Source organism: Haliotis cracherodii, unplaced genomic scaffold, assembly GCF_022045235.1.
Source record: "Haliotis cracherodii isolate W230 unplaced genomic scaffold, xgHalCrac1.p SCAF_2, whole genome shotgun sequence".
Lineage (NCBI taxonomy): Eukaryota > Metazoa > Mollusca > Gastropoda > Lepetellida > Haliotidae > Haliotis > Haliotis cracherodii.
In genome coordinates, this window is record NW_027266275.1 from 66,823,136 (window position 1) to 66,895,224 (window position 72,089).

At 41.0% G+C, this 72,089-nt stretch overlaps 1 protein-coding gene across 1 annotated transcript; it reads right to left on the reverse strand.

The window, feature by feature from the left end:
• Window positions 1-16,960: 16,960 nt before the first annotated feature.
• LOC139468388 (heparan sulfate glucosamine 3-O-sulfotransferase 6-like) lies at window positions 16,961-48,739 on the reverse strand. The gene is made up of 2 exons (XM_071250331.1): window positions 47,786-48,739; window positions 16,961-19,463 (listed from the first exon to the last, which is right to left on the reverse strand). Exons 1-2 carry the CDS (start codon window positions 48,487-48,489, stop codon window positions 18,845-18,847), a joined length of 1,323 nt encoding a protein of 440 aa, XP_071106432.1. The 5' UTR covers window positions 48,490-48,739; the 3' UTR covers window positions 16,961-18,844.
• Between the last annotated feature and the right edge of the window lie 23,350 nt (window positions 48,740-72,089).

The following is a 72,089-nucleotide window of genomic DNA, read 5'->3' on the forward strand; positions in this document are numbered from 1 at the left end:
GTAGTAGTAGTAGTAGTAACAGTAACAGTAACAGTAGTAGTAGTAGTGGTGGTGGTGGTGGTGGTGGTGGTAGTAGTAGTGGTGGTGGTAGTAGTAGTAGTAGTAGTAACAGTAACAGTAGTAGTAGTAACAGTAAAGGTAGTAGTAGCAGCAGCAGCAGTAGAGGTAGTGGTAGTAGTAGTGGTAGTAGTAGTAGTAGTAGTAGTAGTAGTAGTAACAGTAACAGTAACAGTTGTAGTAGTAACAGTAAAGGTAGTAGTAGCAGTAACAGTAGCAGTAGCAGTAGTAGTAATAGTGGTGGTAGTAGTAGTAGTAGTAGTAGTAGTAGTAGTAGTAGTAGCAGCAATAGTTACAAAAGTCGGGCATTATATCATAGGGAAGTTACATCCCCCCACCCAACTCCCCTCCCTCACTTTGACCTCTGACAACACCGAAATGAAGCCGATTGTTTAAATGTATGTAAATGGTTCACCCTCCATTCTGAAACAGTCGTCTCCGTCCGTTACGTACACGACGTTCCACGGCCGCGTCAACGACATCACTTGGTGGTCATCACCTACTCCCAGGACGCTGTTCCCCATGTACGCTTGCTCCTGGCGGCTTTAAGGAAATCAGCCACACGTTTAACTTAATTCTCTACTTAAAGGACGGAAACATTAAAATGCATTACGACAAAAAAAAACCTGCATGTCGTACAATGCCACAGTGTTGCAAGACTTGCCTATGCTGCAGACTCCCGACTATAATGGGCATAAACCATTGCTCAAACGCTTCACTTTAAGAGCCTACTCAAACAATATCTCTCCAGTGTCTCTCTGTTTACGGATCCTATAAATCATGGTAGGGGAAAGGGCCCGGGATATGCCGCCGTACGTAACACAGAGCAAGTTAGTGACTCCACAGATCTCACCTGGCTGGCTGGCCTCTCAGTCCGAACAACAGGAGAGACTGGAGCTGGATGTTGTTAGCAATGTGGAATGTACTCCGAATTCAGATTAACAGTAAACAGTCTTGTCGTTAGTAACATGTTAGAGTGTACACCGACTAGACACTGATTGTGGGTGTGTCGTTAGTAACAATGTGGAATGTACTCCGAATTCAGATTAACAGTAAACAGTCTTGTCGTTAGTAACATGTTAGAGTGTACACCGACTAGACACTGATTGTGGGTGTGTCGTTAGTAACAATGTGGAATGTTCTCCGAATTCAGATTAACAGTAAACAGTCTTGTCGTTAGTAACATGTTAGAGTGTACACCGACTAGACACTGATTGTGGGTGTGTCGTTAGTAACAATGTGGAATGTACTCCGAATTCAGATTAACAGTAAACAGTCTTGTCGTTAGTAACACGTTAGAGTGTACACCGACTATACACTGATTGTGGGTGTGTCGTTAGTAGCAATGTGGAATGTACTCCGAATTCAGATTAACAGCTTATAGTCTTGTCGTTCGAAACATATTCGAGGACATCGACTATAGACTGACTGTGGTTGTTGTCGTTAGTAACGTGTTAGAATGTACACCGTTAATAGACTGACTGTGGTTGTTGTCGTTAGTAACGTGTTAGAATGTACACCGCTTAAAGACTGACTGTGGTTGTTGTCGTTAGTAACGTGTTAGAATGTACACCGTTAATAGACTGACTGTGGTTGTTGTCGTTAGTAACGTGTTAGAATGTACACCGTTAATAGACTTACTGTGGTTGTTGTCGTTAGTAACGTGTTAGAATGTACACCGTTAATAGACTGACTGTGGTTGTTGTCGTTAGTAACGTGTTAGAATGTACACCGTTAATAGACTGACTGTGGTTGTTGTCGTTAGTAACATGTTAGAATGTACACCGCTCAAAGACTGACTTTGGTTGTTGTCGTTAGTAACGTGTTAGAATGTACACCGTTAATAGACTGACTTTGGTTGTTGTCGTTAGTAACGTGTTAGAATGTACACCGTTAATAGACTGACTGTGGTTGTTGTCGTAAGTAACGTGTTAGAGTGTACGCCGCTTAAAGACTGACTGTGGTTGTTGTCGTTAGTAACGTGTTAGAGTGTACGCCGCTTAAATACTAACTGTGGTAGTCGTTAGGAACATGTTAGAGTGTACACCGAGAATAAACTGAATCTCGTCGTCAGTGACATGTTAGAACGTACACTGAGAATAGACAGAATATTGTCCTCGTCGGTTGTCACATGTTAGAACGTACAGCGAGAATAGACTGAATCTCGTCGTTTGCAACACCATAGAATATAAAAAATGTACATTTAACTTCGTCAGAACTGTCGGAACACAGGCCTTCGGACAATCATTTCTTACCTCTTATCAGTTAAATTGATCCGATTACGAAATAAATGCCATTAATCCTTTCAACAAAACAATTCCCTCTGACAGTTTAAAATAGGAGGGAGAAAAACATTATCCACTACGAGCCATTCAATATTCATTTACCTCAGTAAATACACCTGTTCGCTGCTACTCTGATTACGGGCGGGAGAATGGTGTCGTTGTTCTCCGTAAGGAAGGGAGTGTATATCACCTGTGTATTACCTGTGTGTTGGATCATACGATATCCTTGGCAAAACAACTTCGCACCGTAACCTGCAGTAAGGGACTTAAATTCTCGTTAAAGGGGATTTAGAACACTGTAAAAGCCGTTTGATTGCGTCCATAGGTCGTTCACAACTGCAATAAAAGAAAAAAACTACACAGGCTCAAATAATCGGGGAAAAGTGTGTGTGAGTCTGGTTTTCGACGTATTTAAAGGTGTTACCGCGACCTGCTATGTGTGTCCGAGTCTGGTAGAGACAAACTCTTCCCGGATATGACATAATATACGCGCGTGGCAATGCAATACACTGAAATTACAATGTGCATTGCTTCATCTATCAGTGTTAAACCATTGTGATGACGTCACGCTATTCTTCTTGAAGTTGTTTCTCAGCCAGGGGGTGACTGACCATTCTGAGCGTGCATTTAAACAAGTAAAACTACTATATTGCAAAATTACACATGAATCATATGTAAACAATGATGTGATTATGGTAGAAATTAACGTGAAAACACTCGAATCTGTTAATGTTTTCCCGGAAGAAGAATCAACTGGCCTATTCAACAATTAAATAAACTATTCCCCTAATAACTTGCATTCCCTTCTCTTCCCTCTGGTTAAATATTAAACGTCAATTCCAGAGAATAACCATTGTCGATTATTCGCAAAACAGATTCCATTTTAGTGCCCTTCTCCAGTTCAACATTGTTATTTTCCCTATTAACTGCCACGACCTTCTCAACTCTCTTTTGTAATCACATTCAATACCGTTGTGCGTTTATCTTTGTGTCTTAATACATTCAGTTCAGATCGTAGGTCGAGTAAGAAAAGTTAAATAAGCACTCAATCCGAACTTATGCATTGAAATAGCTTTATCAAAACAATGTGTTCCGAAACATAAAACTACTTAATTTTCACTGCAATTTTTTAAGAGTATGCTGGAAATCTTAAACATTCCAGGAGTTGCCCTGTTTTCTCTACAATACATTACTTTTCTAAGATAATAGCATATGCAATCAATCATAAAAGCGTAACATTTCAGAGATGTTTCTTTGTGTGTTTTGCATGAAGGAAACGTGCATGTGGTTTATTTTGACAAATGTTAAAGTGTGCCGCCATCTCTTAGCTTAATCATTCCGTCGTGGATGCCAGTAGACATAACAGTATTGTTTTAAAGATGGCACCCTTCGAGGCAGCTGAAGTCTCAGAGGACTACTTTTATGGATTCATACGCCGAGGGTGGACGTTTTTGCATCCCGGTCTGAGTCAACTAAACATGCGGGTCTTGGGAGTGTTGGTTTTGGAGTCAGGATGTATTTAGATGGGGACCAGAGTTGAGGTGGGTTGTTGCCGTAACACGTGGATATCGTTGATCTGTCTGAGTCGGGCATCATTGAGAATGTCAAGAAAACTACACGGCCGTCCCTTCATCATATTGGTGATGGGGGATAAATGCAACACAGACGACATGAATGGAGTTGTGGAGGTGTACGGCGCTTTCTGCATCTGTAACCCGGTCTTGGGGTTTTCTTTGATAACTAGATTAAACAGAATTTGCTACGATATGAAGGGTGTTGTCAGAGCCGGGGACTTACAATGGAATATGGGTTCTAAAAGGTCAGTGTGTGTTGTTTGGTAACGTTGGGGCATTATTGGTGTGTAGACACCGTTGATCTCGGTGATATTTGCATGGCTACGACTTGACCACATCACGAGGTAACGATTTAAGACAAGCATTGTTGTAGTGCGGGGAAGGTGGAGCCTAGTGGGTTAGCGTTCGTAAGCGTCCTTAAGCGTTCGCGACAAATAAAGAAAACAAAGCCAGGTAACGATTTAAGTCAAGCAGTGTTGTAGTGCAGGTGCGGTGGAGCCTAGTGGGTAAGCGTCCGTAAGCGTTCGTGGCCGCACGTATGCGTTCACGATCAATAATAGCAACATTATCAGGTAACGACTTAAGTCAAGCAGTGCTCTGGTGCAGTGGAGGTGGAGCCTGGGGGGTAAGCGTCAGTAAGCGTCCTTAAGCGTTCGTGACCAATAAAAACAACACAGCCAGGTAACGACTTAAGTCAGTGCTCTGGTGCAGGGGAGGTGGAGCCTCGTGGGTAAGCTTCCGTAAGCGCCCTTAAGCGTTCGCGACCAATAAAGACAGCACAGTCAGGTAACGATTTAAGTCAAGCAGTGTTGTAGTGCAGGGGCGGTGGAGCCTAGTCGGTTCGGGTCCGTAAGCGTTCGTGGCCGCACGTATGCGTTCACGATCAATAATGACAACATATCCAGGTTGAAATTTCAGTCAAACAGTGTTCTGGTGCAGCCTAGTAGGGAAGCGTCCGTAATCGTGCTTAAGCGTTCACGACCAATAATGACGACAACATACATAACCAGATAATGGTCAAGGTCAAAACGCGCAGTGTTGCAGGGTCGGTAGTCAGCCAAGTGGATGAAGCGTTCACTTGTCACACAGATGCTTTTATTCCCCATTGTGGTGCAAATTTGTTTAGCCATTCCACTGACATGGTGGTGCTAAAATAATGTTCAAATTTGCGTAAAGCCTCACTCATGACCTGACTCTGTGACACTTGATGTTATCAGATGGATTCTTTTTTATTGTTTAGTTTTTTTTATATCACAGCTTATGAACACGCAATGGAAGCGACTGGAAGTTTAAGAATGCACCACCAGGTACGCATGTGTGAAAACTAAGCGTACGAAATTACTCCCTCGGGGAATGGATTATTTGTATAAATAATTATCCACAGTCTTCATAATTGGACGTGATATCACAGCTGTTAAAAAACGAGATCCTACTGGACGGTACCCTATTGACCCCGTATATGACCCTATCCCGCTGTCCTCAAACAACCCTGACCAATTATGGCATTTAAAATAGCCCTTGAACACAGCGGCCATCTGACCAACAACAGTACCATATTGTCGTCTGCTGGTCCCAGTTGTCGTCTGCCTCTGAACATTGTCGTCTGCCGCTTGACAACCACTCCACGTGTCGTCATTCCGGTCATTGGCACAATGCCTCAGCTGGTCTCTGCCTATGAAATGGTTGTCGATAATAAGTCACAACCGAATGTCCACCCCTATGTTGTTCTGACCACTCAATAAAAAGGACCCCTGCTGAGCTCAACACTGACCACATGAAGCGGAACTGCCCAACGCTGACTGTGACAATCAGGGCAGGTGTCCGTTAAGTTGTCGCCGTCCTCTTAGATCTATAGGTTCCCGTTTCCGACATGGGTCACAATTGAGTTCCGCAGCTTGATTGAAATACTATTATTGTTCGAAAAATATGACACGTACGCAGGTATTATTATATCCTATCTAACTGACCTGCTCATTGTTATCGCCGTTTCAGTTTATGTCAAGGATTAATCTATTATTAATATAGAGGCATGATACAGTTCAGGTAACGTTGGATAAGTTTGACTTTGTTTATTGACGCTGGATGATTAGTTACTGTATGTGTTCATGAAAATATCATCGAGGGAGTTTCAGTTTTATTCGCACACAAAACATAAAATAGCTAATGCGAACTGATGTCAAATGATAAATCTCGGATGGGGGAAGTTCAAGGTAATCTCTGGAACGCCAAGTTAGGTCGAGATAGATTTGGCCAGAACATCCAGCGATTGACATAACGATAATCGATCTACGCAACTGAGATACGATGACATGCATCAACTAAATCAGCGAGCCTGACCACCTGACCACCTGACCACCTGATCCCATACAGATGGGTTGGTGAAGACGTATTCCAGCCCGACGGATCTTCACTGGGCGTCTGTATTCATTGTACTATATCTAGGATCCACATCTATAGTTTTTGAAAGGCGTGTGTGGGGATGGGATGGGGTTGGGGAGAGGTAGGACAAGGAAATGTGTTTTCGCTGACTATATAAGTTTATCTTACATCGCAACCAGGTAATGCTCTGTCGGGCTTATTCACATCTCAAAGATTGGACAAAAAAGACCTTGAGGAGAAGAGCGTTTCTTAAGAGTGCTGGCCTTGTTTTCATTATTTCTTGTCGAGAAGAACTTAACTATTCATGTATTAGTCAGCGTATTGTCATGTTATGTGCGTGATCCAACAACCGGCAAGCGCCTTGATTCAAGTACTATTAAAATGGTGACCTTATGACCTCTGGAACACAGGTGTAAGAGTTCGTGCAGCTCTCCCAGCAAAGATCATTATTTGTGGTGTTACTGAACGCCGTGAATTCCAATACTGTGGCCTGATGACTTGATAAGAAGTGTTTTTTTGTGCCGAGGGTCAATTTCCGTTCAGGGGAGAAATAAGATGTGGGCCTAAAACTTGGCATCCGTCAATTAGCTGTGACTTTCCGCTCTGCTTCGTCCATTTCCGTCTCCCAGGACTGCTCGACGGACTTATTCTTTCCAGAATCTGCGTTAGTGATTAGTAACAGTGTTCCAGACATGCCAAGAATCATTGTTGAGAGTGTTCCTCGTTTTTTGTACTACTGTAGTAGGAAATAACTATATGGACTTGTGAAGCGATTTCTGAAAGTCATTTTAATACAATATCTTATAAAATGTATGGTTCTCCTTACGCTAATGGCAATGATCATATGTAATCCGACTTTATTTGTACATTATCATCATCGTCGTCGTTGTCACCGTTTCGTTGTTATCACCATCAACAACAGCATCATCAAGATCATCGTCGTTGTCGTTGTCATCGTTTCGTTTTTATCACCATCAACAACAGCATCATCAAGATCATCATCGTTGTCGTTGTCATCGTTTCGTTGTTATCACCATCATCAACATCATCGTCGCCATCATCACCGCTGGAAGAAGGAAATGAAATAGCAATTTCATCTAACTGTTTGCAAGAGATTGTGGTGGCGGTGGACTCCAATTACTTGAAAATCTCGAAAACGATATACGGGTAGCATCGGTTCGTATATTTCTTGTACATTGTTGTTCGTGGTCTGGAAACCTTGTTTTATATCGGTTTGAATGAAAATAGTCTATAGAAAATATTATCGGTCTTGGTTGAGAAGCACTAGTAAGCATCAATTGAGGCCAAATATTCACTATACTCGCCTCTTTAACCTGATATGACGGCGGTCTTCAAATAATCGAATCTGGACCAGACAATCCAGTGACTAATATCATGAGCATCGATCCACGGGATTGGGATCGATGACATGCAGCAACCATATCAGCGAGTCTGACCACCCGATCTCGTTAGTCTCCTTTTACGGCAAGCATGGGTTGCGGAAGGCCTATTCTACCCCGGATCTTCACGAGTCTGATGTCGTGGTAATGTATGGGAAAAAACATTACAGTTTCAAATAGAAGCCATACCATCATCATCACCATTAGTGTCATCATTATCATCATTATTAGTGGTTTCTTCATTATGGTAATTTTCAAACACGTCATTACTACATTCATATAATCAACAATTATTCAACGTGATGACCTAGTTTCTGTAGTAGGACTTTTAAGGCAGAGTAAACCAACGGAGTGGTGCATACTTTGTTTGTTTGTTTTCTTTGTTGGTTAACGCCGCGCTCAGCCATATTCCATGACGATGGCCTGTAAATAATCGGCCAGACAATCCAGTGATTGACATTGTGAGAATCGATCCACGCAATTGGGATACGATGACATGCATCAACCAAGTCAGCGAGCCTGATCACCCGATCCCGTTAGTCGCCTCTTAAAAGCATTGTCGCTTTTTTACGGCAAGCATGGGTTGCGGAAGATCTATTGTACCCCGGATCTTCACGGGTCAGTGGCGCATAATCACAGACCTAGACGTTGTGATCAGTGCCTTCCGTAAAAATGAATCCATATATAGCAGCCCCGACTTTTTGATATTATGGGCGGTATGGCGGACAGGGTGGGATGTATTTGGCTGTGGTGTCAGTAGCGTCTCTGAGTAGTGCAATTAATGTAAATAGTCGATCTTGTCCAGGTGTCGGTTTTTTGGGCGGTGGCCGGCCACGCCCAGGGCTCATTACAACCCTACCCCTTTGACGGCACTTGTCCCACTGTCGTGAAATTACATTTTTTGATTTGCCAAACATTTGGTCAGCTTGGGATACTGAGTGACGTCTATCCTCTATTGTTCCCACAATTCGTCGTTTTGTCTGTTCATTGAGATACAGTCTCGGGGGCATTTATAAGCGTGTGCTTAGCTCGATTGCTTTGGTGATTGCGATTTCTCCAACAGGAGCACACACTTTGGCTTCTGTGTGCACGTGCAACACGTGCAATACATGAAGTGAAATTTTATTGTGATTGGATGTTGCGTTCAGATGCAACGCCACGGTATTGTAAATTTGCACGACAGCTACATTCAAATTCATTAGTTCCCAAATTTTGTGTCGGTGATATATATATATATATATATATATATATATATATATATATATATATATATATACACATATATGTATATATATTACTCACACTTGTTAACACCTCATTGGGTTCATGAAATATAATTTACATTCAAAAAGATAATGAAATAATTTTATTTTTTTTCCAGAGGATCACCACAGTAACAATTTGAATCTCTAAAAATGCCAAAAATGCTATAAGTATAGGATAAAACACGCGGTTTTGGTTGAAAATGTAAAACCGCGAGCGAGGGAAAAGCTCAAGGTTTTACATTTGTTACATTTACATTTGTTACATTTGCATTTTCACATTTACTTTTTCTCATTTACATTTTTACATTTTACATTTTCAACCAACACCGAGGCGTGTTTTATCAAACTTGCGAACCGTCTTAATCCAAGAAATACTCGAAAAAATAAGAAAACATGGACATACTTCATATAGTGACAAAATACACAGTATCGGGGTGTAAAAGGAATTCGCTCAAAGCGTGAGAGAGAAAAAACTATGTGCAGCATGGACCAGCTGCAGTCATGGAATGATAAATTGAACGATAGGTGAGGTTGCAGGTTCGATTCACGTTATGGAATGTTCATGTTAAAATAAACTGTGAATTTTAACCAAAACAAAATTGTGTTTACATCAAGAGGCAAGTTTATAAAACGTTAATTGTAAAATAAAGGCTTTACAATTGAAATCAAAGCAGGTTTTGAAGTGACCCATTTCAAAACCTAGGTTTGGAAGAGAATTGCTTCAAAACCTAGGTTTGGAAGACAAGATGGTTACTAAGTTTACCCGAGGTTATCAGAAACCTAATGCAACATAAGGTTTTACGGTAAAAGGTTATAAAAAAATGTTTACCTGAGGTTTACTGTATATAACTTTGCACACAAACCCACTACAGAGAGAACGGCAACGTCTGGATTAACGGGGGTTCCCTGTAGACAAAATAAGTTCAGGTATGAGACAAATCAACTTGAAACATGATTTGAATTATTTTGTTCCAACTTGCAGGACCGCAAATTGACCCCAGTCTAGACCAGATCTAATGTAGGACAGAGATGGTGGTAGGTTGAACGATCTAATTTGTTGCACCAGCGTCTCGCTGTGCCAGTGGACGACATGTCGAGCTGTGCAGTGGTGGAGATTTATTCAATGCTGTTCTCAGAGCAATCAGTCAGTCCCGACACATTGTTATGATGTAATTACGCTCAGTCAGACGGCGCCAGTCTAATACGCAATTGCAATCAATGCCAGGAATTAATTGTTCATAACCCGTTTTTGCCGAGACCAGCATGGTTAACATCATCGACAGTGCCGTGAAGGAGGGTGGGACGCCTCATGTGATGCTGGCAGGGAGGGGGGAGACACTGACAGGCTGCGTATACTGTGTGTGTGTGTGTGGGGGGGGGGGGGCTTTATACAATACCTGGTATTACACTTGCACCACTGGTCGGTTTGCCATCATGATACCTACACGTAAAGTCCTGACAGCACTTTGCATAGGAAGCATATTGACCTAAGCTGTTTGTTGTTCAACGCAACACTCAGCAATATTGCAGCTATATGACGACCGTCTGTAAATATCGAGACTGGACCAGACAATCAAGTGATTGATATCATGAGCATCGATCCACGCAATTTGGATACGATGACATCCCAGTCCTGTTAGTCGCCTCTTACGACAAACATAGTTGCCTTTTACGGCAAGCATGGGTTGCTGAAGACCTATTCTATCCCGGATCTTCAAGCTTACACACATTGATATGAACAAATACGTATATGAGTGAATGAGTATGGCCGCTTTCAGCAATCTTCCATCAATATCACGCTGGGGGACAACAGAAATGGGCTTCTAACATTGTACTCGTGGGACAGTGTATATGATATACATCGTCATGGGCTGTCCGCACACAATATGTGATACACATTCACATGAGATGTTCGTACAGCGTATATGGTATACACTAACATAAGCTGAACATACAGTCTACATGATATACATTGACATGATATGTTCGCGCAGAATATATGATATACATTCACATGAGATGTTGTACACTGTACATGCAAAACATTGACATGCGCAGTTCGAACAGTGTATATGATATACATAGCTATTATTTGTTCGTATAGTGTACATCATATACATTGAGTGAGTGAGTATGGTTTTACGCCGCTTTTAGCAATATTCCAGCAATATCACGGCGGGGGACACCAGAAATGGGCTTCACACATTGTACCCATGTCGGGAATCGAACCCGGGTTTTCGGCGTGACGAGCTAACGCTCATATACATTGACATGCTCTGTTTGTGAATAGTATATGATATACAGTGATATGATTTGTTTCCAAACAAATACTCCACTGAGTATATTCGGTATACATTTATAAAAAATCTACATATACCATGCGTTGTGACATACACTGAGAGAAGATAATTGCACGGTGTGTGTAAGTATGCAACGAAATAAGCAGACTTTACTGTGACTGTGACAATGTTTACTGTGCAATGCATGACATACAGTTTCCAGTTTATAAAGAGATGTTATTATACAAGGAGGTGTCATACTGCTTTTACGAAACGAATTAAAAATTCTTGTATTTCCCCAGGGATTCGAATGACGCCAACAATGCAGACGTGAACAATACAATGCTTCGTGGTATCTGCACAAATACACATGCGATTTTTATGAACTCGGATATTTCTAACCTCATGGGTAATACACATCAATATGAGCTTATTCATTCAATGGTGCATTCATATAGGTTATTTGTACAGCGTATGTAATACATATAGATACATATTGATCGCACAATGTCAAAAGGAAAGGCATCGATATTGGCATGCAATACATGGAATATACAATCCATTAACGTTAGCATTGCTTTCACGTGAGCTCAGTCCAAGGTGTATGTCCATATATTGACATACAATCATATAATTTTACCGGTTCAATTTCAGCAAGACTGTCACGATGAAACAGAATGGTTTCTATTGTCCATTGACGACTGCATAATCGACCTCTTTGCCAATGACGTAATCAACATACATTTCAAAACGAATATGACCCTTAAGATAGAGTAGAGCGCCAACAATAAACCATAACTGCAGTGAATTGGACGCGTGTAGATTTCAGTTAATCTGTCAGTGCTTGAATATTGGCTGCCTCGAGAGCCTCATAAAACCATTGACTCAGCAACCTTCTGAATGATTCATCCCGAGTGAAGAGGTGTGATACCTTATGGCCTGTTAATACCCTACCCTTCATTTTTACTTGGAGTTGGACGAGACATATCCGCATAACTGTTTTCATGTGGATTTGTTTTCAAATTGACAGTTACTGGTATAAATGTTTGAACTGCCGTAACTATTTTGTACAGGAATTGGTAAGAAAGGTCGTTCTTTTCTCTGTGTTCATGCCATCGGCTTTCACTCGACACCCGGTATAGCAGGGAACGCGAACACATGGTGTCATGTAAGAGTATATGAGTATAAGTGTTTGTGTGAGTGTGTTGGCCATATTTTGTTGGGGGTGTTCATTATTTACATGTGAAATAGGATGTGTGTGACCGTCTGCATGATTTTGCGTGAACATCTTCACGGTCATGTGTAAATGTCTATATGATTGTGTGTGACCATCTTCACGGTCATGTGTAAATGTCTACATGATTTTGTGTGATCGTCTACATGTTCATGTGTAAATGTCTACATGATTGTGTGTGATCGTCTACATGTTCATGTGTAAATGTCTACATGATTCTGTGTGACTGTCTACATGATTCTGTGTGACCGTTTTCATGGTCATGTTAAAATGTCTTTATGATTGTGTGTGACCGTCTACATGAGCATGTGTAAATGTCTATATAATTGTGTGTGACCGTCTAAATGGTCATGTGTAAATGTCTATATGATTGTGTGTGACCGGCTACATGTTCATGTGTAAATGTCTACATGATTGTGTGTCACCGTCTTTATGGCCATGTGAAAATGTTTGCATGATTGTGTGTAACCATCTATATGGTCATGTGTTAATAACTACATGATTGTGTGACCCTCCACATGGTCATGTGTAAATGTCTATATGATTGTGTGTGACCGTCTACATGATTGTGTCGGTCAGGTGGTAGCCTAGTGGTAAAAGCTCGTCACGCCGTAGACCCGGGTTCGATTCGCGACATGGGTACAATGTGTGAAGCCCATTTCTTGTATCCCCCGCCATGATATTGCGGGAATATTGCTAAAAGTGGCGTAAAACCATACTCACTCACTCACTCCATGATTGTGTGTGACCCTCCGCATGGTCGTGTTTAAATGTCTACGAGTTTGTATAGAAATGTCTACTTGGTCGAAAGTGTAAATGAACGCATAATCTGTATTTCCTCTATCAATGTCGGAGAGTACAAACAAGTAAATCAATTCATCAAGATCTACATGTATGTATAATCTTCTGTGATTACAAATATGATCTGATAGATAGAGAATAAACTCCAGCTGCCATGCCCCTATTTCTTTGCTTACTATGCTAATGACTTGAGCCCATATGTCTACTGTCATCTCATCTACACCACGTGTAATGCATCCCAACTCTGACTTCGTTGTCTGTACAATCTTCTATTTTCAGATATTGATTAAGACACAGTAAATCAAATAGGATATTTCTTCCTGGCACTGACTGTCACATTTCACTAACTGGTGAAGTACAACCTCGTCACATTTTCCTTCACACATCATACACATACCAGCTGTTATAGATACAACCCCTGGTATAACTAGTGCATATATGGGCCAGCAGTACATGCTGTAAAGGTCACACCAATGCCACAATCTGTATGGAGCTGGTCTTCCATGCATCACATGAAATCGTTTCAGATGTTGGCTGGTAGCCACCTTCAGGTCCATAAATGTATTTCATGTCGAGGTGTTGTGTAACAAACAGTCCGTCTTTATCGTACCTTTGGTGGAAAATGTCCGTCAGCGAAATACGTTAAATTGAATGAGGTTTTTACTTCTCAGCAATGCCTAGTAGATCATGGATTGCAGATGCAGACAGTGTTGTTTAGGTAGTCTAGTCTCATGGAACATAGGGTTGTAACAAAATAATCTGGTTAACATCTATAGAGTCTTCAGAGGTAAGCAAGTTTAGTCTTGTCAATCACTGCTTCCATTGTCCAGAGACCAGGAGTTCGAGTAGTTACGTAAGTAGGTGATCTGTGGTTGAAGTTCTGTATTGATCTGGCAAAGTAGCGTACGTTGCAGCAGTTCTAAATCATGGAGTTCTTTTGATGATGTGTTTGACCATGGTTCGCAAACATAGAAGACGCTTTGGACAACAACACGATGCCATAGATGAATACGTGTCAGTGGATTTAGCCCTCCAGCTCTTAATCCAATATCACCGAGAGAAGCTATGATACGTTTCGCTTTACGTAGGCTCTTGTGGTCCTCTCACTCTCTTTATGTGTAGTCATTAGGGAACATGCGCATCTTTTAGTGGAGGTGCAGTTCTGTGAAATTTTAGTGTAATGTTTTGTTTCAACCAATGACCGCCTTTATGTAAGAAAACATAGATTTTCTTTGCATTGTAAGACTGATGTTATTGACAAGCGTATTGGTGACCGTCTACATGGCCGGGTGAGGCCGTCTCCATGGTAGTGTGACCGTCTTCATGGTTGTGTGTGATCGTGTGCATGATTGTGTGTGACCGACGACATGGTCGTGTGTGATCGTTTACATGATTGTGTGTGACCTTCTCCATGGTAGTGTGACCGTCTTCATTATTGTGTGTGACCGTCTACATGATTGTGTGTGACCGACGACATGGTCGTGTGTGATCGTTTACATGATTGCGTGTGACCGTATACATGATTGTTTGTGACCGTCTACATGATTGTGTGTGACCGTCTCCTTACTAGTGTGACCGTCTTAATGATTGCGTGTGACCGTCTACATGATTGTGTGTGACCGACGACATGGTCGTGTGTGATCGTTTACATGAGTGTGTGTGACCGTCTACATGATTGTGCGTGACCGTGTGCATGTTTGTGTGACCGTCTTCATGATTGTGTGTGACCGTCTACATGATTTTGTGTGACCGTCTTCATGGTCGTGTGTGATCGTTTTCATGTTTGTGTGACCGTCTACATGGCCATGTTTGACAGACTGCATGCTCGTGTGTGACCGTCCATATGGTCGTGTGTGATCGTTTACAATATTGTGTTTGACCGTCTACATGATTGTGTGTGACTGTTTACATGATTGTGTGTGACCGTCTACATGATTGTGTGTGACCGTCTGCATGATTGTGTGTGACAGTCTGCATGATTGTATGTGACCGTCTACATGATTGTGTGTGACCGTCTGCATGATTGTGTGTGACCGTCTGCATGATTGTAGGTGACTGGCTTCATGATTGTAGGTGACCGGCTTCATGATTGTATGTGATCGTTTTCATGATTGTGTGACCGTCAACATGGCCGTGTGTAACAGCCAGCATGCTCGCGTGTAGACGACCGTCTCCCTGGTCGTGTGGACGATGTGTATGCTGATACATAGGTAGGTATATGTCCCTCAACGATCATACTGAAAATACCACAAAGTTGTTTGTTTAAAGTCATCAAAGGTTTCAATTTTGAATTGCTTGTTCCATACCATACACACAGACTGACACGTATTGCATCCTAGCCGATGACCATGATAGAGAGTGGAGTCTGAAGCTCCGAGACGGATGCACCGTCGTTGGCGAACTAATCACACTGAGAGCAAATTAAGAATAATGGATGTCCTCTCGTTTTCAGTCTGACTGCGTGGATCTGAATCTATTAAGACCCTATATCACAGCCTAATTCATGTCCATACTCTCAGTGATATTTCGCTGTCGCTGATTGGTTTGCAATTCCCAACAGCGTGTATCCTGCTTTAGAAGGATATTCATATTCAACGTTGCGGAGTGCCCACTAGTCTACGGCGCTGCAGTTTGATGTGTAGTGTCGCGTACCATTCCTGTACCAGGATCCGCTGAAAGTGTGTTTGAATCCAAAATTCGTCCTGATATTGAACCTTGGTGTCAGTGGGTAAACGAAGGGTACATTTAAACGACCTGTGTCACGTTGAGGGAATAGAACTAGGACTGGTCTCCTCGGAATCAGTATAATGTGTCTGAGTGGGGTATCCATGTTTAACAGTGGCGTGTTATCTCAGTTATCACACAGTCACACACACACACACACACACACACACACACACACACACACACACACACACACACACACACACACACACACACACACACACACACACACACACACACACACACACACACATACACACACACATACACACACACACACACACACACACACAAACGCATGTGCGTCAACATAATAACATATATATGATCTTCCGGGAAGAGCGGAAGGTCGTGGCTTCGATCCCCGGTCGCGTCATTCCAAAAGACGTTAAAAGATGGTACCCTGCCTGCCGATCGGCATTAAGGGGCTAAAACAAGGACTGGTCGCCTCGGAGTCAGTGTACTGTGTCTGAGTGGGGTAGTCATGTTAAACTGCGCCATGGTATCCCAGTGGGCTAGCACTATAAAATTGGCATTAGTCCGAACTAGTGCATGTATAAGTTCAATAATCTCACTCTTAACATGAGCCATGAAAAGCTGCAATATGACTTCTGCTAATTCAGCAAATATTCCTTCTCGAAGTCCTTGGATATACAGTACAACGAGACTATGTTGCCACTTTGAGATATCCGGACATTCGAGATAGCGAGGCAGCAAGACATATCAAGTATGTCGAGTTATCCGTAGTTCCATACAAACGGAGTCCCGATAGCAGACAACAATTCTGAGACAGTACAACCCTCTTAGAATATGAAAGATGACAAAGTTCGAGTCGTGGTTCTACGTTCGGATATGACGAAGCTCTCTTGTTCTTCGGACTTTGTCATATGTATTCGATGGTACATCAAACAGACACACAAGAAAACAAAAGTTCTGTCGAAAATAAGTGATTTATTTCCTCATAACAAGAACAATAGCAACATGCATCTCCCACTGGTCAGTCGGTATCACGTGGTATAAGCTACATAAGTTCTAGATTATAAACATGTACTAACCAGTGTACAGTTCCTTTCATCTATTTTCTGTTATTCATCTCCTTGGAACACCATGCCTATTAATGGATTTCATGTCTAAATGGAGTCGGCTGCTGAAGCCCCTAATTAACTATGAACAATGCAAAAGGTAGAAACACTTCCAACAGTCAAAATACCCATTGTTATTTCTGTACAAGCAGTGAATGTTTACTTTGATTTCATTGAAACCGCTTTACAATGTATATACACTTAATAATAAATAAATACAAATGATAGCACCAGAGTTGTCAAGCGACAAAGTGTGGTCGTAGCTACATAACGGTGTCATGTCGAAATGACGATGTCACGTGACCCACCACCTTATCACGTGATATCCCATTACCCAATGAAATTGGACAAAGTTCAGTAAGCGTGGAAGTTAGAATAATGACTATTTGTACTGGCAAGATACGGCGTCATCTGACAAGACCAATAGTAAAACAAAAATTTTGACCCGTGTAAAGTAAGCTTGTGTCTTTAAAGCCTTACTCGAGTTGAGATAGCAGAACCTTGCGTAGATGGTTCGCTGACATCGACGTGTCCATACCGTGTGTATTTTGTCGAAGCATTTTGTGGAAGAAGGGTCATAGTGAGTCAGCAAGGTCACTGCTTCCGGTATGTCACTATGGCAACAAGAACAAAACGTCACACGTCAAACGGCGACATGGTTGGTTTAATCGTCACGTCAACGATAATGCCTCCAATTGTCCACATGTGTTAGGAGACACATATATGCTTTCCAGTGGTTTTATGTTCCTCTGCATAAGGTAGAATACCATCTCGTCATGAAAACGTTATTGATAGAAAAGCAAAACACAAACGATGAAGACATGTTTTTGGTCCCTTTTCTTTTGTGAGTCCGGCGATAGGGTTGAATTCGCTTGTAGATGACGAGGTCACGGGTCCAGCGGGTGGCATAGCGATGACGACACCAACTTCAGATATTTGTCTACTAAATGTATGCACATACTGTTTGATCTGTTTTCTCTAAAGTAAGGTCCTTCGGGGTCTTAACTACATCCCACACGTTCGTATGAACAGCTTTATGGTTATTTCAAAGTTACCCGGGAGCAATGTACATCCATTGTTTGTTTATACAGTTTACACAATAAAATACATATTTTAATTACCATACCAGCTATGTACTTCCTTTGTCAAAATGTTGATAGTTCTCAAAACAAATTAAACTCATTTTAAACCCCATGCAAAATAATCAAAGATCGTATATCATTTATAAACAACTGCCTTTTCAGAAGGTCCCTACATTTTGTATTGGATAATTGGACATATTTCTGTATCTCTGAGTTCCAAGGTTCGGAATGGGGTTGAGGCCTGACAGGTATCGTTGTAGCCGATCACACTTGATGGTGTCACCGCCATGAGAAAAGTGTGATGGTGGCAAACATCAAACATATTTGCCCTTCGCTGTAAGTGTCTTCATAGAGACTCTTGTTTGCATTTGCCAGTAGACTTGGTGTGAAATCTATTTCCATGGCTTGCACAGTCGTGAGACAACTCGCAGTTTGTCTCATTGTTTCAATTTGCGGAGGGCCAAAGCACACATCCCTACCTGGCTACTGATGGAGACGGGCGCCATCCAGACCAGATCCCTGTTGCGTATGCCCTGTGTTGGACCTCCCCACGGTAAACACATGCTCCAACTTTGTCAACATACGACATCATCGTCAACACAACACAGCGTTCCTTATGACACATCATGACGACAGGACGTGACAGCGGTCAATAACTAGACGCATAACCATTCCACATGTGTCACGTCCAGCCGAAGTCCTGTTTCACCATCTGATAAAACTTCAGATTAAAAGGACGGTAAAAGTCTCGCAGTCTTTTCACGACATCTGGGTCGACGTGAGGGTGACGACGGCCCTTAGTTTTACCTAAGCAATGTGGCCTTCCACTTCCTTCGGGCTTTTTCAGACATGGAAATCCCCGGGTCTGGTTGAGGTAGAAATGCTTGTCAGTAATTATCCGTTTTAGACCAAGGAAATCCTGAACTTTAGCCATCTCTCCTGCGGGGTCAGATATCAGGTTTTCACCGCTGACGAAATGCATTTGTTCCAAAGGGAAATACCTCAACCAACGTTCCACATGTTTGGCATAGACGCCAATTCTCACAGCGCCCCACTTGGTGTCTACAAGGCGGGTTGTGTTGTCTATGAACGCCATTTGTTCAAAAGGTTTTAAATAAGGCCTTTTTGTGAAGGACTGGGTGTAGTCGGATATTGCACGAGTCACCGGGTCCCTAACCACTACAATCAGTTTCACGTTCTTGGACATGTTGAAGACCTTCTTCGGAACTTCCCGGGTGACGAAGTAGCTCGGGGTCTTCTCCATGGTCACCTGGCCCGGAAGCGTGGTCGGCATCTGTCTCCTGCAGAGAGAAGAGACATTGTTAGATGAACCAGGAATATTCATAAGATTCTACACAAATGGTTGCATTGTTATGTTGAGAACATTACATGAGTCACAGCAGGGCGAATCTGGGATTCGAACTCACGACAAGCGGATCCTGACAAAACGAATTACTGAGCCAAGACCACTAAGTCATACCAGTTTCACGATAATCCATAAGACATGAGGTATGTTTTTTAAACTTTGTTCTCTAACGCCGCTCTCAGTAATATTCCAGCAATCAAGTCTGGGCCAGACAATCCAGTGACTGACATCATGAGCATCGATCTACGCATGATCCGGAGCAGATTAACAGATCTCACGGGAAAAGATTATTATTCCCAAAAGTGTTGACAATTAAAAACAAAATATATGTGCAATGGTTTTCTGATGTCACGTTTCTTTGGTGAAACTGGTATCTTTCGATCGGCCCATTTCTACACTATAGTTTACGAGACGACCTTGTGTGAGCTTCTATAATAGCTACATATGTTTTGCCAGAAGAAAAATTTGATTGTGTAATTTCACAAATTCATAACGAAAGATGGATTGCAAATGTCACTGTCTGGCAGAATTGGGCCAGTACGATAATTTATTTATGATTTCATTGACACTCACGTCTCATCCGTCAGCAACTTGCACACATAAACCTCAACGGATATAAATATACTTATCATAATGCACATAAACATCGTGAACTTTCCGCATACGCATTCATCAAAAGTCTGACAGGAGCTATGCAAAGGGATTAGTGCATAGGCTGCTGTGGGCGAAATGAAACACCGCCAGGCTTCAGTTTCGTTGCTTCGAATAACAGCTTGATGTGAACTGGTGGTATGTTATATCCACGACCATATTATTACTCAGCATACAACGAACGCAGGAAGGGGAAAAGGGGAAAAGTCATCTCAAGTAAAGGCATTCTTAAACCCTTCTTAGTAACTAACGTCCACTTATCAAACTTCGGACAAAACAAACCGATTATAACCCTCCCCTCCCCTCCCCTCCCCTCCCCTCCCCCTGTAGTTTGTTATGTCAACAGTCTACACTGCGGTTATATCTCATTAACCCAATCTCTATTACCTCTATATATACTACTCAAAAGAAGTTAAGGAACACCCCATTCTTTCACGTTGCTATAGTTAATTTGTCATGACATGAAATATAAACTATAGTAATATAAAATGATCTAATGGTCTTTAAAGTCTTCTGTGTAGTATGGATCATTTAAGACGAAGTACGTTTATTCGCTAGGTAGAATCTTTATTGGCATTACGGTGTACTATCGAAATACGGATAACTCGAATATCCGATAGTCCGAAGGGCTAGCTTCATCTAGTTGTAACTGGTCATCTCACCTGTATAACATATGCAGTCGTGCTTCCTAGTATCGATATATTACCCTTCATTTGGCGTGCTGTCGTGAAAATATCTACTTTGTCTAGTTTATCAACTCCCCTGATGACATAGATTATCCTCTATACCAAATTAACTTAATATCGTTGGCTTCCATTTGCAATGCACAAAGTTAGCAAGAGAATGAATATCAAACAAAGCTTCACACAGAATAGGCATGTACCAGTGCGACACTGGATTTCCGAATTGAAAGAGCCATTATGTAATTGACTACATCGTTCCTGGCTCGCTATACATTCATTAATCATTTACAGTCAGACAACATCTAACACACAGAGAATGAAATTCACAAAAGTACCGCCTAGCCAATCAAAGAGTAAACATTTCGATTCGTAAAGGGCAATATTGATACGCCGATGAAATCGCCAATAAAGTGATTCTCATTAATCCTCTCCGGCGTCGAGAAGACTCGCTCCTGTCGCCGGTGGGAAGGCCAACTTCTCCCAGTTCACGTAATGAGTTCGTGGTGACCTTCCTCTGCCTCAGTCATTGTTTACGCGATGTCGGGGCTAATGGTCGCGGAAACATTGTATCATAGCCACATCTACATCATATTAAATTGTACTTTAATTTTCCCGTTAGTTTCTTCCGTGCTTTCCTTTCCTAACAACTGTTGTATGTTTGGGGACATCCGCGTGTGTAGATGTACGGAGATCTGTTTCATGTACTGTTGACGTGCGTTTCATGTTTCATGTACTGTTGACGTGCGTTTCATGTTTCATGGACTGTTGACGTGCGTCTACAACTACAATTAAAGAGGTCTTGGCAGGTCTCTTACCCAGTAAAATTGACGATTTGTTAAGTACAGTAAACTACGGTTATAACGAACACGCTTATAACGAACTGACGGTTATAACGAACTTACTTTTTTATCCCGACTATTTGCTGTAGTTATCCTGTATATATGCTTATAGCGAACTACGGTTATAACGAACTAAAATTAGTAGTCCCTTTGAGTTCGTTATAACCGTAGTTTACTGTATTGGAAAACTTTAAGACTTTGTTTAGGAGTAGAATGATATGTTCGTTTCTCGATACTTTCGTTTTAAATTACATTTAAGACGTACATCTTGAAGGACATCATAACAACCAAAATGCCCCACATCATACCGTGCCCTTTGAGGAAGAGTTGTTTTATCCGCAGGTTTAGTGCTATTCCAGCTCTATTCAAGAAATATTCGAATATTATCCAAGTTTGTTTGTTTGTTTGTTGTTTAACGCCGCACGGAGCAATATTCCAGCTATATGACGGCGGTAATATGTCAGAAGTATGCCAGTAAAGTTCCACAATATCCAAGGAATATGCCAACAATATTCAGCAATATACCAGAAATATTTAAGTATTTTTTCTAACAATAATCCGGTAATATTACAGAAATAATCCAACAAAATCCCAGCAATATTCCTGCAATATCCCAAAGGGTTGTAAGAGTTGTCATTACCCTGGAGTTCATTATGGATCTGAGATAAGCAATTCCCCGGTGTCCCTTTGGAGGACGTAAGAGTGTAATACGACACAATACTACATATTGGTAACTGGCCTGACTGCACCAGCACCATCATCTCATTAACGACTCCGCCTTTGATGTTGATGATGTGACTTCAGGATTACATTGTCAGTATTCAACACAGCAATGGGGCCGGTTGAACAATACCAAATGGAGCGTGGTATGGTGTAGTATTTTCGCCTGTTGTTAGGGGTGTTGCCAGGCGTGTCACATGACCGACATAAGTGATTGAGCAAGGGTGGATCGAGAAAGGTTCTACTAAATGTCCTCTACTTGGTGAAACGTTCGCACTATACTAACACTTGGAGAAGGAAAACATTTTTTTTTAAATAATTGTGGTTTTTTTCTTCAAAAGATCCATTCCTCTGCTGCTGTTTCCATGTGTTCATGTGGAATCAAGGAAACTAGACTTGGTTTAGTTTGATCTAGACTTGCCTTGGCTTTAAATGAATATATAAATAATTTAAATGAAAATATATTTACTAAAACGCCTAATTCCGCATGTCATGGAGCAGGCGAGTCTTCCCTCCAACAGGAGTTAGTATGAAGTGAACTGCCAAAAGAAAGTATCCACTTAAAAGCTTGGATCTGACCAAAATATTACAAACGTTATCGGAACGTTACCAGGATGACCTCTTGTAAGACACACATTGATATGATGCACAAAATATCGCCTCTGATACCTGTATCAAACACATGATCATCGAAAGTTTCATTTTTAGCCACTATCAAACATGGGAGTATACTTTTTTGCCATGTAGTTTAGTACATATGTCATACGCATTTACGATATTTACAAGAAAGTGTCATTTTAATTCATTTTTGGTGATGAAAACACCACATTTGAGCCTAAGCAGACAAAGCATAATGTTTGGATTTACTTTCAAATAAATATTTTCGACACGACCACAGGATTTTCTAGGTAAGACTGTTGCATCGACCAGCTGAGCTCGTTCCATCTAAGCGCCTTTGAGTAAAACTTTCTTTCGTAGAATCAATAATCTAAACCCCAACCAGGTGAGATAAACTGTCTCCGATTCAACGGCATTGTAACTTAAGACAAATTAATTCTATAACATCATTTGTACGTTATTAGTGAGTGAGTCGGGTTTAGCGCCGCTGTATGTACATTATTAATCTGAGTATTACAATAATATCACCGTTCGGATCATATACTCAGGGGACTATCAAACACCAAGCCATTAGACAGGAGCAGAATCAACTACCTGTATAGCACGGCTGTGTACAAACATCCCCAAGCTAAGGGAGACGCCGAACTACAATGCTGAAGCGCTGCGATCGATGCAACGAGGCGGTGTTACAAGACCTATACCCATTCTCGCCAGTGCTTACATCTAACAAGGCACACAACTGGAGTACCGGTAATATCTGGAGAACAGTCTTTTGCACTCTGTATTCAGGGCTATTTCTATACATGATTATCCAGATCCGGATCCCGGATCAATTGGAGACTGTGGTTAACATTGATCTGGAAGCTGAATTAACCCAATTACGACTGGCATTGTCCGCGTGGAGTCGTGTTGCGCACCCCGGGAAATATGCTTCAGCGAGATGCGCTATTAAGACAATACGCTTTATGTTGTGTGGTGCTAGTCTCATGCTATCAGTGGATCATTTGAGGCAATATGGCAGGTTATATTTGGAATAGCAATTTATCTTCTGAGTAAGATTAGATTGTATTTAGATTAAATATACGTGTAACGCAATTACATAGGGTTGTATCGGGTACAGAAAAAGCTGTGTGACTAATGAAGTCTCTTTGGTAGCATTCCCGTGGAGGAAAAAATATCTTCAGAAACCGTGTCGAAATTAAGTGATCCTTATAACGTTAGTAAATTATAGTCATATCTGGTGTTCCGTTGAATTGAATTCAATCATTTGGTGAACAAATTGTTATTAGCCAAACGATACTTTCAGTTTGTTGATTGGTTTTATAGAGAATTGATTTGATATAGCTAACCTTCCGTAAAACAGCTTTGAAAAAAATATTCATATGATCCTACGTTTATTGCATCTTTCCATTAAAGGATAGGTTTCAGAGTCAGCTAGGCAGATAATACGGATGAAGCGGATATCTATCCTCGAACCTGAGCTCTACAATAAGATCGAGAGACGATCTTGTGGTATCGTGTTGATAGAAGGCCTCATCTTCTCTAAATGCCGGGTCGCGATGCTAGGCGTGGCAGTATCTTTGAGTTTACCTTTGATCATAGTATCTCATTAAGTCGTTGTAGATGAAGTCGTGATCGGTATAGCTGCTGCTGCTATTCCCTGTGGAAGTGTTTAGGAAAGTCACGAAAGTAGATCCTGGCAAGATTAAAAGTCTGCATTGTTTGTGATGTTTAAGCCTATCCATGCATCTGTAGGCGGTTTGATATACGTGCGGGAGTCAATAGTTAACTCCCCGGACCGATAAGCCATCAGTGTTACGACTGCTATTTAATTCTGCCTAACAACTGTGTATCATCCAAAAAAGACTTCATCTTTGATCAGAGTGTAAGGGGATGAGCGGAACAGTCACAGGGGATGTGTAGCCCAGTGGTGACATCTCGCGCTCACAGATTGACTGCCAATGCTGATCACAATCAATGCAGCAGCCAAGCGAAAGGGGCTTAGCACTCAAGTCACTTTGTCGCGGAAACTCAGGTCTGAATCAATACTTTGTCTACTTAATTACACCAAGTAGATCATTGGCACGGAGACCACGGATGCCTCGGGCAGGTTGAGGACCGCAATTCATGAAGAGGACCCCATATGCTCTTGTGGAGGTCCTTCAGAGCACTGAGGTCACATCTCTCGGGTGGAGAAGGGTGGTTAAAATTTTTAAAAAGTCGATCCTGAGCTTCTTTTTGTGATCAGATTCAGAATGTTGATGGAACAGGGTGTGATGGGTTGATGCAATAAGGGCGTTAGAAATAAGGAACTATGTGTAAGGGAAATAATAAATGCATTGAATGACAAGGGCTCGGTAGATAACTATGTTGTGGGAGTTACACGGAGATCACCCTCGGTGTTATCGGTACATAGTGGGAAGTCCTTAATCATGTTTTAGGTGAGAAGGGATGTGAATAACGATAAACCTGAGAGTGTAATACCACGAAATTACAAATACAGTGGAATTGAGTCGATATTGAAACAGCAATTTGTCAGTGTTTGTTCATCATATGGGGATGTTGAGACGTTAACGTTCATGTAACAACGCTGTAACCGTCGACGTCCGCGATCCTAGCAGCATCAGCTACATGATCACCCCCATGAGGTCTTGGAAAAGGCGTTTCTTGCATTATTAATATTATCATCGTCGTCGTTGCGCTGCCTAGTCAAACCCACCCAGAACTTTTCGGAGAATGTGAAGACTCCCCAACACTGCAGCCTTCTGCATTACCCAGATTGTCAGAAGGGCTGTATTCCTGGTGGCAAACCCGGGTACTCTCCCAATGTCAGTCAACAGATTGGGAGACACCAAACCTAAGGCAATAAGACAATAGGGAGTCGGACAACTTGGTACTTGGGATGCAAGCGTGACATCATTATTATTATTGTTGTTTTAGTTGTTGTTGTTGTTGTTGTTGTTGTTGTTTTTGTTGTCACTATCATTAGTACATTTTAAGTCGTAGAAATTGTATCTAGATAACCAAACTAATACCTTGATGATGCCAGAGAAGTAAATACGGATGATCTAAAGGATAGGGCCAATGGCAGATTTGCTGATATCTAATACAAGCAGGCGATGCAAGACTTTAGACAATCAAGAAGAAGATTTACACCTTGGAACCACCGGGGCCCGATTGTGTAGAGCCGGATAACTGGTTCTACCTGTCACTGACGTTCAGTAACACTGAGGAATCTCTCGTCATTTCACATTGGATATTACATTTGTTTTATTCTACCCTCCCCCTTGCCATCAAAGTGCCCAACGTCATTTCAAACTTTCTACATGGGTTTACACTCAATAAACCCCCAAACAACTCTACGACGACGGAAATATACTTCTCAAACAAAGTTAAGGACCGCCCATTTTTTCAGATTACTAAAGTTAATCTGTCATGACATGACAGATTAACTATAGAAATATAATAGAATCCGGTGGCCCTTAACTTAGTTAGAGTAGTATATCTACTTAACCAGGCATATAACTACCCTTTGACTCTATTTCCAGACTGATCCGTCTCCCAGCACCGACACAGCACACTGCCATTAAGCCATATATGAACTCCATCTTTCGAGAATCGTTCGTCGACTGTGAAATTAAATCACGATATTACAAAGGCAGATTCAGAGCGCAAATAGCTTTTACAACAATCGTTTGTTTATCAAAGCGACAAATAAAACCCATTAAGGTAGACTTTACGCCCTGGGACCCAATTTCAAATAAACAACAAAAGCACGTATGCAGACCGTATACCCTAAGTGGCACACCTTCATTTACTGACTCGAATGTTAATACAGATTGCTCAAGGCATGGGGTAGTACCATTTATATATCATTACAATAAGGTAATCCTGTTTCTTAAAGTATATTCCTCTGAAAAACATCCCCGACCTTATATAAATTGACTCCATCTTCTCCAGGATGAACTGTGATCTACGCCTGTGCGTGAGGTTAAAGCTCGATGACCCAGGAGAGGGGACGAACAATGACGTTGGATGACCCTCCCCCTTCTCCACCCCCGGGTAGATTACAACCTGCGATATATTACCTGAGTGTGTGACTTGTGGGGTAATTAATGTACCGACTGACCCCCTGATACCATCAACTTACATCCGTGTTAACCCTGGTTGTTACGAGAGATGCTATCTGACCTACATGAAGTCACACATTACGTTCCAGGTCCCCAGAACGCTTACGTGCGACCTTGTGGTTTCTCGGCCAGGTGTGAGGGTGCCAGCCAGGCCCATAGCAACACATTGTCACGGTATTTATCCTATGTTTGAGTCATTTACCGCAGAACATTACACCGCTGAGCAATGACTTAAAGCGGGGTAATTTGCGTGTTTATTTGTACAGGTTGTGTCCTTGACGAGCTCTGCTTGTAACTTCGAAATTTAGAAAATGTCCAACTTGGTTCAGTTGAAGCTGAGCCAGTAACCTCAGAAGTTTGTTTATTAACTTGTCACCGTGAAGTGGTTTAATGTGTTTCGGGATTTAATCGCACAACAAAAGTGATGTTTAAACAGAGTTTATCCAGGACGAGGTTCACCAGATGGCAGATCAGTATTACTTACCTCTTCGGATTAAGTCTTCGGTCTGAGGACAATCTTTCTCCCACATTGCCAGTTAATTAGTAAAATGGTGCTACCTCATGATCCAGTATGGCGACTGAGTGTTAATTTTGCATTCACCCGTGGCCTGGCTGGTTTAGTATGCCATCGTACCCCAACTGGCACCCTTGATTTAGACATCAGTAACTACGTCCTCCGCTTCCGGTCCGAGTACACTTCCGGTTGAGGAGCCTGGGTTATAACTCCTAACTTACAAATCCTAGAGTAGGATCATTCACTAACCCATCCAATTATTCAAACCCTCTCACCCAAACTCTCTCACAAACTCAGATGGAGAGTGTGGTAGCCTAGTGGTTAAAGCGTTAGCTCGTCACGCCGAAAGCCAAGGATCGATTCTCCACATGGTAAATTGTATTTCTAGTATTCCCACCTTGATATTACTTAAATATTGCTAAAAGCGGCGTAAAACCTTACCCACTCACTAAAAATCTCAGGCGTGCACCACACACCATCCTGCAAACCCACGAGCTAAAATCCTGCTTTGACATTGACAACGCTCGTCCATATCTCCCTAAATGCACATGACCAAATGCACCAAACAAGAACCCCGAATTACAAAACAATGTGACAACGGTCATAAATCGTCACAACGTTTGCTCTATATTAGGAACTGATCAGTGCGTGCAATGAAGCACCCGACTGGCGTGATGGCGACAGCCAGGCATGTTGTGAGGTCAACAGCTGGTTCTTTAATTAGCGAATAATAATCGAAAATATTGTGAGACGCAACGATTTCTACCTATCTGCCAACAGTCTGACTCGCAGCGTGTTATGCGACATTGTCGAGCGCCGTCACCGCGTGGGCCATCCCCCGGCACCATGTGCTGGCACACAGCTGAGGCCTCATTGTCTGCTTATGTTCAATTATACTGACTACAGGAAGCCGGGTGTTGTTCTTAGTCTATGGTTTAGGACAGTTATATATATTTCACGGACTTTCAACACGCACATGAAGCTTTATCGCGGAGCAAACTGTATATTTATTCAGTCTTGCCATGACCTCGCCTTGGGTATACCTGCCATGTATGCCTTGGCATGCTACTACCACGCCTTACATGACATATGTCAGCTATACCACGACATAGCTTGTTAATACCACCACGCCTTGAAGAATATGTCAGCTATACCATGGCATTTGCTACCGGTAAAGCAGGACACGCTTACCCTGTTTGCGAACACCTAGTGTCAAGATCGATTTCAGTGATTCATTCATAATTTCTTTATCACTATTTTGCCTTTTAAGCCGAATGGAATATGTTTCGGCAGATCGAGTGAGTGAGTGAGTATGGTTTTATGCCACTTTTAGCAATTCGCAGCAATATCACGGCGGGAGACACCAGAAATGGGCTTCACACATTGTACCCATGTCGGGAATCGAACCCGGGTCTTCAGCGTGACGAGAGAACGCTTTAACGCGACCGACCGCGGATAATCGAGACTGGTTATTTTTTTACGGTGACGTTCAATATTTGCTAATACCACCACGTCTGAAAGTATATATGTCAGTTATTCCAAGACATTTGCCACAAATACGACATCCATACAACATATACCACTCAAACTTTGATAGGGGTATTCAGATACATTGGAAACTTGCCTTTACAATAACTTCCCATGTCTAAGTAATCAGTGTGGCGAATCCTGGAATGATACGATTATTCCTGTGAAGGATTCAGTAGATTCAGATTGAGAGGCAGTTGGTACTGATGCTACTATTGCAACTACAGGGATGTCTACAACGCTGGAGGACGTCCATGAACGGTCTAGCGTACACAACAGGGGTGACTAACAATTATAGATATAGATATCGAACAAATACCTTAAGAGTGAGTTGGGTGTAACAGTTATAAACAGTAGTCCAGTTATATCTCGGCGTGTCAGCTTAATGCTGGAGGAAAGCCAGAACTGATGCAGGTCTCAGACGTTTACCACTTTGGAGAAACCCACAAACATGGGTATGGTGCTGACAAACCTAGAAACATAATTGGGGGCAAAGAAGTAGCTTTTTATACTCCACTTGCAACTGGTTCAAACACAATCCTCCCATCCTCCTATTGGTTAACATTACTACAGTGAACATCCGCTTTCTTTGACAACTGCAAGCACTTTCAAGCACACCGTACCATCGCAAGCCGCAGTCTTTACCTATGACCTACAGCGCCAAGCCATGTGTAAATACAGAGATGCAATAAGCAGGAGGTAGGACTATATAATATGCTTGTTATGAACTCGGTAATCTCGCCACGAAATATTCTGGCGGTTGGATTCACCAACTAACCGAACACATGTGTTTCCCTGTAAACAGGCTTAAGCTATAAATCTCCATATCGCTGATGAACCGATGCCCGGAAGTTCAAACTCGTCATCGAATTTCATTAAGTTAATTGTATACGATTTAATTGATCGTAATTCCTTGTAATAATCTTTCCATTTCGACGTAATCCGAAAGCCATAAATATAGACTCTGAAAGCTATTATTTTTAATAATTATCAAGCCCTAGAGTTGAAAGGCGTCTATGTTGTGGGGTGTTTCATTAGCGTCAGCAGACGGTGTATTTAACATAAAATATTACAGCTGCCTTAGCACGGTTCGTCAACATGTATCAGGTCAAAGACGTTTTCTCTATTCGATATTGTTTTTATCTTCAATTCCTCAGTCTGGTATTCCTTCAATTGCAGAAATGTTCATTTCTTATTCATCGCTGTTGAATGTACTCACAAACACAAAATTGCCTCCAATGTTACTTCTCCGAAGCAGTTTGGAACTGGTTAAATAATTGACTTTAGTATGTCGTGCTCACAAACGTAATAGCCACACGACACGCCATGGTATCAGGTTTTACTTGAAACTGACATTCGTGTTATTATTCAATTAAATTGTAAATATTTCAGCTATGACGGTAACGGTTATCATGTGACCAGTCCGCGTAGGTCTATATTTAGATTCAAGTATGGTGGAGCGAGGGAACATTCGACTCAGGTAGTGGCGGTATAAATTAGAAGTATCATTCTCAAGTGAATGCTAATTTATGCTTCACAAGAATGCAAACACTAATAAAATGATAATAATAATAGAACATAAATACTAACGATCATTTATGACTATATCTGGGCTGAAGTAGCCATTATGCCGCCATAAAGGCAGATCTCTCGACTAACGACTTTCCGAATCCACTCAAGGCTTCTTATACCGGAATAACATGGACATAAACCCATGGAACCTTCTCGTGGCCTTGAGACACAGATTTAAGCATATTCTTAACTATCGGGAATATGATTATCTGCGAAGCTGCGGGGCTTTGGTCAATCTCCACCAATTAACTCCTGCTAACCCTCCCACTCCAAGACGGCTAGAGGCTCTTCCAGGAATCGTTCCAGGAAGATCTCAGCGAGGACAACAGCATGTCCCTGAGGACAATGACACTGAGACTCGGTCAGGCTAAGACAGGACCTAATATCTAGGATACCGTTTCAGAAAGTGACCTCAGCGCTACAAATGTCGCAACTCCTATACTCTAACTTAGACTTGCGATGTATGAGTTTTAAGTTTACTTTGTGGAAAGGGCCGAGGAACAGAATAAATACGCCTCCGAAGAAACCGAGCATCAAATAACGCCTAGTCTGTCTTACAGACCCTGATACAAATATATATCAAATACAGCCCATGCAAGTGTATAATGCTTTACAAGCCTAGATCACTGCAGTATCGAAGAGTCACTGGGCTCCCTTTTATTAAATTTTTATTAGGATAACTGAACAACTGTTTTTTCTGTACGATATGTTCATTTCAGAGACTAGATGTTAGTCTAAATAACGCCAACACTTCAAATATAGCCGTCGCGGTTGAATAAAAACGGTCGCTTTGTCTCAATAATTCCATTTGAACATTAAAAAGACGATTACCTCAAAGGAGAAGGTATTTTGTTCACGGGTCATGGAAACATCCTCGTTTACAGGAATAAGGACCTTATGTCCTCAGTTTGTTGGTCTCGCTAACTAGATTTTTCTGAGGATATCAACTGTTTGTAATTACGTTTTCCGACAAAGATTCTCTTTGATGTACTGAGGGCGGAGTTGTCGTAAAGCACTGCGGCCTATTTCGATATTGGAGGATAAATCATTGTTAACAGACTGGTTAAGATTAGACAAGCAAATGAAAAGCGCTTCTGACTCAAGTATATACGGTTGTCCGTCTACACCGCTCGCCGAGCTATCAGCCGCCCCATGCGTCTCACCACGGCGGCTCTATTATAAATACATACACGGGAATTAAACCAGCTCCATAACTCAGGTGATATTTAAACAAGATAGGCGACGTCAGGAAGCTATATTTGCCCCGCTTTTGTTATCTCCGCAGCAAACACAGGTAACGCGGAGCTGGAGAGACACAATGTCCACGCTCGTGGCTGGCAAATAGAGGGGGCATTAAAATACCCATACAAACAGAGGGGGCATTAATATACCTACATAAACAGAGGGGGCATTAATATCCCTATACTTCTTTATGGGTGACATGACCACAGGGGTCTGTGTGTCAACCTTTGTGGCTAAGGTATGTCGACTTTAGTGACTCGCATGTCGACCTAAGTAATTGTATGTCGGCTTTTATGGTTTGTATGGTGATCTTACTGACCTGTAAGTCGTCTTTGACGACTTTTGTATCGCTTGTACTGGTCTGTATTTTGGTCTTATCAGTTGTTGTTGAGAAATAAGTGATTTGTATATCGACATAGTTGACTTTGGTTTGACCGAATCGGCGTTTATTATGTCGATCTCAATGTTGTATGTCGACTTAAATATTTTTTGTGTGTCGACCCTAGTGCTTTGTGATTTGTGTATCGAGATGTATTAGAACAGTTGTACTAGAACTGCAGTATTCCAGCTAAATCTTTAAATAATCGAGTCTGGACCAGACAATCCAGTGATTGACATCATGGACATCGATCCACGCAATTGGGATACGATGACATGCTTCAACCAGGTCAGCGAGCCTGACCACCCGATCCCGTTAGTCGCCTCTCACAAGCATGGATTGCCGAAAAGCCATGCTACCCCGAATCTTCACGGGTCTGCATCATCTTGTTAAATCACTGTATTGTCTGGTCAAGACACGAGTGTTTGCAGGCTGAATCATATGACAGGAGTATTGCTGTGCGGAGTGAGGTAACAACAATTACTTTTCCATACAAATTGTGCGAGTGGTGGGCACTACCAGCACCGCAGGACATGCCAACCCTTTTTGCAAACGCCTTTTACGCCCAATGGAATCTGTTTCGGCAGACTACTGAGACTGATTAAAAATATTATTCTCTGGCATTGGCATTATATATACTACTCAAAAGAAATTAAGGATCACCTGATTCTTTCATATTGGTAATGTTTATCTGTCATGGCATGAGAGATTAACTATTGTAATATGAAAAAATCAGGTGATCCTTTACTTCTTTTGAGTAGTATATATTTAGAAAGCCTATTGGTACTAGAGTTCGCGTGTCATGTCTAAGATCTGGGTTCGATGCCCAACACATGTACAATATGTGACGAGCATTCTTGGTGTGCCATGATATGACAGGAATGGAGCTTCACTCACTACCTCAATGAAAGTTAACATACTGCCCCAACAGCCGCAGTCTATAGACTAAAGTAGTGAGAGGCATGTTTCCCGGTTGAAGCACGTTGACAGTGAGAAACTGAAATGTCACACACAAGATGAAATAGACCCAAAGTTCAAATAAGCCACTTGAAGTCAGGTACAGCCTGTCCTTCATGTTTTGGTCTTCCTTATTTCGGGGAAATTGGGCCACGTAGGTGTTAAACCACGAGTCTTTATTCATGAGGAGACGAGCGAAAGTCTTGATCAAATTACGATCATTTTTTGAAGATATTATTGGTCCAATATTCACAAGCAGTAGCTGCATGTTGCCTTCACGGAGCCCTAGGACAACCCAATTTTCATAACGCAATAAGGCTGATGTGAATACGCTCCAAAGGCAACAAAACCTATAAGCCGCTGTGGTTAGGGTTTCCACCATATCTGTACTGTCAAAGCCAGAGGAATTAACTGATCTTTACAGAATGGTCGCTACCGAACTGTGACAACGTGCTTCATTACGCTTAAGTCGAGCTAATGGTCTTTGCGAAAGGTATATCAAGTATGAAATCCCAATGCTCACGTTGAGTATTTGAGTCATTAACTCATAACGCTCACATATCAGTTCGCGACCTCGTGTTGGTCATGGGGTTGTGTCAGCCAAGACACTTCCAGTTAATCGCCATCTTGTGAAACGATCCGTGACATGATAGATCGTCTATCTAACTTGTCACCCTGGTGAAAAGATTATGAATAGCCATGTACATATAAGATACATATGATAAAAGACAAAACCTTTCAGCATAAATGAATCGACGAGGTATGTGAGTTGTCACGCTTCAGAAACAATTGTTAAAGCAACGTCTTTGAAGTGCTTGCATATTCATTGACTATAAAGAGCATTGGAGACAAACAAGCTACCCAAGTCCGCAGCCAGATGTAATGTACCGCTATGTCGATTTCTTTCAAGATTACAAAGGCTCCAGCAATTCTAAATCATTCAAATCTCCCCGTCTTAAAATAGGACAGGAATCCAGGACTGCTTAAACAGAAACCAAAGCATCGGTGCCAACCAAATCCCCCGAGACATGTGGCACCTTTAGGATCTACATAGTAACAAGACATTATCAGGGTGTGTTTGGTCCGTGTTGGCACTAATGGTAAGAATACCGGAGTGGCTCAGTGACAGATTACCATTGTCAGAGGTCTCATTGATGTCCGAGACGTGATGGACTGGGTGTACCGATTCTTAGTTGGAGTCGGGTTACGCCAGGGATTGTAGAGGACTATTTGTAGAAGTGGACACTCGTTAGGGGAAGGGATTGGGTGTGTCCCGGGCGTGCTGGGACGGGGATGGAGAACATTCAGGAAATCGTTCTGCGTTAGTATCTTCCTGTGAACCGTCTTGTCACAACAGAACGTACTGAATTCAAATATGCCACCTGATACCATTAATATGAAACTCAGAATCTGGCTGATGTCCACAAATAACATGCATGTGCCTTGTCAATATATACTAAACAAACAAAGTTAGGGATCATAAATATGTTTGGGAATATTGGATATGAAACTGTGAGTTCAATCTTCTCTACAAAAGAATATTCCCAAAATATTCATGACCCCTTACTTTTTATGTTCAGTATATTTACTGGAGGTCATGTAGTCCCAAATACTGAGCCACAGAATTTGAATCTGAATCCGTGTTGAATTCTAGATGCGTCAAGAAAGTGTGAAAGTATGAGAAGAAAATATGTTCGAATCAAATAAAGGCTTCGAGTAGCGATTCGTATGTCCCGAAAGGTTCGCGTCTCTCAAAATGTTTGAATATTGAACTTAAGTAACTAAGCAGTTTGACTACATTGTTGAAATGTCATAAGCATTCGAGGGTTTCGCCAGATTCCTTGAAGCGTTTTTTCTTGCCTGTACACTATACCCGTAACCGTATCAGTGTCGATGTACGATCAATATATCATGGAGATGAGCCGGACGTGATATTCATCAGCAATTTGGTATCAGTCGGGTTTTCGAGAAACCTAACCTTTCCCGTAATTAGCACCTCAGCTGTTGACAAGATAGCATCGGCGCCGCTCTTGACCACTACCCATCTGCCGACATCTTTTCACATGACCAGTCGACATTTCAAAATGGCCGGATTTAGTCTTATGGCCTCGTCGAAGCTCCGAGAACACAAAGGGCACATCAAAGCTGGTGAAGCATGCATTATTCCCCGTTTATTCAACTGACCTGGGCAGAAGATCTCCGGGAGATTCCGGCAATGGTCGTTTCATGGACAGAGTCTGTCACTCGGTGATCAGGGATACCGTGCACGCTATGCTTGATTTCATGCTTCATAACAGGACTTCAACGTTCCATAGAGTGAGTCTCGTTCGCTGGACAGCTGGATATCGCGATACTGCCATTACTGGCAGATGTACTCCATGACGATGCGCTTGCGCTTATCTATTCAAGACATCAAACATTAACGTTGTTTACCCCGTATTCACCATGTCTAACATCGACATTTAAAAAAGACCACACATTACCAATATATAATTCAAACTACCAAACAACACAACACAATATTATAAGTAATATTTTAAGTGTAATTTCAAATCGTGATTTTTAAGATAAGGAAAAAGTGGGTAATAGAGTAGGTTTTTGGTCGTGATGCGATGTTGCATTTGGTGTCACTGCCGATACACTTTTGGAATATTGTCACTGCAGCGTAAAACCATACTCACTCATATAAACAAGATTATACGTCACTTAATCTTAACTTAGAAAATTTTTTTTAATTTAATTATCTGGTAGTTTCTAGTGTAAGCGACCTTCATATGATAATATGTTTGTGTAAAGCTCATAAACTGTGACATATGTTTCTTAAAATTTCACTTAGAACATTGACCACATACAGACGATGTGACAAGCTTGGGCGGGTTGTTCCTCGTAACAATCTAGACACACTTTCGCTGCTGTGACACATTCCTCCAATATCACACCATTGTCCTATGTCCCTCAAAGGGTTAACTGTACTGTCGCCACTTATTTCAAGTACGTGAATACCTCACGAATACCAATACTTAATCTGGACAAATTTACCATGGCCGGATCTACCTTGACACCGATTTGTAATTGTGTTGTGTCAGCGCGTCTATTGTTTTAGCCCAAGTCAAGGAGTTGATAGGAGATTGACTCCCAATATATCCTAACTGCCTTCACGGGGTCAGATCTACGTGTTTCATCCCCGCTGTCGCGCGTCTCGGTAAGCTCTTGTAATATGTTGACTGGGCGGAGAAGAGGGAGCGTTAACATGAGGCGATTAAACTCGCCTCGGGTCCCTTTCCCCGCGAACATGAGCCAATGTCAAATATAACACTACATGGTTGTCCGTGATGTTTTATAGCGTGTGAGTCTTCCACAAGCTCAGCTGTGACGAACAAGAGACGAGTTAGTTTACAATGTAGAAAATCCTTAATTCTGTCTTAATTCTGATACTTTTACAGAAGAGGTGGTTCTCATGTGATGAAGGCCGACTTCTTACGAAAAAGGGGTTGGGAGGCAAATGGGGACAGTGTTGTGGATACAGGGGTTTGTTGTGGGTATAGGAACGGCTATCGGGGAAGATATGGGGATGGGGGAAGAGTCAGGGTGCTAGTTGGAAAGGGTGCGGGTCGGTTGGGGAATTGAATAGGGAAGTGAAGGGATGGTTTGGGGTGCGGGGTTGGTGGATGGGGGATGGAGAAGAGTCGGGGTGGTGGATGGGAAGGATATGGGTGCGGGCATGGGGTGGGGGGTGGGGGGGCAGGAGTAGAATCGGGGTGGTGGTTGGGAAGGGTTGGGGTGGTGTAAGTGAGAAAGGGCATGAGATTGATATCGGGCAGTGTTATTCCATGTAATACTCGACGAGGAGTAACATACTATTCATTTGGCATCCACAATTAACTACGATTAATGTTTTCATGTCTCAATATATTTATCTATTAACAAATGAACAAATATGTTCGTGTCAGATATATCCTGAAGAGAAAAGAGCCCCTCAAAAATCAACTTATAGTTTGTGCTTAAACAAGTTGATGTTATTAATGTAAACGCTTACTACCTCTATATACGATGAATCAAAGCTTTCACTCCTGAAGCCTTCATGAAATATAGATGGACATTGTCAGCTTATCTTTAACGGTGAATATTTTCTTTAACAACAACCTTTGCTAATAAATATGGCTACAAGTATCGAGTTGGTTTATATTATTCATAACTCGAATAATACCGTGTTCAATCCACGACCTACAGATAGATCCATTAACAAAGTAAGCTCACGCGTGTCTAGACAATATAGCCTGTCTTTCCAATACTTTATTTGCCAGACGGGACAAGGATAGCGTTTGCTATCTAAGTAAATATTCTCACTAAATTAATGAACAGATCCCTGGTGATAAACGCCCGTGACTCTCGCCAGTCATATTGACTCCGAGGCCAGTGATTTCAACATAAAGACATCGTGTTTGATTTTCTCTGTTCAGAGTTACGTCCCTTGGGCGCCCTTGACACCCATGCTCTTACGTTCGAATCCTAGCTTCGCCCCGCTTATGTTTGTAGGTTTGTGCTCGAGTGTTTTGCAACCGTGACAACGTCTAGGGGCTGCATCACTTCGGGCTGTTTGGTGATCAGTTTGCTTCTACTATTCATAGGAGGCACGGATGGCCCAGTTGGCGAAGGTGTCTCTTACAATGATCTTGGGTTCGAATCCCGATTCGCGCTGATTTTGTTTCTAGGTTTTTCAGCACCATACCCATGCTCGTGGGTTCCACCAACGTGGTACACGTCTGTATCACTTCAGACTTTCCTCTCTCATTAAGCTTACACGGCGTGGCATAAATGAAATATTGTTCAAAGCCGCGTTTTACCGAACTCAAAATATGTGAATGATTGTTTTTGTCTACGATAATAAATACTTCCGAGCGCCCAATGACAAAGACGTACATGTTATATGTAACATTTGCAGTTTAACCTTAACGAAATGTAAAGACTTTACGAAAATAGTACATAAAGCGACAGACACCATGTGTATCGGTGATAGCAGGTGTGGCCAATACCCGGCGACGAGGGACGCCTCCCGCAGGGTCTACTCCTGCAACAAGGCAATAATCCCGTGTAACGCGGTCCCCCTCCCCCTATAGCTCTAATCCTCACCTACATCACAACACCTGCCCAGACCCCAGGGCCCGTCACAGACTCGGAAGGGGGTGCAGCGACGTGTTCAAGCCCCTCGATTTTCCCGTCACTCAATCCGAACAAGACGGGATGACCTGATACCCTGTGCTTATACAGGCGTAATAATAGCTGCTCGCAGATAGGAAAAAAGTTATTGTGAAAGATTTGGGTAATGCTAGAGGCATGGGAGCTATTATCATCATAGGAATATTCAAGGGGAGAATTGGGCTTAGGGCTAGAGTTGGTTCCCTACTCAGAGAATGACCTCCTTCTCGTATTTCTCAATTAGAAACGCGAGGTCACGTTGCCTTGATGACGTCACGACACGTCTTCCCCCAAAGAGGCTCTCAAACAATGGTTTTGAGACTAGGCATTTTTCAGTAAAGGCTGTACATAGGAGGGGATCCATTGCTAGGGCGACCCCTCATATGATTTAAGTGTGTAAATAAAAAAACAAACTTTGAAACTATAGGTAAATATTTTTTACAAAGCATATTCACTTTGCGCTATAATGGCGCTACACAATTATTACCCTGTCAAAGGATTAGCATTCATGAAGAAAGGGTTACGCTGGCTCCCTTGGGACCAATAAACCAAAGCTGCTTGGATGGCGCTTGGCTAACCTAAAGTCTCCGAAATATAGTCATGTATAAGGTTAAATGACAATAATTAATTAAAGGAAGCCGCGAGCAATAAAGAACTGTCAAGTCTCTTATTCCTAGAGCTAGAGCTAGAAAGGGGATGCGGGCAGGCTGCGGGGATGTGAATTGGGTAGGAGTGATATTTTTTTACTAAAAATAATGTTCTTGGTTCTGTATAAGAGATATGTATATGAACTTCAATTTCATCCTCCCGGGTACCCATTAAATGATTGGTGTACAGCGGCAAATTGGGGACAAAGTAACTTGGGTAAAATGACACTAGATGTCTTGCGACTTGTTTGTCATTTATATACATGTGGTTTGTATCGAAATAATCCGATTATCTTATCAACTGAGTATTTTGAAACTGTGGACAGAAATTTGGACTTTCTGACAATGTGAATATATAAAAAATTCACAAAACATTATTCATTTTTTGAAACTCCCATCAACGGATGCTACCATTTGAATTCTGTCACAGAACCACGTGTAGTTGCAACCATGAGTGAGTGAGTGAGTTAAGATTTAACGTCACATCGGCAGTATTTCAGCCATATCGTGACGAGAAGTACATTAATAATACATATATTTAGACAATATAAAAAGCTGTCAACGATCGACAGTACAATAACTAGAATATCACAGAGTCGATTCAAAACTAGTTGAGAATATATAATAAATTCACAAAACATTATTCATTTTTTGAAACTCACATCAACGGATGCTACTTTTTTGAATTCTGTCACAGAACCACGTGTAGTTGCAACCATGACATCAGAATGCTACTCTCGCATAATCACGCGTGAGCACAACGTACATTTAGTCTCCAAATAAACTATCCTGTTTGCAAAAACATATTTAAGTAATTGTACCAAGTTGGCCTTCGTAGCGTCCCGGAATGACCCTCGAATATTTCCGCGCCGAGAAAAGCGATAATGTATTCCACCTTGGTCCCGATTGTTTCCGATGTCAAATCCAGTGTTACCCACCGCCATCGTTTCCTGGGGAGGCACGTGGCCCGCTAGGTGTCCCCCTAATGTTCTGCTTGTGAATTACACCCTACATTCTATCGTGGACATGGGTAAGCTTTACCATGATATAAACCATATTTATAGTGTAAATTACAGAAGCTGCAACAATAATGTGCTTCGTAAGAGTCGTGAGAGGGGTGGCTAGATTAGGTTTCTCTTAAAAGGGTTATATGGAACTTATCAAGTATAAAAGATAGTCTTTCAACCTTTAATGTTTTGTCATTGAATATTCAGTTCACCGTGGGCTAGATGTGTTTACACAGTGCATGTTGGTTAAAAAATCCTTGTATCGCACATAAACGCAGTGTTGAGGTATAAAATGTATATATAGGTTTCATTAGAGTTTGTAGCTCTTATCAGATTCAGGCTGTACTTGACACGCGAGGAAGAATACCAACCTCTCAGAGACGCACAACGCTGGTTTAACTACACAGCAAAACATCCTCTTTTCCTCAAAGAAGACAACCAGTTCCTAATTCATTATCATTACATTCGTGACCAACTCATGTCATTCCGAGACATGCCGAATAGTCCTTTTGTCACACTCGTGTCGTTCCGTGACAAGCCGAATGGTCACGGAAATGGGCGAGTGTTGCCGTATGTTTTTTGTATGTCACGGAAATATGTGAGTGGTGACGAATCTTCTCAGTGACGTTACGCTAATGAGACACCTGATTTCTCCGCAGAATGAATGTTTGGTCTATTTTTACTGGCGTCTATCGATAACAATCTGATGTTCTTTATCCGCCTCGTCATTCCGCGCTCACCGCTGCACTGTCCCTCCGCCTGGTCCCCGACCCCAGCATGCTTTGACTCGAGTTTGTTTGCTCTCTAAACATTGTCAATTAGGTTAAAATCAACCTCGAGTGATCCCTAAGAAGCCAAAATGATCCTCCAACAAACCATCATAATCAACATACCACGGAGCCAGCGTTCTAAGAGGCCATCTTTTGTCCGTTGGTTGCCCATCAAATACACTACTTCCACTAACTTTGTTCCACTAAGCGTAATCAGTGAGATTGCTAACAAAGACTTTAAGTCGTATCACTGACAGTTTATTGACGTTGGGACAGAAGGAGTTAACGAAGCAGCAAATATATAGCCTCCTTGCCACAGACCACGTTGGCCGATGGTGGTCAGACTATCAGTGTTATGTAACGCCTCAGATGGCGCGTGTCTGAATTCACCTAGGCTGGTTAGAAGGTACCGGTTCCTCCTAGACGGCCTCCCCTGGTATTACTTTACATAAGTTGGCGGAATCGCAGACCTGCTTGTTCGGGCGGTGTAATCACTCTTCGTCAGGATAATACAAGTGTAAAGCGGAGGGATTGCAGAAAGCCATGTCTGAAAGCTCGGGAACATGTGTGGAGCCATGTACATGTGCTTACCGCGACGGGGGAGAGGGGTGACGTGGGAGGGGGAGAGAGCCAAGCAATTAGACAAATAACGCATCGAAGCATATACACTTGGTAGATTGTCTTTCTGACGCTTCTATATTCTAAATCATGTTTTGGAGATTTAAATCGTTCCTGAGCGTGTTTGAAGCTTGCGTCTGATAGATCATGAAATCTCCGCGGGAATCAACATGAACACAAATTGGTTTGTTGTGCGGCCCTGTTGAGCTCTTGTGCAATATTACCCTTTTATGACAGCTAGGATGCGGCCCCCTTGTTACGACATTGGTGGAATCGAGCTTATGTGTTATACTGACAGTTTTACGACATATATTGGGAAAGGTTTTCGGCAGGAACGCCGGAAGTGCATTGTCTCTATAGCACTCGAGATAATTAAATTACCATCCCGGAACAACGCCAGATGAAATGCACTCGGCAAGATTCACAAAAATGAACATGCCCCTCACAAACTACGCCTATAACACGTCCTCTGCTCCCGTAAATTCCCAGCTACACAACGCCCATGTTTTACAACGTGTGCGATTCCTGGCATTGTCTTGGGGCGGGGGCATATTACCCTTGAGACACCTACTACATCAAGGTGTAAGGGGTTCTACATCATACATGATGGACACCACATGAGGTAGATTAAAATCTACTGATAGCCAGGAGCTAAGGAACATGCGCCGGATATAGGGATACCGCTGTAGAGAACCTTTGTGGGGATACCTGTGCCGGGTGCATTTAGGGATATATCTTTAGGGATCCCTTGGTCGGGACATATTTGTATTGATACCGGTGTAGGGATATATCTGTAGGGATACCACAATAGGGATATATCTGTAGGGATACCACAATAGGGATGTATCAGTAGGGATACAACTGAGAATATATCTGATGGGATACCGTTGAAGGAATATATCTGTAGGGATACCACATTAGGGATATATCTCTTGGGATACCGCTGAAAGAATATATCTGTAGGGATACCGCTGAAGAGATACCATTGTCGGGACCTATATTTATGGATACCGATGTAGGGATACCACAATAGGGATATATCTCTTGGGATACCACTGTACAAACAGTCAGATATTGCAGATGCTTGTGGGGATATATCTTTGGGGATACCGCTGTACGTACAATCTGTATGGGAACCACTGTAGGGATATATCTGTGAATAACCCGCTGTGATGATATCCTGTTAGGAATTCTCGCTAGGGTTTATGATTTTCGGACACTTATAGCAAAGGACATTACTAGCACAAGTATTAATATTCCTGATTGGCCTTCGCGACTTGAGGTTTCTGCAATACGTCTTTAAGATGTAAAGAAGGAATACACTCACATGTTTTGCCCGATCCTCGGCTACAAAATGTGAAAATGCTTGGAACTCTTTTCTTTGTGGGGTTAAGCTCGTCGTGTAAGTATTGCTGGCATTATGGCATCGAACATCAACAGACGTGAACACATTCAGTTTTGTTGGCCTAGGGTTTGTTATGGAAGACGCCGTGTATCTTGTCCGCTGACTCTTTATACAATCAGAGAGTATTAGCCTTGTCATTTCATTCCGACATTCACGTCAATGCTCCCGCCGCTGAACAACAATCCATTGAGACAGTTATTTCTGGACGTTCTTCACAATGAATAATATCTTACATTACGGCAAAACTTTGCAAAAGTGTCACCATGTAATAAAATACCTCGAACATGCGATAAATATTAATTATCTGAACCACGTCGACCAGAATGCATAAACATCCACACAATGACGTGATTAAAAAGCGGTTGAACTAATCGCTGCTGTTGGGAAATGTAAGATGCTGCTGGTGGGAAATGTAAGATATGTAACCGGGACTAGACGCTGCCTTGGAATAGTTTCTCCACTCAACGAGGCAGTGTGGAAACAAAGTATTTGTCTGCAATTTCAAACTCCCCAGCAATGCAGCTACTTCGATAGCATTAACCTGTTACAGGCAACTCGATATAGAAAGTATTCAGCCCTTCTTTTTGAGGCAGCTGCGACCGAGAATATTTCCCATATTTACAAGTAGGTCTCACCGGGCAGGTATGATTATATTTACAGGTTCGTCCCACAGGGTAAGTATGACCACATTTACAGGTGTCCCACCAGGCAGGTATGCCAATATTTACAGGTTCGTCCCAGAGTGCAGGTATGATCATATTTACGGGTTATTCCCAGATGACAGGTATGACCAAATTTACTGGTTGTTCCCACAAGACAGGTATGACCAATTTATAGGTATGTTCCACAGGAAACGTATGACCATGTTTACAAGTTAGTCCCATAGGGCAAGAATGCTATATGCAGAGATTTCTATTGGATATGAAAGGGGTTTTTGTCGCTTTATTTACGTTATTCCAACAGGGCAAGAATGACCATGTTTCACGTCATTCCAACAGGGCAGGAATGACCATGTTACACGTCATTCCAACAGGGCAAGAATGACCATGTTTCACGTTATTCCAACAGGGCAAGAATGACCATGTTTCACTTCATTCCAACAGGGCAAGAATGACCATGTTTCACGTCATTCCAACAGGGCAAGAATGACCATGTTTCACGTCATTCCAACGGGGCAAGAATGACCATGTTTCACGTTATTCCAACAGGGAAAGATTGACCATGTTTCACGTCATTCCAACAGGGCAAGAATGACCATGTTTCACGTCATTCCAACGGGGCAAGAATGACCATGTTTCACGTTATTCCAACAGGGAAAGATTGACCATGTTTCACGTCATTCCAACAGGGCAAGAATGACCATGTTTCCCGTTATTCCAATAGGGCAAGAATGACCATGTTTCACGTCATTCCAACATGGCAGGAATGACCATGTTTCACTTCATTCCAACGGGGCAAGAATGACCATGTTTCACGTCATTCCAATAGGGCAAGAATGACCATGTTTCACTTCATTCCAACAGGGCAAGAATGACCATGTTTCACGTCATTCCAACATGGCAGGAATGACCATATTTCACTTCATTCCAACGGGGCAAGAATGACCATGTTTCACTTCATTCCAACAGGGCAAGAATGACAATGTTTCACGTCATTCCAACGGGGCAAGAATGACCATGTTTCACGTTATTCCAACAGGGCAAGAATGACCAGGTTTCAAGTCATTACAAAGGGCAAGAATGACCAGGTTTCACGTTATTCCAACATGGGCAGGTATGGCTATATTTACAGGTTAGTCCCACAACCCAGGTATACCATGTTTGTTTCACCTTATTCCTACAGTACGGGTATGGGTCACATATCACTACATGGGGATTAACAACATACCGTAGCACATTTGACACGTTACCACTCATTATATATACATGTATGTATGTCGTGACTCGTTGGTAGAAAGACATCATTGCTTACCATACTTGAGATAACACTTTTCACTGCTCTGACATTCCATTAATACGTGACAAGGGAAGATACAAGAAACATTAGAAAGTAGAACATGAAATAAATATCAATATTACATGGTAACTAAATCTTCAGAAGGAAATGTTCGTCGATATGTCCCATTTAAACAAATTTGATATTCAATAATTTCAGCAGAGGATATCGTGCGTTTCGCTGTTTGGTCTAGTGCATGTTGTTGGCGTTTATCTATATCGACAGAAAGCTTGTTTGTTTGATGACAAAAACGTATTTACAGAAACCATGAATATATTAATACTTAGTTGTGAAGTACAACAAATTAGCTCCCGCTGTTACAGTGACGACGGTGTCATTTCTGTGAGAGTCTCCATCAGGATATCAATACTCCGACAACGACCATGCACGCTTTAATCCAGTTTGAAAAATCGTATAAAATGCTAGGTAGGTTAGGTAAAGACGTCCCAAAGTAACGTCCACAGGCAAGAGATCTACACCTATACGTCTCTGTCCAGCCAGGCAGGAAGATACTAAATCACCCCTCTACTATATATCCATGCATAACGTTATACAAATAGTATATGAGAAGTACCAGTACGTAGAATATCATACACCTTGAGAGGAGTAGATACCTGATACTGCCATTGAAAAACATGGCCTCAGTTTGTCTGTAAAACAACACTTGTTACAGTTCGCATAATAAAAGCTCTTTTAGCAAAACCATGATAAACACAACGACTAGCGTTGTTGGTGTATTCGGCAATCACTGATATTATAACTCTCTCTCTCTCTCTCTCTCTCTCTCTCTCTCTCTCTCTCTCTCTCTCTCTCTCTCTCTCTCTTTCTCTCTCTCTCTCTCTCTCATTCTCTCTCTCTCTCTCTCTTGATTTTAACTTTCTCTGGGTATTGATCCGACTTGTCCCACTCGAGCCGCTATCTCCACACAGCGTTACAACGCCGACGGAACAATGAGATGGAAGTAATTACATTTTAACAATGAAAGAAACATTTCTGATTTTCGAACCCTAAAGAAATATATTATCATTTACTTACTTTCAAACACATGTGAATATATTACAATAGTATTGTCCAGTTAACTATATTTAAACTTCCCCCTCGTCCAGTTATCTACATTTATACTTTCCCCTCTTCTAGGCATCTACATTTAACCTTTCCCCTAGTCGAGTTATTAACATTTAAACTTTCCCGAGTCCAGACATCTACATTTACAATTTCCAGTCGTCCAGTCCAGCACAAAAACTTTTCCTCGTCCAGTTATCTACATTAATACTTTCCCCTCGTCTAGGCATCTACATTAATACTTTCCCCTTGTCCAGTTATCTACCATTTATACTTTCCCCTCGTACAGTTATCTACATTTATACTTTTCCCTTGTCCAGTTATCTACCATTTATACTTTCCCCTCGTCCAGTTATCTACCGTTTATACTTTCCCCTCGTCCAGTTATCTACAATTTATACTTTCCCCTCGTCCAGTTATCTACATTTATACTTTCCCCTCGTCCAGTTATCTACCATTCATACTTTCCCCTCGTCCAGTTATCTACATTTATACCTTTCCCTAGTCCAGTTATCTACATTTAAACTTTACCCTCGTCCAGTGATATACATTAAACTTTAATTTCCCCTCATCCAGTGATATACATTTAAACTTTCCCCTCGTCCAATTCCCTTGGAATGCCGGGCACACACAGTCAGCCAACATGGGACGCAGTGTCAATAACCTCGCCTCAACACAACACGGATAAACATAAGCTACACCCGGCGTTTGTCCTCGCCGTTATTAGCCTTTTAGGTTAAGCGACCGAAGCTTTGTGTGTATCTGACAAGGAACAAGGTATAACATGTGTTGTCGCCTTCGATCTGGCCCGGACTCTGGGTTTGAACTGGCTGAGTCGACTGGTGCAGTATTTAAAACCTCGTCTCAACCCTCAGAATAAATACGCAACCATCACTTCATCACTGGTGCATCTTTCGACACAACAAATGCTGAGACTCAGACGAGAGAGCAAAATTTCGTTTTGGCGAATTTTTCTGAGAAAAAAAGTAGCCAGTTCAGCATCGTGTTTCAAACACTGTTTATCAAATTGGAGAGCTTCTTGACACCCCGGGAAGTCGGTTTGAATATGTCAATTTCTTCGACTCGCAAAATATCAAGAGTCCTGCCTTGCCCAATTAGCGACAGCTTGAGCAACGCTACTTGAGTATCCCCGAGGCGGACGTGAAACACGCGAAATAGACAACACAAGACTCTGTCGTCTAAAAAACGTCTAACGGACGCTAACAGACCGAATGAAATATCAGCTTTGTTGTAAACTTGTAAACCCCAGCGAGGCAGTATCGGCAAATGTCTATAAATCTACTCGTGCTGTGTTTGATATTTGACAGGGTGAAATGAAATCAAACAGCGACAATGTGACATGTTATCTATTCAAAAGTCCGCTGTGGCAAAGTACAAGTGTTATCTGTGTTTCTCAGTGATGTGGCGACTTGGCAAACAACCTCACTGTCGTTAGTCCTCGTCAATCAATTGTAAAGATGAAATGTCGTCTGCTCCTATATAATGTCGTCTGCTAACGTTCTCACGTGGGAAGAAGCAGACGAGATTTTATCCACAGCGTACTAAAGCCGATAATATCAACCTGACAGCAGTGACGCCAAATAAGTAGTAATTTGTATGACTGGAAATGTGCCTCAAGGTAACAGGCTCTATATATGAGTATTGTAAGGAAAGTAGGGCGAGACTGCAAGAGGGGGTATAATTTAGAATAATTATCACTCTTACCTGTACCACTGAAGTCCCTTATTGTAGTGTCTATCAAAGAAGTGGGGTTCGGGTCCAGGAGCACGAACATCAGGGTGGATCCTAAGGAACTCCAATAAGGCTCTTGTTCCTCCTTTCTTCACGCCAATAATTAGTGCCTCGGGTAATTTCTTTGTGGCATTTTCTTGTACCCTTGCGAGTCCTGTTGATTCTGTGCTGTCCTTTTTCTTGACCTGATTCCCCTCCTGGAACACCTCATATTCCTCCTCCTCCTCCTCCCCTCTCCCAGAATCACTCCACTCCTCGTCCAGATAAATCGTACTCGCGGTATTTGTCAACCGATTATCCATCTTGGATCGTTTGCTCACAAAGTTGTTTTCTGTATTCACTCGTAAGCCTGGCTTGTTCCTCCCGCTAATAACCTTCCCGCCTCGCTCCAATATTTCTTGAGCATGTGAATTTTGAAGTACTCTGTTATGTCTTGAGACAAGCATTGAAGGTAAATCCTGAGTTTTGTCACTAAATTCCTCGTCTTGAAGTTTGTCCCCCAGGGCGGAGAGGTCGGAGGAAGAGGATCTCTCGCTGACGACGAGCGAGTCGGACAGAGGCACCACATAAAGGACAGACAGGGCGAGGAGGTAAGCACAGACTATCAGGAACCCTCCAAGACTCATAATGACCAGCAACGCACTTCGTCTCACTCTCAGACAAGGAAACACAAACATATCCAGGAATAACACGGGGTTAAATTGCACCCCTCCGATGGTCCATCCATCGTTCCTTCATTCATCCGCCTTCGTCTTCTAGCCTTCCCACGACTACACCAACGTCGAAGGAGGCTCCATTTAGCCGACGTCCTGTTTAGTAAACATCCTTGGTCTGTGTCACGGCTGGTCAGTTAGTCACGACGCGAGGGCATTCTACCTGAAACATCAATACAACGTGAACTCCACTACACTAAGCCTGCTCTTACACCACATGTGTAAGTATTGTGTGCTGTGTGTCATGTGACTTGGCCCGCGCTGCTGATTGGCTATGCGGACAGCGCGAATTGAATGAAAGCCCGATGTAAACAATATGCTATGGACATAACGGCACTCTTAGAGTAATTTAGACCAGTTCGGCGCGTGCCTGGTTTGGTAGTGCAGGCACGAGGGTTTGTTTAATTTCTCATTATCAACGCTGTGAGCTGTGAAACATGGAAAAACATATCTAACCTCAGTGCAAGTGTTTTCTCATGATAGTGTAGAAGTGTTTACACATGAAAGGTAACAAGTAAACATTCGATAAAAATGTCGCTGAACAGACACTAACTAACTAAACAAGAATATACGAACAAATATTAACAAATAAAAAACACATTATATAATAAAAAAATAAACATAAACAATATATGATAATTTCACAATTCCGCTAACACAAGGACGCTTATATAGGAACGGTGATGCTTTAAAAAAAAGAAGAAACACTCGAATATTTAAACAAAATATCTTTTTAAACTGCAAAATTAACCTGTTATTCGTCCCTGAAATGTATATCACTCCACCATAATTAACTTATACATACAGTCCATATAGGGCTAAGTCACGTTTTCGAAATTTTAAGAAGCCAGGAGCATTAAAAATGTATGTTCCTCAAAAGCCGTCATAATGTTGAATATGATACGTGCTGTAGTCGTGACTGGACGCCATCCACAACAAGGTTATGCATTCAGTGGGAGATGTTATCGCTCCCATTTCGACATTCTACCTGTCAGATACCGGCAAACTTTGCCCTCATGCCGAGCTGAGTGAGACTCCGTTGTGATTAACACTATAATTAGTCTGTCTAGCGTATTGTAATTGCTCGTATGAGTAACTGATATCTTGGTTTGCATATCTACATATTTCGCTTCTCACCATGAGCGTGTGAACAACATCTATCCCCCTTTGTCTTGTGTGGGGTATTATGTTACATTTTAAACTCGGAGTCGCCGATGTGAAATATTTGTAAAGGAAGGTAGACAACTCTGAAATTTTATTTTGATTTATCCCATCAATAATTACCTCCCTTTCGTAAACCGAGCCGGGTTATCCGAAGTGATTTATATTTGCTGAACTTGTAAAATGTCATCTTCAGGTATATTTGTTCAATCGTATTTGTAATACATTTGGTATGTCTGTCCCTGAGGGGGTATAATGCATTGCGTTGATGGAGAATGTGTTATTTGATGAGATAACAATGTGGTATGTTATCCTATCATGTAAGAATGTAACTACGTGCAGATTTTAAACCGTATCTCGCCCCTCGATATGACAGCTAATCGAGTCATCCGCCTCTAAGTTCGGAGGTCGAGTCCCGACTAAATTCTCATATTCGTAGTTGTCCATTTCAAGTCATATCACGTGACTTTTGATTGATAGTGCTGGCCCCGCCTCAAGTAGAACTATGTAGTTATGTACACCAGTTTTAATCTGCACGCGTTCAGAGGTAATCCCGTGCTTAGCAACTATCATATCGCGATTGGTATATATCCTCAAGTTGATGTGATAGGCTTTATGTTGCCCTGGTGGTATTGAGACAACACTGACACGTTGATCATGTTTTGGTGTTTAAGCTTAAATCATACAGAGTGACCTGCCAGCAACGATTAAATGCTTAATGGGTGTAATTTGAGCCCGCAAGTGTTTTAATTATTAGCTCGTGTCGGTAAACTGACAATGATAGAATACACTTGCCACCCAGCACGGGGTATCATCACCTGGGGGCGGGAGTGGGTCGTACATATTTACATACAATTAGGTGAACATGACTGTGTTATTCATGAGTAGGTACAGGTATTAAAAAGTTAGACACGCGAAAAAATACATGATTACTAATTATTGACGAGGTATCTGTCGCCGAATACAGTATAATAATTATTTTTCTTTGAAATTGGTATGCGGAGCATAGCTTCATTTTTTTTATTTTTAAAAAAGGGAACATTGTGCCAATTATATGATCTATGTTTGATCTGATTGTCAGTTTAAAAAGGAATTCAGAGCAACAACTATTTTTACACATGTGTTTTCATTTAAGGGAGTTATTATTTATTTGTTTACTTTTTAAAATAATAATTTGCCAAGTTACTATTTTGATATATTTGGTATTTGATGATGGTCTTTCTGGTAACTAAATTTTTCTTAAATAGTTTTTGGTAATTTCAAAGCAACGATTCAAAACATGTGGCGTTACATAAGTCAGACTTCCTATCTCCATCCCGCATACCAACCCTACATGTCAACGCCATCAGGAAGACACGTGACTTGCCGCACAGCGTCAACTGAAATTCCAAGGGAGTAAATGATATCATATCACCTGTCAAGGTGGCTGATTACAGTACGATATTCACTGGATGATTATTTATGGTATGAGTAGTTTAGGTAATGGGGGTTCTGGCTTCGTCTATGTATATCGGTATTAGCATTACTGTAATTATCTCAAATTGGACGCATCGAGAAATATACTGAATGAAGAATATTGACACGATGCTATTGTTAATTATATTCTTCAATTTTGTATCACACACACACACACACACACACACACACACACACACACACACACACACACAAACACATACATACATACATACATTCTGAATATTTTGTTTCACTTTGAAGATACTAACAGTTAAATAAAAGGAATATAGCATACATTTTAAATACACGTAATGTCGTGTTCAAATAAACATCACATGTCCACAATTTCTGAATAACTCTCGATGTAAAACAAGTTTTGTTAGTTTTGCACATGAAAGTAATTCGGTAATGTAATGTATTACCTTGTACTTTGTCCCTTGTTACTAACATGTTAGGAAAATGTTATTTATTCCTTGTGTGACGTGCTGAAATATTGCCGAGTTAAACAACAAACAACAAACATATTATGCTCCATCTGTAAAGTACGTGTCAGTACAAACGTACCATTAGATTGATACTAATAGTTGGGGCGGTGGGGTAGCCTGGTGGTTGAAGCGTTCGCTCGTCACGCCGAAGACCCGGGTTCGATTCCCGACGTGGGTACAATGTGTGAAGCCCATTTCTGGTGTCCCCCGCCGTGATATTGCTGGAATATTGTTAAAAGTGGCGTAAAACCATACTCACTCACTCGATAATAACATTGTGTGACTGGGTCCTGTATTTAAAGATACACTTGGAGCAACGCATACACTTTCATACCTTCAGTACGATTCTCTTCTTCAAACACTGGGACTTTTTTCAAACATTTGTATGACGGGTGTAATATTTTAATCTTTCCTAAATAGTTAATTGAAAGTTTACAAAAACAACAAATAATGTCAAGTATTTATGTAAAAAGCATCTTTTTCAGATGTTTACATATTCTAATACAAATGGGTTTAACGTTTCAAACACCGTGCCATGAATCACTGTATTTGTGTTGTGATATTCTAAAAGCCCACATTGTTTATGATAAAAGGATCGTTCAAAGTCAGATGGTCAGAGAATCACTGGAGAAGTCAACAACCATGTGGGATAAAATCTCGTTTGTACGTTAAACTGGTATAAATTCACATTATGATTTAACCGCATGTCTTTTAAATAACAGCGTTGTTTCCCTTACGTACGCCAATGAAATTTTGTAAGTTTGGCACCAGACAATATAATGGCTTGACAGTAAAACTGACTTTCCATGGAGAAATATGTTGGTAGTTACGCACTGTAACATAAGCATTGTAGTGAAGTAGCGACATCCAAAATACCATCGTTGGTAAGTTTACTGAGAAATAATTCATCAGAATCTCACCCCCCAAAATATGCCTATGTAAACGAGATGTTTTTGTTTATTCTTTTAACATAAGTATAGTATTTCAAAATTATCTTAATAATAATGTTCATGACAGGTATCCTTATTTATTTATTTTATGAAGAAAAAGAAGAAGAAAATTGCAATAATTATTATAAAATATTCTAAAACACAGTTATAACAATTTTCAAAATAGCAAAGTCCAGCTTAAAAGGGTTATGAAACACAAAGTGGCATGAAATAAAAAAATATATTTAATAAAACATAAATAGTTAAAATTGTATGAAAGGGATAGTTTAAACTTGAGGATTAATTAATTTGGTTTCAGTGAAAGTATTTATGAAGAAGTAGATCTGCGTCTGCACACAGGATAATAGATGCGGCTAAAGGATGGGAATATAGGTCATTTACCATGAGGTAGCTTAGTTTACCAATGGGTCCCACAGAAGAAAAAAGAGGTTCAAATTAAATTAATTTAATTTAAAGATCATATCTTAAATCAGGACAGAATGGACAGACAATTTAAAATGTACCTAAACAACGAAACGCAGGCATGTGCATTCTCTGTAAACGACGAATTGGGAATTAGGAATGTATATACATATTGATAATGGAAAATAAGCACATCAAATATTAAGATGAAAACCTTTTTCTGTGTGGCGTTTAAAGGCTACCAATGTTTACATTATTTTTTAAGACGTTTAAAGGCTACATGTCTTTTATTTATATCTCTACAACGTACCCTCAATATTTCACGTTCTCCGCCTCTAACTTTCTATTTTGTTAATATCGCATTTAATTTGTTCATTCAATTTTGTTGCGAAGCTTGTGATATTTATTACTCATTGTCTTTCACATGTTAGGGTTTCACTGCATACGTCAACAATGAAAAAAGCTTAAAAAATAATACTGACTGAAAGTTTCAGCTGTTCAGTCATTTAAAGCAGCACAATATTTAATTGTCTGATTTTTGCACCTTGGCAATTATGATATTGATTTCTCAGTAGACATTGTAAGCTGTAATTTGTCTGACTGGTGTGTTGAGGTGTCGCTCTCTGTAGCCTTCACAGGAGTGAAATAGACATGATCTGTGACACATGACAAGCGATAATTGTCTCGACCTCTATTCTCCCCGTGCATGTCTGAATACAGGATGACATGTGCTGATAATAACGTTAGCATGGATCTCGGTGTCACTCTTGCGTGTTATAAACGTCATTGTGTTACAAATACAAGAGAAAATTGTATAATATTATTTGGTTTTAAAATTACCTTTACACATTCATTTCTGTTGCATTGTGCCAACTATCATTAAAACCACGTTAAAATATAGCGCGTGCGTGCGTGCGTGCGTGCGTGTGTGTGTGTGTGTGTGTGCTCGTTATCCTTTTCGCGAACACCTGGAGTCATCACTGATTTTCAGTGATCCATTCTTATAATTTCCTCAGCTATTTTGCTATTTTTCTCTTTTACACCCAGTGGTTCCTCGGATAATCGAGACTGGTTATTCTCTGGCGTTGTCGTTTTATATTTTTCATCTGTATATTTTTTTATTATTTTGTGGCCAATCTGTATCCGCTATAGATATAAACAATGTTTCACTGAGCATGGGACCAGCGCGAGGCCCGAGGACACTATTCCAGTTGTCTAGTTGTTATATTCATACAACAGATTCTATTTAACAAAGAAACTAGTTGCAGAAATGTTCTGACATATTGTGAAACAAAATTTTAAATGTAAATATTTTAGCGTTTATGACTCTTTCTTGTCGCAATCCTTGACATTAATAACGGCCACCAAAGAAATAAGACAATGTATATTACTTTCTGACTTTATATAAATAACGTCTGTATGTTTGCTTGTATATTATCAAGACTTGTGTGTCTCATTTCCTGTCAGAATACCCCACCCCCCCCTCCCCCCGTCAACCGTCGCCAGTACTATTTCAAATTGTGCACAACTGGAACATCTGCTGAGACAAGGACATTTTCGGATAACTTCCTTGAAGATTTATGATAGAGAAGAAAAAATATATTTATATAACTGGATAGGATTACTCAAAATATGCATGCACACGCGTTCGTTAAAGAAAAACACAAATGTCGCCACGCACATGACAATTTCTTAGTATACCAGGTATATAGAGGCTAGAGAACTACCGAAACTGGTCGCTCGTATTTGAGGCTTGTATTTTGTTCTGCTAAAGAACCAGTGAGTGAGTTGGGTTTTACGCCGCATTAAGCAATCTTCATGCAATATCATAGCACCAGAACATGCTTCACACATGTGGGAATTGGCCATTAGTTTGTTTGTTTGTTTGTCTGTTTTTTTAACGCCGCACTCAGCAATATTCCAGCTATATGACGTCAGTTTGTAAAAAATCGAGTCTGGACCAGACAATCCAGTGATTGACATCATGAACATCGATCCAAGCAATTGAGATACGCATACATCAACCACGTCAGCGAGCCTGACCACCCGATCCCGCTAGTCGCCTCTTACCACAAGCATAACCGCCTTTTACGACAAGCATTGTTGCTGACGACGTGTTCTACCCCTGATCTTCACGGGTCCAGGCCTTTGTTTTTCTTAAGAACTGTAACTACCATGGGATATGAAACTGTCACGATACAGAATATAGTGTTGTGGCATGCGGTCCTGTGAGGCTAGTGGTGTCTGGACGTGCGTGTATCCAACACAAACCCTCGTTTTTCAAACGCTAAGTTTACATATTTAAACACGTTTACCAGTCTTAAAAGTTTGTTTATAAACAGATCACCGTGACTAGTAAAATCAACGTTTACAATTTTATAATATACACAGCAAATAAATACTTACAGAATTATTGTTGTATCTGGGATAAGGCGACAGCGATATCCATAAGCAGGTATTAATTCTCCCTGTGTACACAGATCGGTTAGAGCTATACAAGCGGGGCTAAGAGCTTTGTTTGTCTAGAAGCTCGCGTTACCCAACAGTTTGCGGGACTCAGGGAGCACGGGCTGAGAAGGCTGCTGCATCAGTCAAAGCTTCCCGTATGTTTGTGCGTCTGTGCATCCTTGCCTCCTGTGTTTGTTTGTGATGCATGCATACACCTAGACACAATATTTGGCTTAAGACACCTGATACTCCTTAAACGCAAACTGTATGAGAGATTAATGTACATGCATGACACAACACAGACGCGTGTATGAGTGACAAGGCGTTGTCAAAACGTTATATGTAAAAAGTACAAGAAAATATTACTTTTGAAAAAAGTCTTTCGTAGGCATTTTGAAATTGATAAAACAGGAGGATCTAGGGTTTTAAGGATGAACTTTTATATCTCTATCCCGTTAATATCGGAATGGGTGGCCTAGTGGTTACAGTGTTCGCTTGTTACGGCGAAGACCGGGTTCGATTCCCTACTTTGATGGGCGCTTGAAGCCCTCATTGGTGTTCCCTGTCCCGATAATGCTGGGATGCTGATATTGCGAGAGACATTCACTCGCTCACAACTGAGTACATCGGATGAAGAGATTATGTTCGCTTAGGCTCCATTGGACTTGACATAAAGGTTTCACGAAATTTATTTTTATTTTTTTTGGAAACGGATCCAGTTATTATAATCATGATCATCGTAATCAGATAACATGATTTGAAGAGTTTCAAAAGCAAACAGTGAACAAAATGAATTTAAACTTTTGTCAGTTTACAAACATGTTTCCTATGGCGCCATCTCTCTGAGGACGTGGGAAACTCGATATGATGCGAAGCTTTGTGAACAGTGAAAGACATCGTCCCAGCAGACACCGCGCACTCCACTGATGCAGCTGCAGTCAACACAAACTTGTTTCAGTTTAAATTTGTATAACTACACAAGCACGTATACAGGTAGACTCACATTTAGTCTCTGAAATCTTATATTACACAATATCCTTCTTGACTCTAAAACTAAATAAAATTCCCTCTGCTGATTTCAGAATAGAGCTAGCTTGAGCTGGCTAGACTTGCTTTTGTATGCATTTCTAGATTTGTTTTTTCATAAAATAAATATATTCCACGGTGATGGTGCAGGACTAGTATACAGGTTTTGGGTTGTTGTTTAAAATGAGGGGTGCATTTTTTAACCACAGGATTAACATACAAGTGCTACAACGACAATGTTAACAAATCCTGGCAAATAAGTTGGTATTTAGCTGAAAACAAATCATAAAATTACAGTAAACTACGGTTATAACGAACTCAAAGGGACCACTAATTTTAGTTCGTTATAACCGTAGTTCGTTATAAGCAAATGTAAGGAATATAAACAGCAAATAGACAGAACCAAAAAATAGTTCGTTATATCCGTCAGTTCGTTTTAAGCGTGTTCGTTATAACCGTAGTTTACAGTAGTTAAAATGCTATTGGTAGGGAAGGACATACTTTTCGCGAACACCTGGTGTCATCACTGATTTTCAGTGATCCATTTATACAATTTTCACCGCTAATTTGACTTTGCGCCCAATTGATTCTCGACATTAGTTGTTCTCTGGCGTTGACTGTATTTAATAGTGCTGTAATACTTTCCCCTATAAACCAGATCACCTTTATTAAACATACTCATCCATGTAACATTAATCCAGTCACAAAGTTACTGGTGCTGATAATGTAGACGTAAGTAACGGGCTTAACGAAACAGCACAATTGTGCAGGAACTTGAAACTGACACTGCCGACCTCACACACGCAGTTGGCATATTAGGTCAAGCTGGAAACCGACAAAGAAGATACATTTCAGACTTGTAATAACACATTTCATGACAATTTTAACAAAAACTTACATCCCATTTATCATTGTCTTAACGGGTTAAAACTAAACACAGCTATGCATACGTAACAGACGGCCTATTCACGAAGCTGTCTTAGCTGAGACAAATCTTAGCGACTTACAACTAAACATACGACTGCAATGAGAGCGATACCTAACTTATCGCAACGTTATCGACACAAATCTTAGCTGAGACAGTGAGCTCTTTTGTGATATATTTTATATAAGTTTTAAAGTAAAACAAGTTCATCACTATTAAAGATGTTAATGTTAAGATTCATGCTGTTGCGTCCTGGTATTGTCCCATACAGCTGATCAATGAAGGATATTATCGCAAAAATGTTGTCCTTCATAGATAGATATAGCAGGAAGATTAGTATACTAGTATATATCTCACATTTTACGACGTTCTTTTCATTCGGTTTAATAACACATATGTAACCGATATAATTTGTAAACAAAGCTTGGGCGATAGGAATGCACTGTTTAACCTTAGAAACAACAATGTTCAACTCAAACAACAATTAGTCACACTGAGCACTGAAATCATTCAACTGATATTGATTCGATATTATTTCAGACTGCAGCGAGCGATAACTGTCTCGGGGCAAGTGAACAATTACAAGGACAAGTAAAAGCCTTAGGACACTTTGCCAATTGATTAAATATTCGTATCGACGTTTGTTTAACATAGAACAAGGTTATTTGTGCATGTGTTCTGAGCATCTTAAATTAAAACAAATCTTTAAGAAAGTCCGCGATTTGAAAATCACCGATGCCTATTCCATCCTTAAAACTCACACTAAAGAAATCAAAATCAACTTTGTAAAAATCCTGTATGTATGTGTTTCCATATTTGGTGTTTAGGATTTCTTTGTGATATTCTTAAGCTTAATCTATGTCCTGTGAAGTGTAACTGTGTAGGGTCTCACATCTATCAAAAGGGAAACCATTGACTGGGACAGGAAATACGCGTATTATATCGGTATGGCCACATGTAAAAAACAGATAGACTGCATCACTCATAACTGAACAAACATCCTTTTGGTAGATATGAGAAGGAAATCCGGAATATATAACAATGAAACGTACACAGATCAGGATGTCCCACAACTGCGACATGGTTGCAGCAGCTCTCCCTGAGAGCAAAATCGATTTGGGAAAGAATACTCCGGGAACCAACCTTGCTAGATTTGTAAACAGACTTTATATATACTACCAGGGAGTAGTCCTGCACATGACTGGGGAATATAGGGAATATACATGTATCTATTTTATGAAACCAAAACCTAGATTATAAAAAGCATGTCTAGCCATCTCTAATAAAACACGCTTTAGGGGAGAGAATGTGTCGTGCATTAAAAGCTTCCATAGGCTGTATTATGTTAGTCTTGTTCCGTTCGCGGCTGTTCAATTGAATAGACGAGCAGGGCTCTCGGAACGTCGTCGCCCATGAATACCCAACCACAAACAATCCCTCGGTTTTTTTTATATAACCACGTATAGGATAGTTAAGCAGCTGACAAAAAAGGTTCTTTAAACTGGAAAAAAGAGTGTGAACGTTTTTTAAGCGTCCGACTAGGGCTCGGGAACCTGTCGGTGCTGTTTGGCTTGCTTACACGCCGAGCATGCATATGTGCAATAATTTTGAAAATAATATTTTTTCCAAAAGCTTGTTTCTTTAGATTTCAATGTAAGCACGTTCCATTTCTAAACAAAACTGACAGAATCGCAGTTCGGCACATTACCGTAATTCTAGATTGCCATTTGTCTGGTTGGTGTAGGCAGTGAATGGTGAGTGGAGCTCACAAAGGCCTAGCGAGCCATATCTAACTTAACTTGATGTATTACGTCACGTCACGAAGTAATTGGAAATGTAAACCTCAACTCAAGTCAACTAAAAGTGCGCACATTTATTTCTCATCGATATGGTCTCTGTGATTTTGCAACCTCAGCAACAACGTGTAAAACACAATGTAATATTAGATTGTAATATCTGTGACATAAGGCATAACTCATTTCACTAAGAGCGTCTGAAACCGTGCTGACAAAATGGCTGTAGGGTTTGGCCGTGAGAGCATTAAATTCTACTTGTTTTAATGATGCCACAAACACCATGGAAATCTTCTTATGCACGCTCGCGGTGTCGGACACAAGGGTTAAAATCTGATTAAAATTTGCCGGATTTAGACTTGCATTACCGAGTGGCGTGAGCGACGTCATTTATCTCCGCGACGTCATTTATCTCCACGACGTCATCTGTACGATCTTTTTCTGCTGGGGTCAGCAACGACGTCGGGTGTGGGGTTCACTCAGGGTCAAAGTTAAATATAACCTTATTGCATGATACAATGCACCATTCGTACCCTCCGAGAGCTGTGTGCCTGTCTTTGTCCGATGTTATTCCCCAATTTGACTTGTACTTGTGTTTCCATGGGGTTTCGTTTAGGTGAACAATTGACTTGCCTTTGCATGTGTTTGTGACGGGCCAAGATACGCTCACCGTTTCAAGAACACCTGCTACCTCACCTTTTTATGATTCATAATGATATAGTCGGGGTAGTACAATGGACTCTGCTTTCAGTGAAGATTATGATTAAAGAAAATGGTTTTGTCCCTTTAATATACATTTATGTATGGAGGAGGGGTAATTTTACGGTTAAATGTTCGCTCGGCCCGTGTTCGATTCCCCACATGGGTTCAGTGTGTAAATCCCTTCTAATGCCCCCCGCCGTGGTATTGCTGGAACATATTGCTGAAAAGTGGCATAACACGCACACTCATTTACTCACTTTTATATAATTCAACTCTCAGGTAGTATATAGACTTTGAGTATATTTAATCTATTTATAAACGAGAATTTTGTGCTCATTCGAGCCTCCTATGGCCACACAAAACGGACAATGCGCAGCCGTGCGTGACGTGACGTTCCAGAACCATGCCGTCACATGACCAACGAGCTACGAGAAATTACGGATTATATCCCCCTGAAAGGATGAATGGTATTAATCCCGAGCCTTCATTTACGAGGGACAGATAATCCGTTATTCCGAGTTTCGAGTTGGTTATTTTATATATTACCCATGGACAACTAAAAAAGGGAATGAAGAAAAAACGTATGAAATGTCAACCCCACAGACTTCACTGTAGGCATCCTATTGTTCAGATGACGTAAATTAATCAATTTGGGACGTCATGAATAACACTTTCCTCAACATTGAAGCACTGTGACTTTATATAGCGTCAATTGACCAATTAGTAATAGTTGTAGTAGTAGCCGTAGGCGTAGCAGTGGTAGTGGTAGCGGTAGCAGTGGTAGTGGTAGAGGTAGAAGTAGTAATATAAGTAGTATTGACAGCAGCCGCAGCTGTAGTAGCAGTAGCAATCTTAGTATTAATAGTAGTAGTTGCAATAGTAGTAGTAGCAGTCCTAGAAGTAGAAGTAGTAGGCGGGGCAGTAGCAGTAGTAATAGCAGCTGCAGTCGTAGTATGAATAGTGGCAATAGTAGTGGATACGAGGAGAAGTTACATCAGTAGAAGAAAGGTGTAAAATAGGTATCAGTAGACATAGTAGTGATAGTTGCAGTAGTAGCAGTAAGAGAAGTAGTGTTATTTGTAACAGTAGTAGTGGTAGTTGTAGTAGTGGTGGTAGTAGTAGTAGTAGTAGTAGTAGTAGTAGTAGTAGTAGTAGTAGTGGCGGTGGTGGTGGTGGTGGTGGTAGTAGTAGTTATAGTAGTAGTAGTAGTAGTAGTAGTAAGAAGTAGTAGTAGTAGTTGCACTAGTAGTAGAAGTAGTAGTGGTTGCAAGAATAATAATAATAATGATTATAGTAGTAGTAGTAGTAGTAGTTATAGAAATAGTAGTAGTAGTAATAGTTGCAATAGTAGAAGTAGTGGTGGTAGTGGTATCAGTTGTAGTAGTGTTAGAAGTAGTAGTAGTTGCAGTTGTAGTAGTGGTAGTAGTAGTAGTAGTAGTAGCCGCAGCAGTAGTTGCAATAGTAGAAGTATTGATGGTAGTGGTAGTAGTTGTAGTAGTGGGCTAATAAATCCCCGGTAGATATGCTGTGTCTGGCAGAACACAAGGAGCTAGATTAACCTTGTCGGATGTCCAGACAGCGTTGCCTTGTACGACCCGGCCCGACACAACGTAACCTGATGTTGCGCATGTCCATCTGTCGGACAACACGACAAGCGTAAAGATTTACAACATTCAAGACCAAGGTTCGAGTGCGACTGGCCTGACACCTACCTTACTGCTGTGCAAGGATAATATTAACGATGTCCACGCTCCTTCATGTGTAGCTAACGCTTTCAATCCCACCACATAACCGTCACAGTTCGCCCTGTCCGTCCCGCCAGTAACAGCACTCTCATATGAGGTATGTGTCCAGTATATCGCATCGAGTCGCTCGCTACTGCGAGAGCTCGCCAAGCGTAATAGAAAAAGAGACGGAGCAACAACTGAAGCTTAAACACTGGGTGAATATGATGCATCGGGAATTGTTTATGACTGCTCCAGACAAGCCTGGCAGATTAGCTGGGATGGTCTGTTTGTCTTTGGTTTTAAGGCGTTAATCCTGAACATGGCCGCGGTCGGCACCCAAGTAGGCCTTCCGATTGATCGGGAGGTTAAAATGGAACAGAAGCAATCAACATAGCTGCGGAATGCTACGGTCATATTGAAACCTGGTTGATTTATGTGTTTGATTTAACTCTTCTGCCACGGTTTTAGCGTGCAGTGATGGATTAAGTCCGACGGACCTTGTATTTACTGTGCGATCTCGCCAATACACGATGTCGTATGGTAGTGCTTAAGGGTTGGTCATCTTGAAGTGGTTGTGGTGTTGGGATCTGACCCATGCGGTTTAAGACTAAGCTTGTATTTGCACGCGCTTCGAGGGAGGTAATTGATCACCCTGACCACACATACTGACCAATAAGGTCACCGGAATCGTTTGACCGTCGATGACTATTTGACCACATACAGTTGGTGTTATGGAACATGTGCAATATTTAGTTGTGATTGACGAGAAGATGCAGGGACGTTTAATATCCGCGTGTGTACATCCAGTTCAACAAGTTTATATTGATTTTTTTGTTTTTCCCCCCTTTGAATCAATGTCTATATACTCACATAGTGAAATTGCTTGAAAAACTATGACGGAATGATTTAGCGCCGTTTAACAGTAATTCAGTCATATCACGGCGTGCCAAAATTATTTTGACAGAAAGCCCAAACTGACGCAGGTTGGAAACGTTTATTCATAAATGAGAATACCTACTTGGATTATCAATAAAAGTGAATGATCATACATCACCATCTTCCAGAATACATACAAATCCGTTTGACAGGCAGTCAACTGGTCAATTATTGGTAGCATCTTTTCGCAAATGGCGGTCATCTGAGTGAATTGCCCATTCAATATAATGTACATGAAGTGGCATGGATGAATATTGTTGTCAGTAGCTGTGATGTGTCCCTTTGAGCTGCTGAAACAATACGTAATAATAATATTTTTCTATATCAACTTTTAAAAAATCGAGATAAAAGATGAATAATGATGTATTTATTATTAACGTTGTTGACGAAAAGGAAGAATTTCTTTTCTGGATGTATTATTATATTATATTTTGAGACACAAAATGGCTTAGAAAATTATCCAGTCATATAGTGCATTTGAAGTCATTGGAATCTGTTTCTGAGGATAATCGAGACTGATTATTGTCTGGCGTTAATATTTTTAATAATTTGAAATATGATACAAGAATGAAAACAAATGGGTTATTAACTGAAATCAACACGACGTATGATTTAAGTAACACTGAATATGTTGCACAGTAAGAATAACTGAGAATTCATATTGAGCTGTGGCCTTTCTTTACATTATAAGCGATAATTTGTCAACTTGACGTATAGCTATTAACTCATGTTTTAACTGTAGTTTTTATTGGCGTTAATAATTCGTTAAAAATGAAGACATTAAACCTTTTTATGGAAAATAACCTCTTGTTTGTCACGGCGTTTCAGGGCTACTTCATCGGGTGAATGATTGAACAAAGTCATGGATCGGTATCAGTTCAGTCAACGAAAGGACAAGAAGTAGCACTATATAGCACCCGGTGTTAGTTCACTCAGGGACGGGGCAAGAAGTAGCACTACATAGCACCCCGTATTAGTTCACCCAGGGACGGTGCAAGAAGTAGCACTACATAGCACCCCGTATTAGTTCACTCAGGGACGGGGCAAGAAGTAGCACTATATAGCACCCGGTGTTAGTTCACTCAGGGACAAGGCAAGAAGTAGCACTATATAGCACCCAGTATTAGTTCACTCAGGGACGGGGCAAGAAGTAGCACTATATAGCACCCGGTGTTAGTTCACTCAGGGACGGGGCAAGAAGTAGCACTATATAGCACCCGGTATTAGTTCACTCAGGGACGGGGCAAGAAATAGCCTTACATAGCACCCGGTGTTAGTTCACTCAGGGACGGGGCAAGAAGTAGACCTATATAGCACCCGGTGTTAGTTCACTCAGGGACGGGGCAAGAAATAGCACTATATAGCACCCGCTATTAGTTCACTCAGGGACGGGGCAAGAAATAGCACTACATAGCACCCGGTATTAGTTCACTCAGGGACGGGGCAAAAAGTAACACTATATAGCACCCGGTATTAGTTCACTCAGGGACGGGGCAAGAAATAGCACTACATAGCACCCGGTATTAATTCACCCAGGGACGGAGCAAGAAGTAGCACTATATAGCACCCGGTATTAGTTCACTCAGGGACGGGGCAAGAAGTAGCACTGTATAGCACCCGGTGTTAGTTCACCCAGGGACGGGGCAAGAAGTAGCACTATATAGCACCCGGTATTAGTTCACTCAGGGACGAGGCAAGAAGTAGACCTATATAGCACCCGGTGTTATTTCACTCAGGGACGGGGTAGGAAGTAGCACTATATAGCACCCGGTATTAGTTCACTCAGGGACGGGGCAAGAAGAGGCGGCATAAGTAGCCCCGAAACGTCAAGAGTGAGTGAGTGAGTATGGCTTAACGCTTTTAGCAATATTCCAGCAATATCACGGCGGGGGACACCAGAAATGGGCTTCACACATTGTACCCATGTCGGGAATCGAACTCGGGTCTTCAGCGTTACGAGCGAACGCTTTAACCACTAGGCTACCCGAACGCCCCCGAAACGTCCCGACAAACAATCAGGTAGTTGTTATCCATTAAATGTTTCGGGTCTTCGTGTTTAAATGTGTAATTGCCTTGATTGGGTGACATATCTAAAATCCCAATTATTTAGGCTGTTCAGGATTACACTTTCTTGGGAATAGGCAATAATGCAATTCAACAACGACATGGTATGTCAAATCAAACAATTATCTTCAGTGTCCAACGCGAAAACATGGCGTCATCCCTGTAAATTTTACAGTGAAGGTTTGAATGTTTTTCGTTTCAATCGTGTAAGGACTCCTTTTCTGGTGACACATTTACGAATACGCCTGGGGCGTCTTTGTTGTAAATTTGCATACGTCAGTTGAAGTCAGGCCTACCTCAACCCATTGGACTCGGTTGATGACTGAGAAGAATGATTCAGAAACACATGATCACGATGTAGTCGGAATCGTAAATTAATTGACTCTGCGTTCAGCGGGGATTTTGTATGATTATGGTTTTAATGCTTATATTTCACCGCCACTCTGATTCAGACTCCCGGCGGGAATTCCGGGTTGGGAAAACTTCACAGTATCCTATGCGTGTTGTACATGTACGAGGAGACTTAATGATTCGGCTTGTCGGCTCAGTGACTTGGTATAGTGCGGGGCGTTGCGCATAATATCACATAACATCAACCTGTAAAGATCCGGGGTAGAATAGGTCTTCAGCAACCCATGCTTGCCGTAAAAGGCGACTATTCTTGTCGTTAAAGGCGACTAACGGGATCGGGTGGTCAGGCTCCTTACCTAGTTGATGCATGTCATCGATCCCAATTGCTTGGATCGATGCTTATGATATTAATCACTGGATTGTCTGGTCCAGACACGATTATTTACAGACCGCCGTCATATAGCTGTAATATTGCCAAGTGCGGCGTTAAACAACAAACAAACAAAACCACATGATATCAATCACAGGCTTGTCTGGTCCAGGCTCGATTATTTACAAGCCGAGGTCACATAGCTGGAATATTGTTGACTGTGGAGTGAAACAACAAACAAACAAAGCATTATTCAGGATGGAATGTAAAGAATGCATAGTATTTTGTTCCCTGCTATTCATATCTTTTAAAGGGAACGGAGCTCATAAATTATGAAGACAGATTAACTGCCTGGCAAAAGAAAGTATATACACCCATGTTTGAGTGTGACTAAAAATGAACAAAAAAGAAATGGTAATTCTAAGGGGATGTATTCGATACGGGTATCACTGTTGTGTTTTTGGACTTAAAGTTTCAGCGTTTCGAGTGTTTTCAGACAAGTAACGTTGTGATAACGTTTGTAAGACTTACTGTTTGGTCAAATTCAATTTTTAATTGTATACTTTCTTTTGCCGGGCAGTATATGTCGATAAAGATTGGTGAATTAAATGTGTACGTGAAGCACTTCTTTCCTCATCGATATTTCAGTCATAGCATCTTCATCAAGTTGACACTTAGTGGATGACCCTTGTTTAAACTGTGTGTCAAGTCTGATACTGGTCGCATTGTTAGATTCAAATGCATCGAATGTACAGTCATACCCAAAAAAACGTGTTTCATCTTACATTCCAACAAACGACTTTGCTTTATATCTTTCAAAGATGAAGGATTGCATTTTAATCGCTCGAATGGCAATTCCCTTCTTCAAAGCAAATTAGTTTTTCAAACTATTTAAAATGATAGGCATTAATACTAATCAGCAGGTCTTTAGATAAAGTAACACGACAGCTAATGACTAATCAACGATCGGGTTTTTGGCAGTATAAAAGCTATAAAATGTTCAATGACATTTACAAATCGGATTTGTTTGAAGATGTGTAGGGACATAAGCACCATGGCGCCGGCAAAACATTTACTGATTCACGTAGTGAATATATACAACTCAAAAGAAGTTAAAGAACACCCGATTCTTTCATATTTCTCTGTCATGCCTTGACAGAATAACTATAGTGCATGCCTTGACAGATTAACTATAGTACATGCCTCGACAGATTAACTATAGTGCTTGCCTTGACAGATTAACTTTAGTACATGCATTGACAGAATAACTATAGTGCATGCCTTGACAGATTAACTACAGTACATGCCTTGACGGATTAACTATAGTACATGCCTTGACAGATTAACTTTAGTACATGCCTTGACAGATTAACTATAGTGCATGCCTTGACAGATTAACTATAGTATATGCCTTGACAGATTAACTATAATGCATGCCTTGACAGATTAACTTTAGTACATGCCTTGACAGAATAACTATAGTGCATGCCTTGACAGATTAACTACAGTACATGCCTTGACAGATTAACTATAGTACATGCCTTGACAGATTAACTTTAGTACATGCCTTGACAGATTAACTATAGTGCATGCCTTGACAGATTAACTATAGTACATGCCTTGACAGATTAACTTTAGTACATGCATTGACAGAATAACTATAGTGCATGCCTTGACAGATTAACTACAGTACATGCCTTGACGGATTAACTATAGTACATGCCTTGACAGATTAACTCTAGTACATGCCTTGACAGATTAACTATAGTGCATGCCTTGACAGATTAACTTTCGTACATGCCTTGACAGATTAACTATAGTGCATGCCTTGACAGATTAACTATAGTACATGCCTTGACAGATTAACTTGAGTACATGCCTTGACAGATTAACTATAGTGCATGCCTTGACAGATTAACTATAGTGCATGCCTTGACAGATTAACTACAGTACATGCCTTGACGGATTAACTATAGTACATGCCTTGACAGATTAACTTTAGTACATGCCTTGACAGATTAACTATAGTACATGCCTTGACAGATTAACTATAGTGCATGCCTTGACAGATTAACTATAGTGCATGCCTTGACAGATTAACTTTAGTACATGCCTTGACAGAATAACTATAGTGCATGCCTTGACAGATTAACTACAGTACATGCCTTGACAGATTAACTATAGTACATGCCTTGACAGATTAACTTGAGTACATGCCTTGACAGATTAACTTTAGTACATGCCTTGACAGAATAACTATAGTGCATGCCTTGACAGATTAACTACAGTACATGCCTTGACAGATTAACTATAGTACATGCCTTGACAGATTAACTATAGTACATGCCTTGACAGATTAACTTGAGTACATGCCTTGACAGATTAACTATAGTGCATGCCTTGACAGATTAACTTTAGTACATGCCTTGACAGAATAACTATAGTGCATGCCTTGACAGATTAACTACAGTACATGCCTTGACGGATTAACTATAGTGCATGCCTTGACAGATTAACTTTAGTACATGCCTTGACAGATTAACTATAGTACATGCCTTGACAGATTAACTACAGTACATGCCTTGACAGATTAACTATAGTGCATGCCTTGACAGATTAACTTTAGTACATGCCTTGACAGATTAACTATAGTGCATGCCTTGACAAATTAACTTTAGTACATGCCTTGACAGAATAACTATAGTACATGCCTTGACAGATTAACTACAGTACATGCCTTGACAGATTAACTACAGTACATGCCTTGACAGATTAACTATAGTGCATGCCTTGACAGATTAACTATAGAACATGCCTTGACAGATTAACTACAGTACATGCCTTGACAGATTAACTATAGTGCATGCCTTGACAGATTAACTTTAGTACATGCCTTGACAGAATAACTATAGAACATGCCTTGACAGATTAACTATAGTGCATGCCTTGGCAGATTAACTTTAGTACATGCCTTGACAGAATAACTATAGTGCATGCCTTGACAGATTAACTACAGTACATGCCTTGACGGATTAACTATAGTACATGCCTTGACAGATTAACTACAGTACATGCCTTGACAGATTAACTAAAGTACATGCCTTGACAGATTAACTATAGTGCATACCTTGACAGATTAACTATAGAACATGCCTTGACAGATTAACTACAGTACATGCCTTGACAGATTAACTATAGTGCATGCCTTGACAGATTAACTTTAGTACATGCCTTGACAGAATAACTATAGAACATGCCTTGACAGATTAACTATAGTGCATGCCTTGACAGATTAACTATAGTACATGCCTTGACAGATTAACTATAGTACATGCCTTGACAGATTAACTATTGTAACACGAAAGAATCAGGTGTTCTTTTACTTCGTTTGAGTTGTATGCTTATTGGCAATGAAAGGGTTAATCCAGTGATAACGCCCTGGTGGTGACACTGCACGTTAGCCTTGCTCCAAGGCTATACTAAAAGAAAAATCCATGGATGTATCGTATTTCTATTCTCCTTATAACCAAGTCTAGACATGTGGACTCCAGTCTCTTAAAGGGACAAATGTTTCTTATTATTAACATAATCTAGAACTTCTGATCTAAACTTATAATTATTGCCTTAGAGACTTGTGCTGCACTGCACGTATTCTCAACTTCTTGTTGCGCGTGATATGTTGTATATGTGTGATGTTACTAGTTAGGTTTTAGAAAATATGTCACTGGCCCTAATGGAAGACGAACATTGAGATTACAACACTCTTCTGTCCCATCCTGTTGTCATTTATACAGGGGGTCGTGCAGAAGGTTCTGTCTTCTGTTAGTCCACGTCCACTGGCCCATATACAATACATACATTTGAAATATTGTGGTACATGAAACAAGGTTTCATAATGACAGCATCATTTTAAATATATATATATTTGGATTGTCGTGAAAGGTTACTGCAAGAGTTGTCTTAAATCATTGTAAACTTTAATTTATTAGGTAAAATGATATCCATTCTCTACATTTGTTTCACATAAAGGACAAAGATCCAAACGTACATCAATATCTCCCCTTCTTATTTCTACAAGAAGAGAAAGGTATGTTTCTAGTTCTAGGGTACATTTAAACTCTTTACACAGAATGTACCTATGTTGATATTGTAAAGCTGGTGTTATAGTGTAGAAGAAGATGTTAAATATGTCAGCCTGTTGCTGTCAGTTCATATGATGTTAAATGTGCCAGCCTGGTTCATACCTGACATGCTGAGTATGACTGTGTTCATGGAAGATGGTGCATTTGACCAACTCTTGTCTTTTCATAGGAATTTCGAAGGTGTTGAATATGTCAGGTTGTTGTCATAGGGTATCAGAAGGTTTTGAATATGTCAGACTGTTGTCAAGGTGTTGAATATGTCAGACTAATGTCATAGTGCATTGTAAGGTGCTGAATATGTCAGACTGTTGTCATGGTGTATTGTAAGGTGTTGAATATGTCAGACTGTTGTCATGGTGTATTGGAAGGTGTTGAATATGTCAGACTGTTGACATGGTGTATTGTAAGGTGTTGAATATGTCAGACTGTTGTCAAGGTGTTGAATATGTCAGACTGTTGTCATGGTGTATCGGGAAGTGTTTAATATGTCCGACTGTTGTCATGGGGTATCGGATGATGTTGAATATGTCAGACTGTTTTCATGGAGTATCGGATGATGTTGAATATGTCAGACTGTTGGGATGTTGAATATATCCGACTGATGTCATGGAGTATCGGTAGATGTTAAATATGTAAGACTGTTATAATGTTAAATATGGCAGACTGTTGTAATTGGGTATCGGATTATGTTGAATATGTCAGACTGTTGTGATGTTGAATATGTGAGGCTGTTATAATTTTGAATATATCCGACTGTTGGGGTATCGGTAGATGTTAAATATGTCAGACTGTTATAATGTTAAATATGTCAGACTATTGTAATGGGGTATCGGATGATGTTGAAATATAATGTCAGTCTTATGGTAAATTTTATTAAGTAGATCAATCTAACTGTTAATGATTACAATAAATACACAGAGACAAGGTTTCCATTTTCTCAGACGACATTTCTTACAAAGCTAAGCATGGACTAGAAATGGACATCAAGCTGCGGAGAATAGTCCCATTTAAACACATTATATATAGTTAAAGTAACTACACACAATAAGTAACATAGCATACTCTTAGGAACGAGGTAATACTTAAGCACAGTTTTATAAGCACGACACAGACATTACAGCTTACAACATGGACGTGTCATTTCTGCACCACTTGGACCAAATGTCGAGCACTACCTGGCCATACATAACTCAGTGTTGGAACGAAGGAATATGTTATTCATTTAACTTAAAAACAGAGGTTTTGTTTAATTCTGTTTGACTGATAAATGTTATGTACGTGAGGCACAACATGCTTGTCAAAGAACAGGACATGCTGACATTATATATCTGCCATGCAGAACTGGTTATGTCTGCTGTAAGTAAGACGTTATTCTAGATGCACTGATAGCAGAATAAATTACCGCAATGGTCCGTAGGCAAAAACTTTCTTGAAAAATATCCACGAACCACATTATTAGCGGTTAACATATGGGCCTTGCTGTGGTATTTCACGTTAAAGGGGGTCTGTCCGGCAAGGTCGAGTTGTAATGAGTGTTTTGTGTGAGATAGAGACTTACTCCTGTCATAATGACTATTGATACAGCTACATAGAGTTACACTTTAATGTTGGCAAGGTTATGTGAAATGGGGTTTGACGTCGCGTTCAAGATTAATGCACGCGCTTAAACATGAATACCACACTCAGATAAAGTGTTCTGACTCCGGGCCGACCAGCCCTTGTTGTTTTCCCTTTCTGCCAAGCGCCGACAGGGTAGTGAGTGAGTGAGTGAGTGAGTTGGGTTTAACGCCGCTTTTAACAGCATTCCAGTTATATAGCGGCGTGTCAGCTAATGTGGGAGGAAAACCCGAAGTGATGCAGGTCTCAGACGTTTACCACTTCGGTGAAACCCACGAGCACGGGTATGGTGCGGACAAACCTAGAAACCTAATCGGGGCGAATCGGGAATCGAACCCACCATGATAGGTTTCTGGCGTGCCCAAGGGACGCGAATTGCGGCGCCTTAGACGACTGAGCCACCCTTGCCTCCGTAACAATCAGTACCATCGACGTGGCCAGGGATCGAACCCCTGACCTTCCGGGGACCGGGCAGACGCTCTATCCACTAGACCATGGAGGCGATCGACAAAATGAGACAACTGTAGGATGAATTGAACTTGCCGTAGCTGTCAAGTGACCCAAACCTAGGCTCTCATTATATAATCAAATATCTATTTCCTGAACTCTTTGTCCCTGTTTGTTTGTTTAAATAAAACACTTGACATTTTCATCAAATCTGTAATATCGATTTTCTTCCAATTGCAATTTTACAGTTATCTCTATTCATTAACTACCCCCTCCCTACTAATGTGACAGATGGTTTGACGTGAGTGAATGTTGTTTTATGTCGTGGACAATAGCTCCGGTCCGACAAACCAGGGAGTGAAATCATGAGTATACATCCATGCCATAAACCGAACCCTGATGGCACGCAGTAAATCACCGAGTCCACTGATTCTCTTCAAACGGCTTTTACGACAATGTGGGGCTCTACTCTTCCCCGGAATCCTCACGGGGTTAATAGTCTGAAGTCTACGACGCAAGATACCATCTCCACACGACTAGATGTAATCCAGAAATATTCT

Bases quoted from the DNA above. Each gene is read 5' to 3' on its own strand.
- LOC139468388 (XM_071250331.1), bottom strand. From the start codon at position 48,489: ATGTTTGTGTTTCCTTGTCTGAGAGTGAGACGAAGTGCGTTGCTGGTC. The intron at 19,464-47,785 runs GTAAGAGTGATA...TTCTCTCTGCAG, and splicing joins AAGGGACTTCAGTGGTACAG to GAGACAGATGCCGACCACGC.